This window comes from Acomys minous (assembly GCF_964271855.1).
Source record: "Acomys minous genome assembly, chromosome: 9".
Classification (NCBI taxonomy): Eukaryota; Metazoa; Chordata; class Mammalia; order Rodentia; family Muridae; genus Acomys; species Acomys minous.
In genome coordinates, this window is record NC_140490.1 from 3,139,995 (window position 1) to 3,211,273 (window position 71,279).

The 71,279-nt window shown below is 45.5% G+C and overlaps 2 protein-coding genes and 2 long non-coding RNA genes across 6 annotated transcripts in view; 1 reads left to right on the forward strand and 3 right to left on the reverse strand.

Moving 5' to 3' along the window:
- Positions 1-9,058: 9,058 nt before the first annotated feature.
- Positions 9,059-54,213, reverse strand: PTGER2 (prostaglandin E receptor 2). 3 transcript variants are annotated; one of them, XM_084795871.1, is made up of 2 exons: positions 52,994-54,016; positions 9,059-9,621 (listed from the first exon to the last, which is right to left on the reverse strand). In XM_084795871.1, exons 1-2 carry the CDS (start codon positions 53,864-53,866, stop codon positions 9,415-9,417), a joined length of 1,080 nt encoding a protein of 359 aa, XP_084651997.1. In that variant the 5' UTR covers positions 53,867-54,016; the 3' UTR covers positions 9,059-9,414. The 3 variants fall into 3 exon arrangements, with proteins under 3 accessions (XP_084651997.1, XP_084651998.1, XP_084651996.1); XM_084795872.1 differs by lacking the exon at positions 9,059-9,621 and adding an exon at positions 41,225-41,473 and having other exon boundaries at positions 52,994-54,213; XM_084795870.1 differs by lacking the exon at positions 9,059-9,621 and adding an exon at positions 41,225-41,473 and having other exon boundaries at positions 53,027-54,016.
- LOC311605380 lies at positions 14,120-19,559 on the reverse strand. Its single transcript, XR_014781919.1, has 4 exons — positions 19,443-19,559; positions 17,108-17,556; positions 15,913-16,156; positions 14,120-14,311 (listed from the first exon to the last, which is right to left on the reverse strand). It is a non-coding gene; the product is annotated as an uncharacterized lncRNA (long non-coding RNA).
- On the forward strand, positions 15,483-40,551 carry LOC311605379. Its single transcript, XR_014781918.1, has 3 exons — positions 15,483-15,627; positions 19,450-20,236; positions 40,428-40,551. It is a non-coding gene; the product is annotated as an uncharacterized lncRNA (long non-coding RNA).
- Positions 54,214-68,872: 14,659 nt separating the features above from the next.
- Positions 68,873-71,279, reverse strand: part of PTGDR (prostaglandin D2 receptor) — a 9,598-nt gene continuing 7,191 nt past the window's right edge. The window contains exon 2 of the mRNA XM_084796772.1: positions 68,873-69,992. Coding sequence (XP_084652898.1) covers positions 69,762-69,992 — 231 coding nt within the window. The 3' untranslated portion in view covers positions 68,873-69,761. The remainder of the gene's footprint in view (positions 69,993-71,279) is intronic.

A 71,279-nucleotide genomic window follows, 5' to 3' on the forward strand; every position in this document is an offset into this window, starting at 1 on the left:
CCATCTACGTCCACATCCAGGGCTTTGAGTTGGCCCACCCCAACATCTTCCCCATCTATGGACTATCGTAGCATGGGAAGAGGCTTGTCCTGCAGATCCAAAGGTGCAAGATCTCCATGACACAGGGAAGCAACAGGATTTCTGAGAGGAGTGCCGGTGAGGTTCCGATATTGATGGTGTAGCAGAAGCCAGAGGCCTGGAACCAGACCAACTGACCCACTGCAATGAACACTTGCACGTAAATCTGTGTGGGCCAAAGGGTTTATTGTGTGACACGCCACAGCTTCAGCAGCAAGATGTTTTTGTTTGTTTTCTTTTTAGAGGAAGGTTATAATGGCTGAGGGCAGATATGGAGGGGTGGGAAGATGTGTGGGATTGGGGAGCATGACGTGAGATTCAAAAAGAATCAGTAAAAAGTAAAAAAAAAAAAAAATTAGACACCCTCCCCACCCAAAGAGATACAGGAATTGGCCCTTAAAAAGCATGAAAAAAATTAGGCTAAAAAAAGTTAAAAGCACAATGTGAATTATGCAAGTCTACATAATGGGTCCCCTGTTCTCTCTGTCTCTGTCTCTGTCTGTCTGTCTGTCTGTCTGTCTGTCTGTCTGTCTGTCTGTCTGTCTCTCCCTCACTCCTTCCCTCTCTCCGTGTGTGTGTGTGTGTGTGTGTGTGTGTGTGTGTGTGTGTGTGTGTTGCTAGGAATTGAACCCAGGTCTCCTGCATGCTGAGCAAGCACTCCACCATTGGGCCATATTATCAGCTTTCACTTCCAATTTTATATTAGTCTATGACATATTCATTGGCTTTTATAACTTAAAAGAAGTCAGGCATGGTGGTGTACACTTTTGATGCCTGAACTCAGAAGACAAAGACAGGTGGATCTCTGTGAGTTCAAGGCCAGCCTGGTGGTCTACATAACAAGTTCCTAGCCAGTGAAGGCTTAGTAGTAAGAATCTGTAAAAAAAAAAAAAAAAACAGAAAAGAAAAGAAAAAGAAAAAGAAAAAAAGAAAAAGCTACAAACAACAAAAAGAAATCTATGACACTCCTTTTTTTTTAATCTTCTCTTTATTTGCAGAAACTAAAGCCTTAGAAAGGAAGAGATCCTGCTGAGTTTACATAATCACTCCTGTTTACAGCGCACACATCTCATTTTTTATAATAGCAGCACTGGGTCCCTGCCACCATGAGCAAATGTGTAGATTTTAGGTATGTATTGTGAAAACTACAATCAGATACCTAATTCTAGTCACCATCCTTTTGAGCATTATACTAACTGGCAACAACTATGAAATCACTCCTATCCTCACTTTTTCTCAATACTGGAAAAGGAAATAACTCCTTCAGGCAAGTGCTCTCCCCTGTGAACTATTTTGCTCCAGTTAAGAAGAGTGTCTTGGGCTGGAGAACTGGCTCAGAGGTTAAGAGCACTGTCTGTTCTTTCAAAGGTTCTGAGTTCAATTCTCAGCAACACATGGTGGCTCACAACCATCTATAAAAAGATCTAGTGTCGTCTTCTGATGTGCAGGCAAAACACTGTATATGCAATAAATAAATAAATCTTTTTGAAAAAAAAAAAAGAAGAAGAAAGGCCCCTTAATTGGTCTTTACTGTTCAAAAGATCATAGACTCTGGGCTAGATGGAGATCCTCAAGACAGGGTCTGCCTGGCTTGATTGTTGGAGCACTGAGAACTCGATGCTGAGTTTGGCCACAGAAGAATTTAACTTCCTATCAGTGGCGTGACTCTGCAGAAGAGTAGCTCCTCTGTGGTTGCCTTGTGATACTCAGAGAGACTCCAAGTAGTGTTGTGTGGGGATGGACTTAGTTCAAGTTAGCTCCTGCTAGGACAGCATGTTTCCTGTCTGCCATGGGCGTCTGTGACTCACTGCTTACAGTATGACTGTTCCCTAGGATTTTCTGAAACTCCAAACACAAAGTTTTGGCCCCCAGCTTTGGGGACCAGAATTCAGTGGCTCGTTTTCAAGTTGCACGGGGCCACACACTAAGCTGCTGGACAGAAACGTTTTCAAGGGGACTTAGGAAGTTAAATGATTGTCTGGAAGTGTCAAACACCAGCCTCAAATGTTGCCAGGCCATGAAGTCCAGAGGGCAAGGCCCTCTTGTGGCCGGGCTGGGCAGCAGGGATGCAGATGTGACCATGCTTGTGGGAAGGCCCCTAGGTGTAGCAGATCAGAGGTCTTCCGTTTCTTTCCATACGCATCCAAAGGTACTGTGGATCAGCTTCATTCTAAAACTTTACCTTCAGGGATCATTTCTATATTTTGTTACTAAAACTTTAGGCCCAAATGGTATTTCATGAAAATGTTAAGGTGAGAGCTTGGGGGAAACTAGCCTATATAAGCTTAAATTTGCCTCATATTACAGAGCTTCCACGGGCCTTTAATATGTTTATTTTTATTGTGAATCTTCAGTACAGTGTTACTTTTTTCAAATTTATTTGACCAGAATATCTCTCCCTACCTATTAGATGTACTATGATTAACCCTTGGAGAGTGTTATAAATCCAACCTGTGAAACTGTTAATTGGAACAAAATCCAGGAAGCCAGATCTGTTCCCAAAATTGCCTGGACTGGAAAAGGTTCTGCAAGCCAGACTTTATGAGAGACAGCACCTTACTTTTTTGGGGGGGGTTGTTGGTCTGCTGCTCTGTGTATTCAGATGCTAAATTCTGGCCGCCAAGATCTGGTTGCAGTCCAGACAAGTGCATTCTTGTGTACACCGAATAATGTGTAAACTTTGCTCCACAGCTATCTATGGTTGGTTAATAAGAAATGCTGGGCAGCCTGTAACTGGGCAGAAGAGGAGAGAGGAAGAAAGGAAGAAGATGAGAGAGAGGATATGGCCTGATGGGGCAGATCCATCCCAAACAGGATGCATATTGACAAGGAACTTGGAGTGTAGCCAGATTAGCTTAGAAAATTAGTTTAAATTGTACCTGCCCAGTTACTGTGCTAAAAGCTTGTTAATAAACCAATTGGTCTCTGTTTCAATATTGGAGAACTAGCCAGGTCATAGTAAAGCCCTGCAGAATTAATAAATATTCTACAACATCACTTTCTGAGTCTGCACTAGGTATAGAGGGAAGTGAACAAGTCATAGCTAGGGATCGAACCCAGGGATTTGTGCATGAAGGGCGAGCACTCTACCAAAGAGCTACATCCTCAGCCAGAAGATGGCTGCTTTACATCAAAGTATTTTAGTAAGTCCCTTAGAATTTTATACAATGCATTTTGATTACATTTACCCCTTACTCCTTCTAGCTCCTCCCAAATCTACCCCACATTCATAACCCCCCAAGCAACATGTCCTTTTTTTTTTTCTTCTTTATAACCCATTGAATCCAATTTGCTCTGCCTATATTCTTCTGGGCATTAGAGCATCCATTGGAGTATGTTTGACCTACCAGGAGCCACAGCCTTCAAGAAAAATGACTCTCCCTCTACTGAAAGCCATAAAACCTCCCATAGTTCCCCGCTAAGTAAGGTTGGGAGCTCACGAACCTCTTCCCCCTCCATCTAGAATGTTGGCTGACTTAATGCTGAATGGGTCTTGTGCAGGCCACCACAGGTACCATGAAGTCACGAGTGCAGCAAACCAGTCATGTCCAGAATAACAGCTGTTGCTCTGGTGCTCCCCAACCTCTGGCTCTAACTGGTGCTCCCCAACCTCTGGCTCTTACAGTTCTTTTGCCGCCTCTTCTGATATAGTCACTGGCTCTCAGGACGTATGTATGTGTGTGATAGAAATCCTCCATTTATAGCTGGCACTTAGTCCTTCCGCTTTGACCAGTTGTGGATTTCTGTGTCATTAGTATTTACTGCACTGACACACTTCTCTGATGAGGTGTGTGAGCTGCACTAATCTATGGTAGAAAGATGGGGCGTTTGTAGAGCAGTTAGACACTGTGACCTCTAAGCAGGATATGTTCACCCTGGGGCCCACGAACTTTCCAGTCATGGGTTCCTGGCCAGATTTACAGTGCCAGGTATGTGTTTCCTCTTGAGGAGTAGACCTTAAATCCAATCAGGAAGTAGTTGGTTACCTACAACATTGCTGCCACCACTGTAGCAGAGCTGTAGCTTGCTATGCTGATGGTTATTGTAGTCTAAGGAGCTGACAGATGGGCATGACTGTCAGTGACTTCATTCCTCCAACAGCCCACACAGCACTATAAAATCTAGCACTAGGGAGGAAGATCACTGGCTAGCACCAACTTGATTTCTCCATGTCCCACCACCAATCTGTGTGATGTCTTTAGCAAAAAGGGTTGTATTACCAACCTCTGGTGGGAAAGTAAGAGCAGGGTAGTAGCTTGTATTGTTTTAGGAGTCTCTATGACCCCTTTGACCCACACTTAGCTCCAGGCCTTTAGTTTGGCAACTTATGGCTTTTAGGAGAAGTGTGACCTATTGTATAGGGTAAATAAATAAATAAATAAATAAATAAATAAATTGTATATGTGTATGTGTATGTGAGTGTGTGTCTTAGACTGTATAACATAATATATTTATATAAAATATATTATATGTAAATATATATATTAAGCTTATAAAACAGTAGGCTTCCATGTAGCTTTTCCAAACATCCCCAGTGCTATCGCTCTCTCCTTTCCTTCCTGTTTCCTCCCCTCCCCTCTCTCCTTTCCTTCCTGTTTCCTCCCCTCCCCTCCCTCCTTTCCTTCCTGTTTCTTCCCCTCCCCTCCCTCCTTTTCTCTCAGTGAAGACTCTATGTTTGGGGCAGATGGGAAGGACTTATGGCTGCCTCAGAGAGAATGGTGTGCCCCACTCCTGATTCCTTTTATATTTCTCTTTGCGTTTTGAATCTGACATTCTAACTCCAGTCCTGAAAAAGCTCTAGAAGAGACACAGTCTGCCTGAGGGAGACAGCTAACATATAGGAAGCTAGCTCAGGAGTGATGTAAATGCAAGCTCGGACCTAACGCACGCCAGCAGATGTTCCAAACCTCCTTTGTGGCTGATTTCCTCACCTGTGGGGTAGGCTAATGACAGCGTCTCCATGCTGTAGCTATGGGGGCTGAGCTGACTGAGCTCGGGGAACAGCACCCAGTAAGTACTAACAACTCCCAGATGTACCTGGGGGAGTCCAGTCCCCCATCTCTGAGGTTTCCTCATAAGCGGAATTTGCCCATGTCAGTGGTTTTTAACTGGTAGGATTCCTCTGCAGTACAAATTAACAATACAGTTTTATTCTGCCTACCAATTTGATCCTGAAAATATATTACATGTAAATTATCTTTAGGGACCCTGTGAAAAAGATACACTGTGGGATCTTCTCAGGAAAGAAAGACGGAGCTTTGGTCGATTGAGACTGACAGCACGAACACACAGTTTATTATGTTTCAGGAGCCGAACTTTTGTGTCTTTAAAACATTTGAGGGATATATATCATGTGCACAGAAACTAAAATTATCCAGGTCAAAACAAACAAACAAACAAACAAACAAAAACTCCAAAAATAAAAAAAATAAAACTATCCAGGTCGTGGGTGAGTAACCTTTATCTCCTCCCACCTTGCCCGCAGAACTTGTTTATTCAGTTTGTAGTTCCTGGCAAGGGGACACAAAGTGTGGTGGCTCCCTTCTGCTGTAGCTTATGCAGAACGGCTCCGAGTGGCGGTAAGAGGTTGGAAATGCAGGATTTCCAGCCTGTTCTAGATGCTGTGGGTCACTTAGAGGATGCTTGTGAGGGCAGAGATGGAAAACAGACTCCACTTACTCGGGCTGCCTTTTTTTTTTTTGAGATAATATAATCCAGTGCTGATCTCAGTCCAAATAACCTGATTTGTCTTGACTAACTGAATTAGATCAACTTAATAAAACCGATGTGGAGAAAGTTTTAATGAGCTGACTAAAGCAGCATTCCAGCTTTCACATGTCCCTCATGAAGAAGGATGGAAAGGTCCACAGCATCGCTGCAGGAGCATCCTCTGCGGATGGAAAATGAGACAGTGACAAACGGGAGAAGGGACAGCGTCATCAACTCGTAAGTTCTGCTAGTCTTCAGTTTCCTTCTTTCCTCACATGTGATTATTTCCTGCCACGTCTTTCTAGGTGATAACCCGCATGCGTCCGCACCAGAAAGGAAACATCCGGGTACTCTAAAGGTGAAAATCAGGGTTACTTACAGCTTACAGGTGAGCTCAGCTGCAATCTGGATTAAAGACATGCTTTGAGCGGCTGCCATGGAGAAACTACAGAGCAGCTCACACACCACGTTACGGCTGACGTTAGGTGAGCCACGCGGTAACTCTGCTTTCCTTGAGAAGACCCCAAACACAGAACGAGCGCTTCTTACTATAAAGTGAGAAAATCCACTGTGTGTGTACAGCTTGGTAGACAAGTGAAAGTTGGGGGGGGGGTTGTGATTCTAGGAGTCCTCAGGAAGACCTGAACTTGGCTGTACTATATATACAAGGGTGATGGGAGAACGTCCTAGCAAAATGAAGACTGGTAGCCTTACTTATGCCATAAGATCAGCTAGGTCATTTATTGCTCAAAACTTAAGTAAATAGCCACTAACTGATGGGCGGAAATTATAAGACGAAAGAACGCATACATGAATAAATTATTTAATCCGAAATGTATTATTTCCTATAACCAATTCTGCTGGTTTTGTCTGTCACATCCAAGGTCAGAGCATTTAAAAAAGAGAGTCCGTGCTTCAGGATGACAGGGTCATGTGCAGATGAAAGGGTGGATGTGCAGACATCACACCTCACACACATCTGGAGAAAGTCACGCACACACCCACCTCATGTGGCACTCAGACTGCTCGCTGCAGCAGCGAAGGGGGCAACAGCTATAAGTTGACCTTTGACATAGCCGCTAGGAGGGGACATAAATTAAGTGTTCTCCCACTTAAAAAAATATAGTCAACACTTAAAATGAATAAATTAGATCTGTATTTACGAATCTTAAAAAGTACTCTTGAAGTAACAAACACACTTTGACAGTGGATACTTATAAGATGGTGACGAGTGGGTAGTTCACTGTAGAAACAGTTTAAAGGTGCAAAAGACCTCTTGCTCTCACACTCCTTACACACCGTATTCACAGATTAAAGAGAATGAAACTTACTGTGAAGAGTTATTGTCAAATAAGCATGTCAGTCACGTCAAAAAGTAAATTCTGTTAGTAAGCATGCTCTATTTATACTTTCTGTACTGCTCAAACCTTAAAGCCCTTCAAGGTTTAAATAATAGTACAGTGTCTTGTAGTCTTAACCATGCTTGTTCCAGCTATATATGGTAAAAATATGAAACCCCAGGTTCTGCCTTGACCCTTCCAAGGAGGTAAGTGACAGCCCACTCACTATCCGCACGTGAACAGAAAGAGACAAGACGTCTTAACGCTGCTCCCAGAGAAGCTTGTGAGCTGGAGGCCTGGCTTCTAGCCTAGCCGATGGCTAATGCGCCCCCAGAAGCATTGCTTTGGGGAATTCAAGCAATGTGCTATTGTTTGTAAACAGACTCGGGCCTGACCTTTCTTCCAAGTGTGTGTGTGTGTGTGTTTGGGTGAGCTCTGCCTGACTCCTCCAGGCCTCATGTCCCCAGCTGGCCCCTCGGCTTTCTCTGCCTTTTATATGTGAGCCTGCCAATAAGTATTTCACGACCCTTTAGCAAAAAGTGTTTCAGAGTCATCATAGGATATGTATTCGGCAAACTTGGAATTAATTACTCTCCAAAGAGCCCTCAGTGTTTTGTTTAGGTTTTTTTCTTTCTTTCTGGTGTGTGAGGGCAGTTGTTGGAGACCAGACTCTGTCTGTTACAAGTGCTCATATGAAACAATCAATCACCTTTTATATAAAGCAGATATGACATAAACACCTATAGATGCATACGTGCACTGTACTGGTTTCTTCTGGGCTAGGTTTCTCAAGGAGGTTGGATCAAGAGACAGATATACTGAATTTCTACCAGTCATTGTCAAACCCCTCTTCTTTTACAACGACCCATGTTCACTATGCTGTGTAAGAACGCTCGTTTCCCCATCTGTTGAACTGAATAAACTGTAGGTTTTTTTTTTAACTGTAGGTTTTACGTTTTGCCAGACAACTCTAAAGGAACACATGCCGTTGCATTTACGTTTTCACTGTCCATGCACAAGAAAAGTGGAGCTTTCCCCGTATGCTAAGATGATTTGCTGTTCTTTTTCTGTAAATTGTGAAGACCGGGGCTGCTTCCCATCAACCCTTTTTCTTCCCCGTCTGTATGAGCACCAGAGAGGGACCATTCCCAGTGTCTTCCCAGTTTGCCCTTTGCCTTTTGCCACCTGAAAATGCTTTCTGTTTTCCCCTTATTGTGCCTGGATATTAGGTCAGAGAATTTAGCCACATAAGTAAAAGCTGGCAGGGGTTCATTCTTGACATTTAGAATCCTGATTACTTTGGAATGTATTCAGGCTTGTATTATGAAATATGGGCCCACTTTTAATTTGTTTGTCTATTTATTTTTAAAATTCTAAGCTAATATTTTGTTAATCACAAAAATTGAGGCTTTAAATTTTTTTCCCCAAACGAAATGAATGAAAAAGAATTTCTTAAAAATCTATTCCTGGGTCTTCCAGAGGACCAGGCGGTGGCTCACAGCTGCCTGTTACTCTAATCCCATGGGATCTCCCATCTTTTCCTGGCCCCTGAGGACACATGGTACATAAGCACGTAGGCAAAATGCCCACACACACAGTAAGAAACAACAACAACAACAAAGCCTGTCCTTTCTATGATTTGAAATAGCATCTGTGCTGTTTATACTTCTACTTGCCCATCTGTTTCGTTCTGTTGTGCCATCAGGCCAGTCCTAGTTACCTCAGCACCGCGCCTCTGGATTTCAGAGGTTCCGTCGTGTGTCCCAACGCCAGCTCCTCCACGCCACTCAGCTTCTCCCCCTCAGTGCTTGCTTCTTCGTTTCCGGTTCTCCTGCCTGTCCCTCCTTGTTTTGTTTTTTGTTTTTTGTTTTTTCTTTATAGCAGCTGTATATAACCTGTTCTAATTACTGAAGGTACGTTGATCATTTTGATTGTATTTTTTTTTTATTTTGATTGTATTATTTCCCCTAACGAATATTTCAGGTATGAGCAAAATTACGTGAGTGAAAGTTGGCAACACTGGGTGTTAAGTGGCATGCTGTTCAGCCTGGGTTATTAGCCTGAGAGTTCATTCCTCAGGGCTATGTTCCCATAACCCTTTGCTGCTCACATGACCAGCTCTGTGGATCCAAGGCTCAAGGGGTAGCCCAGCTGTAAAACATTTGCCTTGCGTTCTTAGGCCCCAGGGTTTAATTCCCAAGACCATTAGGGAACAAAACTGTCCGACAAGACTTTTCGGGTGTGTGGATCGCTTGTTCTTGAGCTGTGGCCTCGACACACACACACATCAGCTGTTGTAAACGGTGTACTCACGAGGTCCAGGGTACCCCAAGTCCCTTGAATTTCGTGCTTTCCAAGACCTATCTGTGATGCTCAGCAAGACCCGATACTGTGTGAACACCGCAGACACTGTGGGGCTCAGGGATACTGGACGCCTGAGTTTATTCTTGGTAGGCTTTCTTGAGGCGAAGCTCCTTCCAAAGATACGAAGAACCTACAGGCAGAGAGAAGCAGCTCTCATCATTCGAAAACTACTGCAGTTCGTGAAGTCACATGAATTCCTCGAATGGAAACCTAGGCGTAAACGGAGACGCTGGGGTCAAGGGACAGTTAAAGAGTGGACGAGGCGTCAAACCTGGTGCCTGCAAGCCATTTGGCGTCTAAGGTTAGCTCCTGTGGGTGTGGGTTTTAAGAATTACTGACCAACTTGAGAAACAGAGGGAACCAGAGGCTTCAGCAGCTGGACAAGGTGACTGCACAACTGCACATAGCCCATCAGGCTCCAGGGAGGTTATTTTAGAATCATAAATATGTGCTTTGGAAATGTGCCTGCATCTAGTGTTTAGATATCCTATTATTTTTTTTATATTCTCCCTTATTTAGTTAACATTTTTAAAGTCAGTGATAAGCTACAAAAAATCAAAAGGAACATAAAGATATTAACAAAAAGTCTAAAAGAAAACATTAAGTCCATTTCAACTGGGTCAAAGGGGACTGGGGAATGGGGTGGCAGCCAGGGTGTGGGTGTGCGCCTGTTTTTGGGTCATAGTGTGGTGGGAATCAACAGGAGAAACATCTGAGAACATCTACATGGGTTTCCACTCCAGACCGAGTTTCTGGGGATTCCGTTTTCTGCTGAGGGCTTTGAAGATCTGTGTTTTCAACGAGGAAACTTGTCTCCTGACGCACCGCTCTGTGTTTTTACTTAGCTCTCTAACGCTGAAACTGTGTTTCTAGCTGCTTAGAGGGCTGGAAAAGCTGGACACCCGAACACATTTGATATTATCAAAGAGGCCTTTCATAGGTGACTTTACTATAAATCTATGCTCGGGCAAATTCAGTTTGCTAAAGGAGGTGGGCGGTAATCGCTGTGTGGGTCTTGTCGCCTGAGCATCTGGTGGGAGATTTCACATTGTTTCCACTGTATTTTTTTTCTCCTTCCTGGAAGGATCCTGGCTTGCTTCCCTTACTGTGATGTGGTATCTTTTACCCACTCACTTGTGCATCTGTGGTTTTGAAGAGCGTTATCTGCAGCTGGGTATGGTGACCTGGGCCTAAAATTTTAGCACTCAGAAGGCTGAATGAAGCAAGTTCAAGGCCAGCCTGGGCTGTGAAAATAGATAAATAGCAATGATTAATAAAAACCAAGTGTGAGCTACAATGTAATAATATTTCCACATTGTTTCTCTGTCACTCTTTTGAGAGAGACCTCGTCTGTCTTTCTACTGTACTTCAGCCTCCAAAATCTCAAGTAGGAGCTTCATCGTATGAAAACTTACAGCAATGGTTATTTAGATGAAACATTTCAGAAAGTGCCCGGGGTGGTTCATTTTTTTAATGGAAGATTTTAAAAATAGAGCCAAATATGAGAGCCTGAGTTCATATCCTCAGAACCAACCAACACCCCCGCCCCTGACACACACAGAGGGGTGGGGGGATGGCGTGAGGGGGGCACAATGGTGACTGTCTACAGTCTCAGCTCTGGGAGGCAGAACCCCGAGGTTTCTGGGGCTTGTTGGCCAGCCAGGCTAAGAGGAAATGGAGACCTCCAGATGCAGCCAGAGACCCTACCTCAAAACAAACAAACAAACAAACAAACAAACAAAAAAAGGTGGAAAATGACTGACACCAGATGTCAACCTTTGGCCTCTGCAGGTGCACGCCTCAACCCAACACACATATGCACAATATGAACCCCACCACGAATACATACACACACTCACACACACACACTCACACTGACACATACACACACATGCACACACACTCACACAGACACATACACCAACACACAGACACACACACTCATATACACACACATGCACACACACCCTCACACAGACATGCACACACACACACATACACACACTCACACTTACACATACACATGCATGCACATTCACACATGCACACACTCACACATGCATGCACACATACACACACATACACACTCACACATAGACACATGCATACACACATACAGACACACACTCACACATACAATCTTTTATTTATTTATCTTCCTATCTAATTATTTTGTGTACATGTTTATGTGTGTTCTCATACACACATCTATGTATTTGTGTGTGAGAGTCTGTACACACACAGACACACACACGCTAACCAAAGAGAAATGCTTACAGAGTTCGCATTTGGTTTTGGTTTTGCTAGTGTAGCAGAGAGAGAAGAGGAAGAAGAAAGGCCTGGTGCTTGGATTCTAGCTCTGTGTGTGTCTGCGCTCCTGAGGGTGGGGCTGTGTCTGACTAGTGCTTTGATGCACCTCCTTCCCAGGGATGTGGAATTCAGATGGGAAGTGCAGCGGGAACACAACTAACTACAGATCTAAACAAATGGCCACTTGAGTAATTTTAAAACTTTTACAAGCTATTTTTTTTTAAAGAAACGCAGCTGTGCTATTATCAAGTTCATAGAGTAAATTGAATTAGCTGCCAAGAAGAATTATCAAATTTTAGATGACGTCAGTTTGTTCTGAAATGTCAGGCATGTCTTGACCTTTCAATCACATTAAAAGTTCTACCCAGTTTAAGTTATTTTTATCTTAAATTTGCGTGTTTACGAAGCTTTAGCATCCTGATGATTGTTTGATCTGGAATGCACATCACACTGCAAGGAAGAACAGAGAGAAGAGGTTCTGTCTAGAATCCGGTTACTATGGCTGTTTTTCTTCTGGAGTGACGTGTATTCAGGGACATATAAATGGTTAAGGGTACAATCTTGTATTTATTTAACTGCCTATTTAATTATTTTGTGTACATGTTTGTGTGTGTTCTCATACACACATCTATGTATTTGTGTGTGAGTCTGTACACACACACACACACACACACACACACACACACACACACACACTCACACACACACACTCCCATGGAGGCCAGAAGTTCATGTTTTCATGTTGAGTTTCTTTTTAAATCAATTCCTGTCTTTGTCTCTGTCTCTATCTCTCTCTCAACTCTTTGAAAAATTTAGTTTTTATTGTATTCTCCCCAGTTGGCCTCACTGCATTTTTATTTGTTTCTTCTTTTTTTTAAAATTTATAATTTATTCACACTCATCCCAATTGTTATCCCCTCACTCTTATCTTCCTGTCCCCACCCTCCCTCCCTCCCTTTTCCACCCTCTTCCCCTCCCCTAGACCCCTGACAGAGGGACCCTCCTCCCCCACTCTCTGACCACAGCCTATCAGGGCTCACCAGGATAGTCTGGATCCCTTTTCTCTGTGTGCCTGCTAGGCCGCCCCACCCACAAGGGGCAGTGATGAATTCAAGAGTACCAGAGTTCATGTCAGAGGCAGTCCCTGCTCTCCGACCCCCACCCACACCCTCACGTGGAGAATGAGCTGTCATCTAGACAGAATTCCCTGGCTCTGGAGCTCACTGCTTAGCTGGACTGTCTGTCCATGAACTCCAGGGATTGTCCCTGAGTCTGTCCCACCCCCAACCCCTAAGTGCACAATCTTGGAAAATTCCTAGTGTCCCCATGTGCAGCCTGAGTTGATTTGGTGACTGTGAAAGTAAGAAATCCCTGGCTTGCCAATTGTCACCTCTCATGCTGTCAGCCGACTCAGTTTACTGACATTTTTATCACACCCAGAGAGCTGAAGAAAATCAAATTAGGTCTTAAAGTAGTGAAAAAAATGATACAACCATCACTGAATATCTTTCTTTAAAAAGCGGTCATCTCAGGAAGGAAGAATAGCAGATTGCTGAGGGAGGAAGGCCTGGGGGGCCAGTGACAGGCAGCCACTATGGCCCCATGTATGTGAGGAAGCCTGGGGGGGCCAGTGACAGGCAGCCACTATGGCCCCATGTATGTGAGAAAAGCCTGAGCGGCCAGTGACAGGCAGCCACTATGGCCCCATGTATGTGAGGAAAGCCTGGGGCCAGTGACAGGCAGCCACTATGGCCCCATGTGTGTGAGGAAAGCCTGGGGGGCCAGTGGCAGGCAGCCACTATGACCCCATGTATGTGAGGAAAGCCTGGGGCCAGTGACAGGCAGCCACTATGGCCCCATGTATGTGAGGAAGCCTAGGGGGGCCAGTGACAGGCAGCCACTATGACCTCATGTATGTGAGGAAAGCCTGGGGGCCAGTGACAGGCAGCCACTATGGCCCCATGTATGTGAGAAAAGCCTGGGGGCCAGTGACAGGCAGCCACTATGGCCCCATGTATGTGAGGAAAGCCTGGGGGCCAGTGACAGGCAGCCACTATGGCCCCGTGCATGTGTAGCTGTACAGAGTTGGCCCTGAGCATCCTCCAGGTCCTCTGAACAAAGCTGCATCAGGGAGGAAGTCCATTCAGGGAAGACAGATGTTTTGTAGTAAGTGAGAGCAACTGGCTGAATGGAAGGATTACTTTTATCTCTGCTACTGAGCCTCTGCATTCTGCCAAGAGTTTATATGCTCCAGGGCAAAAATCAGATTTTAATTTCTTGGCAAAGCAGGCACACAGACAGCCTTTCTACAGTACCTAGTAAAAGGTCCTATTTTGTACACATTCATTTCACTGGGTCTTAAAAGATACCATGGGAGGGTATTTAAAGATATACTTCCTAAATCTTCAGAGAGAAGAGATTTCTTCACCAAAAGATGAGGGCGGGCAGCTAACAGGAAGAGGCCTCTTCTGCAGAGATGTCCGGCCAGCCTGGGTTTCCTCCAAGCATTCCTGTTGGTGCGGAGACACAGACTGAGTCATGACTCCGCTTAAAACTGTGTGACGCTCTCCAACCCGCTTTTTGGTTCTTCATAAATTTGGGCCCATGATGGGCTCCTCTTATCCTTGTTTCTGTCTGGAGTGAAGGTGGCAGTGTCATTTCAGCCCTGTGTAGTCACAGAAAGCCCTGGGGTGAGCGATTAGGGAAGCTGTTAAGACTCACTCAGGCAGAATTCCCTCCAAGATCCAGGCCACAGACCCAGGCATAAGTGAGCCCCTGGCACACAGCACCAAACAAAACAGACAGAAATAAAACTCTGGTTCCTGACACTCCTGGCGCTCTCTTCTGAGAATGTGCTTCAACGTGCAAAAATGTTTCACACTGTCAAACACGTTGCCTCTGACTGTGGCCAGCCTACTCAGGAAGGGACAGTCACTGTGACATCCAGACCATAAATTTGTGGCCAGAGGATCTGGACGCAGCTGTTGTGTTTGCAAAGGGAGAGGGAAGAAGGGAGAAGCGGGTAGAACCGAACCAAGCTAAGACCTCACCCGTTGGAGGCCCCTGGGATTACATGTGACAGGCAGCCTCCTGTGGAGTATAAATATCTCTTCATTAGGACTCTGCTACCGTCAACAAGGGTTTCAATTCTCAGAGTTTAAACTTCACTTTCATGACAGAAAAGGATTCTGTGCTTGGCCAGACCAGTTCCACTCCTCTAAAGTAGGACAAGAGGAGTGAGTTTGCAACACACCTCTCTCCTTTTAGCTACCAGAGAAGATATTGTTTACTGGTCCTGTCGCTCCTATCAGCTGGGAGGGCCCTGGAGAGATGGCTCAGCAGATTAAGAGCACCTGCTGCTCCTGCCGAGGAGCTGAGCCTGGTTCTCAGCACTCAGGCCGTTTACAGCTTCTTACAACTCCTGCTCCAGAGGCTGTGATGCCCCCCGCTGGCCTTCATAGGCATCCCTGTACACATAAGTGCTCACACACACACTAAAATTACACACATGTGCACACACACACTAAAATGACGACGACAATGATGACGATAATGATGAGGATAAATTCTATATGCTTTTAGAATTCTGAATAGAGCATTCTGGGTACTGTTACCCAGGAGGCTTCACAGGGACATGAAGGTGTGTTGTCATGGCACCCAAAGGGTACAAACACAAAAAGCAAGCGGCTGTGGGAACCTTTCCCACACCTTTGTACTTCCTTGGATATTTCTGATACGCAGAGATGTCACCCGTCTCCACATTGATGCCCCAGTGCCTGCAGAACTTGTGAAAATGTCATGTTATGTGGCAAATCAGATGTTTCAGGTATGATTAAAGTAAATTTATCGAACTAGAGAGATTATCCTGAGTCATCCAGGTGGGCCCAGTGTGATTGCGAGGGCCCCTATGAGAGGGAGGCTGGAAAGGTGCCACGGGGGAGAAGCGGTGATGCAGCTATGAGTCAAGAGGTTCAGGCAGCCTCCAGGGAGAGGAAGCAAGGCAATCCTGCCAGCCCCACAGCCCTAGGAAATCTTTCATGTTTTAAGCCCCTAAGCTTGTGGTAACTTTTTTTTTTTTACAGAATTAACAGGAAACTGATATAATATTTACCTCACTGATTGCTGTCTTTTTGTGGTCTTCAGCTCTCCGGTGGGGGGCGGGGAGTATGGGGGCGGAGGGGGGTGAGGAGCAGAGGGGGCAAGGGGAGTGGAGGGGGGGGGGAACTACCATCTCTCACAGAGCACCTACTGTGCCTTGTTGCTGGTAAATTTGAAGTGATCTCCATTAGCTCCAACTCAAAATTTCAGATAACAATTCTGACCAGGTCAACTTAGGTCAGGGTTTTCCCCATGTTCTGGAAACAGGGAAAAGAAAACACCAAACAGGATGTCAGGTCACATGACCATGTTTCCAGGCTTGTGCATATGTGCATCTACATATTAACATTAGGGGTTTTTGTTGCTGTTGTTGTTTTTGGACTCTTGCCCTTTGGGATAAAGAGTGGCTCCCTGGAAGTTAGTGGGTGATTGACTGTGCACTGCTTGTCATTACAAATGCTAGTGTAAGGCTGAGTGTGGCGTTGCACGCCTTTAATCCCAGCTCTTGGGGCGGGGCAGAGGTAGGCTGATCGCTGTGAGTTCGAGGCCAGCCTGGTCTATAATGAGAGTCCAGTAGTCCAGGCAAGGTTACACAGAGAACCCCTGTCTTGCTTTAAAAAAAATTTTCAACTCACAAATGCTAGTGTGAGATCTGTGACTTTTTCTAAAGTAAAGACAACTGTGTTGCCACATGTCGAAGGCTTGACTTCTCACAGTGGGGCTACTGAGAAGGTGTCAGACTAGGCCTCTGAAATCTTTCCTCATTGGAAGTTGCTTAGCCACAGTGACAGGTTCCTGGGTCACACTGTACTTGTAATTTCTTCATTTTTAAAGATGGTTTTCCCCCTTTAGGACAATTAGAATTCTCATATTTTTAAATTTGTTTCTAATGAACTGTCCTAAGAGCAGAAACTAGGGCATGCATTTTATTTGTTGATGAGCTAGTGCAGTCCAGGACCTACCTAGGTACCTAGCTGGAGTTTGTCCTGTTTGTAACAGGACCCACATAGGTGCCAGGCCCTATGCTAACCAAGTGGGAGACAGGCCCAGCCCACAAGACATTTGTATTTTAGCAAGGGAGGCTATGTTCTAGAAAATTCCAGATAATGAGATTTGGTAATAACCTTTTTTGTATGTTCTCTGCTTAAGAGGCAATTGTCCTTTCTTGTCAGAAATAACAGTCCCCAACCTCATCAGAGAATTCTCACCTTAAAGCCATATTGGCTGTCGTGCAGTATTTATAAATTCACGATGCTTCTTAGGAAGAGACATCTCTGCTTGATCTCCTAAGAGACCTAAGAGCACCAGGCCGAGGCTCCTTCCAGCAAGCCTGCGTTAGGAGGAAGGGTTTACTAGCTGCTGAGAGCAGCCTGTAAATGGAGCATTCCTTTGCGCTGAGCAGACAGGCCATCTCGACACGTCACACTTACGAGGGCATCTGGACTGCGGGGCTGCAGAGCCTCTCGGCCAGCTTTGCCAGTTACTTCTCCTCTCTGTTTAGCAGCTTGGATTTTAGAACACACAGCCCAGGAATTCGATAGAAGTTCACTTGTAGAGTCAGCTCGCGGAAACGTTCCCCATTTGCTGTCCTTCAGGAGACACAAGGTGGCACCAGAAACGGATCTCAGGTGGCTTGGAAGTGACTTTTCCCCACCAGCTGCTGAGAGCAAAGATAACCAGAAAAACTATGTTGATACAATCTGTGGCTTTACGGCTTCCATCAGATTTAAGCCAATGAGCAAAGAAGTAAGCTTTAGGTGGAGGGAAAATACGGAACAAACCAGGGGTGTGTAACAGATTTTGCTTTCAGCTCCGTTGTCTGTCTGTCTTCTTCAGGAGAACAGGAAGTGTCTTTGTTCAGTTGTAGCACATGGTATTCTGGGCAAACACGCAAGGCTCTGGCGCTCTGCTGTCCAGGGGTCTCTGATTAGAGAGTCTCGCAGAAGCTCTTACTGTGCAGCCTGTTCTTCAAATTAACATTACATGGAACACGTCTCTGTCTTTGTCTGTCTCTCTGTCTCTGTCTGTCTGTCTGTCTATCTATATGTCTCTGTCTCTGTCCCCCCCCCCCCCCCGTCTCTCTCTCTCTCACATGCACGCATATCTTGCTTATTAATAAGAAACCATTACTAAACTACTGGATATTTAATTCCCGATGAGCCACTCATCGGGAGCTAAAAGCACAAAAGGTATATACCAAACACTCTGGCACCAACCGTTCAGGACCGACAAACCTCAACAATGTGTTTCGTTGGCTTTGGGTCTCTTCTAAGACATGATGACCGTAGATACTGTTCCTCTGGTGTCTCCTCATCTCCAGGGCAGCCACCACTAAGGAGTTGCTGGGCTCCTGCCTTCTGTGATATCTGTGCTCATAGCTAATGTGTTTAACATGTATGCAGGTGTCAGTTTATTCTACAAAGGCATCTGAAACTTTTTTGCTTGACACTCTTTGGGGGATGTTTCCATAGCAACACATTGTCTTTAACTCATCATTTTCATGGTGTTAGGGCTCTGTCTGGTAAAACACAAAGTGTGTTTGGATTTGCAGTTTCCTGATCACAGTGAGGTGGAGCTTAGTTTTGCACTTTTTCCCCCCTCCTTGGTCGTTTAGTAGCGGACTCTTTTGCAAATTCTCTATTTAGTCCTCAGACTGTTTCCCCTTTGTAGCATTCGCGTTTTCACAAAGATGTATTGACATCCTTTTTTATTAACTAATTTGTTTATTCACTTTAAAACCTGATCACCTGATCGCAGCCCACTCTCTCCCTTCTCTCTTCCCAGTCCCATCTTACGGCCCCTCCCCCCTTCTCCTCAGAGGGGGCGGGGCCACTGCATGGTGCCTGCCCACCCTGACACACCAAGTCGCAGCAGGACTAAGTGTGTCCTCTTCCACTGAGGCCAGACAAGGCAGCCCGGCTATGGGCAAGGGGTCCGAAAGCAGAGAACAGGGTCAGAGACAGCCCCCCCCTCAGCCCCCCACTCATGAAGATCAAGCTACACATGTGCAGGGGTCTTCACATACTTTTTATGATTTTTGATACTATGCTTTCTTTAGCTACACATATGACAAGCATCTTAAACGATAATTAATAGCTTATCTTTTGCCAGTTCTTACGGTGCTTTCTATTGTGTAGGAGCATGACATTTGGATGCATGCAGCATATGACTCATTTTATGCAGTAAAATGTGTATGTCATAACTTTTACCACCGGTGACATGCAGTTGTCCACGACGTTGTGCAACCACCACTTCTGTCTAGTTACACAGCATTCCGTCACTCGGAAAGCAAATTTTCCTTCTCTTTCCCACAAGGCCTCTGAAAACATGAATCCTCTTAGTTTGCTGATTCTTGGTGTTTTTACATAAGTGGAATCATGTGGCATGTGACCTTTTGTGTCTTTTGGGGGGGTTCATTAAATTGTAGCATACATTAATACTTCATTTCTTTTATGTTTATTAGGGTGTCTGACACCTCACTCCACAGTCAGTTGGCCTCCTTGCTTTGGTCTGTGGTAAGGCATAGTGTGACAAGCTTCTCACCTCACAGGGGCCTGAAAGCAGAGACACTGCAAGAAGAGGCCAGAGCCCGGCTGCATCCATCCTCCGAGGGCGTGTCTTCTTCAACCAGATCTCATCTTCTAAAGTTTCCCAAATCTCCAAAAATATCCCCGCCAGCTGGGGACCACCATACATTATGGGGAATGCTTCATCCTCCACCCTGGCCCCCAAAAGCTTATGTCTGTTTCACAAAGTGGAAGACCTGTGGACCTCCGAGAGGCCACTATCACCACAGTCTTAACTGTTCAGAAGTTAAATCCAAGGCTCTTAGCTGGGAGCCCGGACACAATCAAGAGCAAATTTGTGTTTGTAGCACACAGGGTACCCAGGCAGACATTTTCAATCCAAGGGTGAGCTATGCGGACATGGAGAGCAGGCATGGGACCGAAGCAAAAACTGAGATCCCGCAGGCTTGGTATTAAATCCTATTGACCTTCAGGACACTTGGTGTCACTGAGTCAGTTCCAAAGGACTTACTTACACAGCGCAGGCCCCACAGCCTTGATGGCTGCAGCCTACACGGCCTACTTTGCCCCAACATCTTTTTCTCAACAGTCCACGTCTTCCTGTCCCGGCTACCCTGAGGCACCTGACTCTTTCTCACACACACTCTTAGGCTTCCCTGTCCTTTCTTTGGAACCGGGGCGGAAGCCTCTGTGACGGCATTAACTCCTGCATTCTGCGTCCATACAAAACCAGCATCCCGTGGACAGCACCAGCGCCTGTACTCAGGCTCCCCGGGATCAGAGCGGCCTTTGAGAACACAGACAACAGAGGTGAGGAAACATTTCTGTAGTTAGCCCTGTGTGATCGAGGCACTCCCTGACCCCCCAACCCCCCAGGTGCTCTTCTCAAAGCTAAATCTTGCAAATGATTTAAAACCTGAGACGGGTGGGATCTGGCCAGTTCCTGGAGTACACCCAAGACATCTTTCCTACTGTCAGATTGCAAAATGCTTGGCTCCTTTTAATGTCCCTAATCTCTTTAGCAGCCGCGGTCTCCCTTGGTCCCTCCCGGCTCCCACGACCGCCCCCCCCCCCCCGCCCACTCTGTGTTTCATTTCGGGTCAGAGGCAAGCATTTAGGATCTTTCTGTTCTCTTTTATGCTCCCAGTTCTCCCTGTACAACTGGCTAAAATTAGGTGGCAGCTCCCAGGCCACAGTCAGCGTCCTGTGTTGGCTGGAAATCTCCTTCTTCCAGATTAACTTTTCCAGCACCTTTCAATTTAGCCTGCTACAGTTTCCGTGTGGGGACACAATGTAGCCAAGTTGTTTGCCAGGATGATACAGCTAGAACTTCTAGACTGATTCGAAATAGTGTCCTGGTTCCATCGGAAAACTCGTTTTTCGTTTTTTGCTTGTTTGTTTGTTTGTTTTGTTTTGTTTTTCGAAATAGGGTTTCTCTGTGTAGACCTGGCTGTCCTAGACTCACTTTGTAGACCAGGCCGGCCTCGAACTCACAGCAATCCGCCTGCCTGTGCCTCCCGAGTGCTGGGATTAAAGCACACCCGGCCCATCTGAAAACTGGTAAGCAGTCTTTTCTGTCTGCATCCCGATTGCCACTCTGGCCTTACACTTCATTACTTCCTGTAGCTGAGTGACACTGCGTTGTATGGGTAGAGCATGTTTTTAGCTTGCGCATCACTTAACAGATTTACATGGTCTCAGTCTGTTGGTTACTGTAAATACGTTTCTAGGAACACTGACACATGGGTATCGGTTTTAGTCCCTGTTTCCAACTTCTGGGAGCAAGTACCTAATGGAGAGGCTGAGTTATATGCAATTCCATTTAGTGATCTGATGATTGTATTCTGCAGTAGCTTCATCAAGAAAATGATTTTTATTTTATTTTTAATGTTATGTCTTAATGGCCACTCTCCCAAAGGCTTAAACTCAGGTACTTGACTTTCACTGCAAACTGGTCCAAAGCCACACGTCCATGGTGAGAAGCCACAGTCCGGACTGTAACAAGTTTCCTGCTCTATTTACTCAGCACCAGTCAGATTTAGGTGAATATGGATCTGTGTAAAAACTTATTTATTTATTCACAATTGTATGCATGTATGTATGTATGATGTATCTTAACCATATATCCTCATTATCTTCTCCTCTTTCCCTTTCCACAGAGCCCCACAACAAGTTGCCCCTCTTATTTTCATGTGTGTGTGCACGCATGTGTGAGTGTGTGTGCAGGCGTGCACATGTATGTGTATGTGTGTGTGAGTGTGGTGTTCATACGTGATTTGAATTTTTTTGTGTGGATGTATGTGATCATGTGGGCTGCACGTGTGTGTGTGTGTGTGTGTGTGTGTGTGTGTGTGTGTACAAGCATGCATATGTATGTACAATCACGTGCAAGCCACACCTTGGTGTCTTCCACAGTCACTCTCTGCCTTATTTTTTTGAGACAGGTCTCTTTCTGAGCCCAGAGGTTGCCAATTTGTCTAGGCTGGCCGGCCAGTGAGCTCCAGGGACTCCTTGTCTCTGTCTCCCCAGCAGTGGGATAGCAGACAGGAGCCCCACATGCACCTTTTATGTGTGTGCTGGAGGTGTGAACATAGGTCCTCATGCTTAGGTGGTAAGCACTCGACCGATGGAGCCATCTCCCAGGCACCGGTTTGCATTCTTATCAGCAATGTGTGAAGGTTGGATTCTGCACATCTCTGCTGACATCTACCTCCCGTTAAAATGTTGGTATGATGTTTGTGGGTGTAGAGTTGGCATCTTGGGAGACTTTAAATCTGCATTTAATAATAGCTGATGATTTCGATCACTTTTCAGGTCCTTGTTGGCCACTTAATGTATTTATTAGAAAAATAACTGTTCAAGAACTTTCCATTTTAAAAATGAGCTATTTTTCTGTTGGACTGATGTTTCAAATACATAGCTTGTGAGTACTTATCTGAGTTTATATGCTTGCTTTTTAAATTCATTATAGCTTTTTTTTATGCACAAAACTTTCGAACTTTGATGAAGCTCATTTTATCTATTTTTATTTTATTTGTGCTTTTGGTGTTATATTTAAAAAATGATCTCCAATTAAAGGTTATAAAACTAGTTTTCTATTTTCCCCTAAGATTATTATTGTTTTAGCTCTTGTATTTAGATCTTTTATTAATTTTAATTAAGTAATTAATTTCTCATCCATTTGTAAACATTCTCTCTATATTTTAAATACTAATGCTTTGGCTGCAGGAATGGCAGAGATGCTCCAGGTCGTCTTTTTACTTTAGGCGTGGCATTTTTTATTGTGACAAGTGTTAAATTATGTATACAACTCACAATTCACCATGTGTGCTTTTTGGTTATGTTTAAGAAATCTTTCTCATCTGAACTTGTAAGACTACATGTGTGTGTGTGTGTGTGTGTGTGTGTGTGTGTGTGTGTACCTTGTGTCTACATGACTTATCTGGCAATTACTTTCATATATGGTCAAGTAGAGATCTAATTGCTGTTTCCTGCATTGGTGTTTATTGGCCTTTTCCTCCTAATTTGCAAAACTGCTTCTGTCATCTCCAAGTTCCTGATATGGTAGCCTTGTCTGAGGATCTATCTATTTATGTCTTTTTGAAAACCATTTTAGTTAGCACAGATTCTTTGTGAGTCTTGGTGGGATTCATAGTAAGCTTAGTGTGGCAAGATGCACCTGGTAAATTCCACAAAATTGCATGGCAAACAGAGCAATGGCCACCTGTGAGGGCACACACCCGAGTCCCGAGTTCTTTTAGCTTATATGGTAAAAGGCACTTGCAGAAATAACTGAGGATGTGAGACAGAGAGAAAACTCTGGGTGGCCCAGGTAGACTCAGCATAATTAGAGCAATGATGAGAGGGAAACAGGAAGATCAGAGCCAAAGACACCATCGCAGAAGCAGAGGTCATAGAGATCTGGCTGTGCCCTGAGGAATGCTGCTGGCAGCCTCTGGAAGAAGACAGGATTCTGGGAAAACATAGCTCAAGCTCAAATGCACCATCAATACCATGCCTTCTAACTGTTCTGCTCAGCCAAGTACTTTATTTGCATTAATCATACCATCTTGACTGATAAAGTCTAATAAGAATATGTAATTTAAAGGATATTTCTTTTGTTCACTACTGGATGCCATATATTCAAGAGGCGTTCATCACATTTTTTTCAAATTTTTTCCCTTTTCCTATTAATGTAAGATAACAAGTGTTTACCTTTCTATCAACAGTTAATGTTGATAAGGTGAAAAGCAATGGAGTATTAAGGAAAGAATAATTGCTTTTTTATTTTTCTTCATATGTGAAAATAATCACACACACACTTTATGTGTGGTTTAACACTGCTGCTGTCTCTTAATCTTTTTGCAAAACTATGGGATCTAAAATCTAAAACCAAAGGACCACTTGATTTTCATAGGCTTCCCAAGGAAGACAGTGGAGGCGCCCTTCTAACCACACATGCATTTCTAGAGGTGAAATCCCTTAGGGGACACGTTCAGTTACTCACATTTAAGGTGAATTATATAGCCAACAGTCAAAATGGCCTCTTTAATCTCAAAATCCAAGCTGTCATGTGTGTGATGACTGATTTGTTTTTGTGTTTAACTTTCAGCCAACGCTAAACATCCCTGCTGGTCCTCATTCTTTGATAACGGTCCTCCCTCCAGGCTGTAGCTCAGATGTTGAGGCTTCGCCTAGCTGTGTGCGAGGCTCTGGGTCTGCACCAGTGCAATAAACCTAAAGTCTGCATGAAAAGTATGACTTCTGGCTGGGCGTGGTGGCGCACACCTGTAATCCCAGCACTCGGGAGGCAGAGGCAGGCAGATCTCTGAGTCTGAGGTCAACCTGGTCTAGGACAGTCAAGGCTACACAGAGAAATGAGAGAGAGAGAGAGAGAGAGAGAGAGAGAGAGAGAGAGAGAGAGAGAGAGAGAGTAAAAAAAAATAAGACTTCTGGATGAAGATTTACATTGGAAGCCTATTAAAGGGTTTCTGGCCTGGATTTTTATTTATGTCACTACTTTGACATTTTTATCTGAATTCTTAGGAAATGTAAGCATCAGATTCTAACTCTAACCCCCTACTGCATTGCTCTTTCGCAGAAGAAATAAAATGCTTATCAGATGTCAGTTTTATTTTGCCTGGAGAAAAGTTCATGGAAAATGATAGCTTAAGTATAATGCCATTATCTCCAAGATAAATTTACACTCTGAAAAGTATTCCTGAGACACATAGTTTTGTGACTGACCAAGCTAAGCTTCTTGTGCCATGCTCTAATGAATTAGAGAGAGGGGAGGGGGAGAGAGAGAGAGAGAGAGAGAGAGAGACAGACAGACAGACAGACAGACAGACAGACAGACAGAGACACAGACACACACACACACACACACAGACAGGGAAGGGAGAGAGAGAGAGAGAAAGAGAGAGAGAGAGAGAGAGACAGACAGACAGACAGACAGACAGACAGACAGACAGAGACACAGACACACACACACACAGACAGGGAAGGGAGAGAGAGAGAGAGAAGAGAGAGAGAGAGAGAGAGAGAGAGAGAGAGAGAGAGAGAGAGAGAGAGAGAGTATTCAGGGATGAAGTCTGACCAAATCAGTGTTTGGTTTTGTTTCCTGCCTTTCCTTAAAAGTTGGCTGCTGTTTTGTGAGACCATCCATCAGGGGGAAAAGAGTGACTAATCTGAATTTATTTTTCTGTCCATATTAAATTTCCTTTTCATACACTGTGGTCATAGTACAATTTTGCAGACAGTGACGAGATGCTCATTTTATAAACACAGTCAGTACTTCAGGGTCTGGAGTTAGGATGAGTTCTTTTTCAGATAATTTTTAAAAAATACATATTTTAGCCCGGTGTGGTGGCGCACGCCTTTAATTCCAACACTTGGGCGGCAGAAGCAGGCGGATCACTGTGAGTTTGAGGCCAGCCTGGCCTACAAAGTGAGTCCAGGACAGCCAAGGCTAACCTTGTCTCAAAAAAAAAAACATATTTTAAGGACATGCCTTCAGAGCACCACACGGGGCTGGCTGCTTTTAGATCTTCCAGCCAGCTGTGCTGAAGGGTTACAAACACGATTGATCGGGGCGTTAAAACTGGTTTCGCTTTCGTCGTGATCACAGTAAGAAGTCCAGCCCTCAAAGACTTGTAAATGGACCCTGTATGCTAGGATGGGGAAACTGAGGCAGCAGATGCCAAGGCTTCCGAAACTGAAGAGTTTTAGGGTGGCAGCGTTCCTGTTTGAAGTCTCTTGTGGTGATACGCTCTTGCGGGAGGAAAGGGTTTATTTAGCCTACAAGTCCAGGCTCATCACTGAGCAGAGTCAGGAAAGGAATCCTAGCCTCCCCCACAGGCTGGTGCCCAGCCAGTTTATTAGACAACGGAGGACCAGCCGCCCATGGAATGGTGCTGCCCACAAGGGGCTGTATCTTCTTGCATTAACTAACAATCAAGGTGACTCCCTCCAAAGTGCTCACAGCTCAGTCTGCTATGGGAAATATTCCATTTGAGTCTTCTTTCTCAGGTGACTCTAGGCTGTGTTACGCTGGCAGTTAAAGTTCACTGAGGCGGCAAGGTTTTGTGAGGTAAGATGAGCAGCTGAGCAGGGCCATCGTAGACTGCCTTGTCCACTGAGGAGCGGATAAGTGAGGCAGAAACTGGTCTCAGGGCAACAGAAAGGCCCCTGCTCCCCCAGGTGCAGTAGAATGGGGGTGGTGCTCCTGGAAACTGGTCATAAGGAGGGAAAACCCCACAAAAGAAAAAGAAAATTGCCAAGATTGTTAAAGGAGCTCACTAGGCATGTGGGCTGTCTGGGAGGAGATCAGGTGTTCACAAGGTCTGTACTGTGATGTGCGCCTAGAACTGCTTCTAGCCTCTGACAAGCTGTCAGTAGCCATTGATTTAGGGACGTGCAGAAGGCACAAGAGATCTGTGGAGGTGATCTGGCATTTGCAAGGTCTGTATTGTGATATACCCCAGAATTGCTTCCAACCTCTGACTACCCTGTCAATTGTGCATTGCTGCATCTCATCAAAATCGGGCATGGTGGCGCACGCCTTTAATCCCAGCACCCAGGGAGGCAGAGGCAGGCGGATCACTGTGAGTCTAAGGCCAGCTTGGTCTACAAAGTGAGTCCAGGACAGCCAGGACTACATTCATGGCTAGCCTGGTCTACAAAGCGAGTTCAGGACAGCCAAGATTATACAGAGAAACCCTGTCTTGAAAAACCAAAAAGAAAAAACATCTGGCATTGCAGTGAACTGTTACTTTCTGGGTATTGACCAGCTCTGATTGAGCAAACTTCCTACAGGGTCTTGTTGAAGATGCCCTGATTATTGTTCAGATGAATTAATCTCTGATTATGAAATTCCTGATTTGATTCAAATAGTTTTAAAAGTTAAAGTTAGTTTATGGCTGAAATAAATACCTTTGTGGAGCTCCAGATTCCTCACTAGAGATAGCCTTGTGGCAGATTTGTGCCTTCAGATAAACCTCCACTCCAGATGGCACCAAGAATGCTGGTATTTCACCATAAATATACGCAAGTTGGTTTAAACTTCGCATGAAACCATGGTAGAATGAAGCTACCTTGAGATGCCTGAATTTACTCTGTTTCTTAGAATGAAAGACAGATAAAAAATATTGTCCTGAAGTCATTATGAACTAAGAGGTAGCTGGGAAATGTATAGTTAGGTCAGTCTTAATTAGTAAGTCACATACTCTTGTAGCTTTTAGGCCTTGTCACTCTGAACTCACTGTGAACTTATGTAGTAGATACTTAGATGACAAATGTTTAGATTTAAAACATGTAACCTGTTGTATTGTAGAATTCATCTGTTTTTGTGATTAATTGCCTTTTTTTTTTTTTTTACTATAAGCTAATTCTCTTTTCTCAGAAGTATAAGTATGGTCATCTACAATAAACAGTGCTGAGATTGGGGAACTTGACTTCAGTTGAAGTTGAGATGCCTAATTCCATCCACCTTTTCTCCTGAATGTGTGTGCCTGAGCGATTTATTTTCTATCTCTTTCTTATCTCTTATTTCCCTGTAGATTCACAAATAAGTTAGCAGACTCAGGGCTTTTTCTCCCAAACCTAAGTTTACATTAGCTTACTGGAGATCTCCGCAAGGAGGCCTATCTACAGATCAAAGAGCCTCCTTTTATGACCATGGCCCCCCTGGGCCCCCCCTGCTCCCCCACCTCCTCCACTCCCCACTCACCCCACTCTCCCACCCCACCCCATGCAATCTCTAACCAGAAGCTGCTTTTACAGCCTCAGCCATAGCAAAACTGTGGTCAGTTTAAGCTCTCCTCCTCTGCCACAGAACAGCCAGTCCCTAGGGAGGAAACCTTGGGCTCCCTTTTCTTTTTCTTCTTTCAATCCTGATCAGTTGCCTGAGTCATCAGCTATGGCCACCCAAGAGATAAAAGGAACTGGAAGGGCATCTGCACCCAGCCCCAGAGACACCAACCTGGACCTGTTCACAGCCGAAGCCCGGCATTAACAGAAAATGCAGAAATACACTCTGCAATTAGTATGTATCAAGAGCCTCATAGTGAAGACTGCTTTGAGGGCCTCTTTTCCTTTGTATTAACTGCCTTGAAGCTTCCTTCCTCTTCCTTCTCCTCTTCTTCCTCCTCCTCTTCCTCCTCCTCCTCTTCCTCTCCCCTTAGCAAATGTGGCAATGCTGCATTTTCCCACAAACCTTTGCCCTTGATTAAAAGTTAGGGTTATTTGTTTCTAAACTTAGCTGAAAATTAGATCCGCTCATCTGTTTACTCAATAAATATTTATTGAAAACCTACTGTTTGGAATAGTGTTTTAATTGCACACAAAGAAGGCCTGCCATCAGGGAGTTTTTCATTTCCTTGGAGAGAAAGATGATAAGTGTGCTCACAGAGACATGTGCATCATGCCAGGTCCTGAGAGGAGTGATAAGGACCAGAAACAATAAACAAGGTGGCGCTGGGAGGGAGTAACGGGATATTTTATAGACTTGTTTTCTATTTTATGTAAGCCAAAGAGATACTCTCTGTTGAGGTGACACTGAGCTGAGGCCTGAGTGAAATGAGAGAGAAGAGTGAGACGGCCTGGAGGAGAGGTCGTTTGCGGATGGCATGGAGATTCGTGGGGAATTTGGTCCAGTCACTACTTGTGTGGCCATTTCTTATTGTGAACACAAATGTATTTCAATGAACTACAGCCACCTCTGACTTCAGAACCTCAGGGCTTCAGTCAACCTCAACCTGCTAGTACTATCTGTTAAGGCAATTAGGCACGTGCAAACATGATGGCGATGACAATGGTGGTGGTGGTGATGATGGTGAAGGTGGTGGTGGTGATATTATTGTTGATTCTGATGTTGTGTTAAGGGATCAGTATTGATGTTCATGCTAGTTGTTATAAGGTTGTTGTTGTTGTTGTTGCTAATGACGTGGGTTATGATGATGTTATTGATGTTGGTTTTGTTGATGGTACAGTGATGTTAATGTTCATGTTGGTGGTGTTGGAGTTGATGGTGGTAACAGTGAAAGTATTAGTATTAATGTTCATCTTCATGGCAATGATATGGTATCAGTGTTAGTATGGGTTGTTTTGATGTCGTGTCGGTGGTAGTGTTGGTTTTGGTAGCGGTGGTGGTGGTAATGATGTACGTGTGCCTCTAATTCAAAGGAAGCATTAAACAGTAGAAGACTGGAACACACTGTCAATACAGGCTCTTAAGAACATGAACAAAATTTTATTTAAAGTGACAATACTGACATTGTAAAAGCAAAAACACAAACAAACAAACCCAGTGTGTGTGTGTGTGTGTGTGTGTGTGTGTGTGTGTGTGTACAAACATTCTGTTGAGTATGTTACAGGAAGTATCATTTGATCATTTTAGAAAGTCTGTGGGATGAACCACTATTACCCCCTGGGAAGGTCTAAGCAAGTAGTGCAGGTTTGCATAGTAATGGCAGGAGCAAGATTTGAGGTGAAGCCTAAACTTTACACTTTATACTGGCGACTGTGGGTATAGGTGCTTGGCACCATGCCTGACTACCTAAGTCTGATCTCCATCTCCAGGACCCACATGGTCAAAAGAGACAGCCACAAGTTGTTTTCTCACCTCCACGTGTGCATAACCACATCCCACATCATCATCAGCTTTAAAAGCACAATGAATCCTTTTTGGGGAGATGAGGGTGCCTTGTGTCGGTGGAGGCTGAGCTGAGTAGTAAATACACTTAAGAGCAGCCTTTCTGTCATTAAGGAAGAAGCAGCCCGAGAAAGCTGTGAAACCCCAACGCTCAGCAGTTGTATTAAGATCTGGGGCCTCTAGAGGGTGGGCATGTCCCGAGCTTTCTTTGGGACAGAATTATTCTCTCATGTGAGACTTAGAATTTTCAGGAAAGTCTACGCTGGGGGGAAAAAAGCCATTGTAACATCAAAACACTGAATGTACATTTAAACATCAGTTCATAGTTGTAAGTGTGTTTGCCTCAGTTCTCTCTGTCAAAATAGGGTTGTCAGGAATAGAAGTCCTTGGAGCTAAAATTGAATGTCACGTTAGTGCTTTGCTCAACTTACTGGTGAGCAGACAACTAGCCAAACCTTAGAGAGGCAGCTCCAGGCCCGCCTCATTGTTGTTTCCCATTTAACGCATTTTTACTCCTTTATAACTCAAGGGGCCTAGAGAGATGGCTCAGAGGCCGCTCTTCCAGGGGTCCTGAGTTCAACTCCCAGCAACCACCTGCTGCCTCAAACCCATGTATAATGACATCTGGTGTCCTCTTCTGGTCTGTACATATGCATGCAGACAAAACACTGTATACATAAATAAATAAATCTTTTTTTAAAAACTCAATTGAAAAAAATCTCAAAAGCCAAGTAACTGAAGACCTGGGGCGATGATTCAGTGAATAAAGGTGCTTACAGAGAATGAGGGTTGGGGTGTGTTTGCCCAGCACACAGGTGAAATGCCAGGCAGCGAGGCAGCGGCCTCTCCCAGCACACAGTGGGGAACTCCATCTCCCTGAAGCAAGCCAGAACCAGCAAACTCCAGGTTCATCAAGATCCCCTGTCTCAGTAAGTAAAGTGGAAAGTGACTAAGGAGGACACCTCATGTCAACTTCAGGTCTCTACATATGTGTGTGCACACCTACACACGTGTGAACATACATACAATGACACACATATGCACACCTTATGCATGTACATACACAACCTCCTCCTAACCTGAATGATAAAAATTAGACTGTGGTTATAGCTTGGACCAATCTTTCTGTTAAATACAAAATTATGAGACTTTTATCTTGTTTACTTCTGCCAGCAGGAAGTAAGCCTCCGGGGTCATCTTCAAATATTTTGAATGCTGAAACTATCATGAGCTCTCAAAAGCATCAGGAGCTCAGGACACAGCTTTCCCCCCGTAAATTACCAAGATTGGGTTCTAGACCTATCTGATACGTCATCACCATGAAGGCTTACATGTGTTCCCAAGGGTGTTAGTCCGCATTAACCCACGTGAGGAAGTTAAGATGGGCACCTCACCACGGAGCTCTCAGCTGTCGTCTACACTTTGCTATTTGCCCCACTGACATCCCTAGTAACAGGATCTAGTTCAGAACCACGCGTGTCCACTCATTCTGTCCGGAATACTTCTTCACCTCTCCTGACCACGGTGATGTCAGGGCCTGTTACACGGAACCTGCTGACTCATGATTTCACTTGTGCCCGTCGTCACTGGCGCTGTTTTTTATTTAGGTCCTCTGATTCGGTCGCAGCCTGTCTGCACATCTCTCTGCCAGGGTTCTCCTTTTCTTTGCTGTCAGCGGTTATTTTATGGGCAGGTATTTTCACTTCAAAATTTACCTTTGTCTGAGTGGAGTCCTGGTTTTCTGTTTCACTCTCCTAATGTACTAACACCCTACATCTTGACGTTTGAATTTGCTCATGTTGGCTGGTGGGGGTCCCTTTTGAATCCAGCTTCAGCATCTTTTTTTGTTTTTATTTTTGGTTTTGGTTTTGGTCTTTTGGGACAGGGTTTCTCTGTGTAGCCTTGGCTGTTCTGGACTTGTAGACCAGGCTGGCCTCGAACTCACAGTGATCCACCTGCCTCTGCCTCTCTAGTGCTGGGATTAAAGGTGTGCGCCACCACGCCCGGCTTCAGTGTTCTTGTGATGTGATCATTTCACTCTTTGGACTCCTCTAAATTTTCTTGAAGAATAGAATATTAATATTTGTTTTACTCTTTGCCCTGGAATCATCTATTTCCATGGAACGCTGTCTCCTTTAGGAATAAGAAACCAGGATATAAATGTGCTGGTGCGTGAGGAGAGCTTGCTACCATTGGGTTGAGGAACAGCTTGGTGGATGAAGCCAGAGAATATGCACATGTGTTTATTTCTGCATTTTATAAAATATGACCTAGAACCAAGCCTCAGCTTCCAGTTCAGGCCCCACACAGTAGCCACTTACTTCCCCCTTTCATCTGTGATGCCGGCTGCCTGTTCTGCTTCTTATCCGGGCTTATGCGTTAGACCCAGCCACGTGACCAGTCTCCCACGTGACCGCCCTCCCACGTGATCAGTCTCCCACGTGACCACCCTCCCACGTGACCGCCCTCCCACGTGACCGCCCTCCCACATGACCAGTCTCCCATTGCTGCTGTCGTTCTTGCCCGCACCTCTCTTCCTGCTCAAGCTGTGGTCCCAGATCTGAATCCCTGACTGACCTGCACAGACACCACTGTCTTGCCAGATGGGTCCTCATGGCTTATGGCAGGCAACCTATTGGGGCGTCTTTCACCTTGCTCAGGTTTATAAGGCAGACGTGGGGCCCTCCCCTGTATAAACACTTCACCCTCATGGGCTCTGGGTTCCTACACTATTTCACCCCTGTGGCCCTTTCCCTATTCCCCGGAAGCTAGCCTTATCTCTGATGAAGGGGCCTGTTTCCTTTAGGCTCCTACATCCTGATGTCACCCCACACACCCTCTTTAGGTCTCGCTCCTCACAACGGGTGAATATGTGGGTAACCTCCTCACCCTCTGGGCCCTGATACCCCACTCTAGCCTTCTCTGTGGGTTCATGCTGTAGTACGTCTGCTGTGGTCTCCAGATCCCCCACACAGCACCCCTATGTTTAGATGTATGTTCACTCTGTGTGGGCTCTGCCGCACTATGTCACATGGGCTTCTCACGTGAGCTCTCACATGCCCCAGCGGCAGGCCTGGTCTGCCTTCCCTCCACACACAAAGGGACTGAGGTGTTCAGGGAGAAAGAAAAGAAACAGGCAGAGGAGCTACTGTGAGTTTCTAAGAGATTAATGCTGACTGTAGTCTTGGTATCACTCGCTCAATTATGTGCTCAGAACATTTAAGACAACCCAACACACAGCAAGCCCTATACCACCTACTATAATATCAAATAGCATCCTAGGGGCCATTTTGATAGAGACAGGCCAGGCTTGTTTCTAGAATGTTTTCTTTCTAGAAGTACAGTGAGAAGGGGGGAGGGGGGCAGGGGGCAGGGCAGATCTCTGCCCTGTGAAGATGGTGGAATGTCCCCTGAGCCTGGAACCAGAAACTAGTTTAATGCTTTGGGATTAAAGGTGTGAGCTCCTGGGCTAGTTGCTTGACCAGATATCTTTTTTTTTTTTTTTTAATCCACCTGTAAAATGGAGAAAGCGCACACACTGCAGTGCTTTTCAGAGGGCTGAGATTCAGTCACACAGCACTTAAACACGGTATCAAGTCCTTTTCACAAGATGCTTAGAGGAACTTCCTGAGGGGAGCACAGCAGGATGCAGCTGCTGCGCTCACCTGCGTGCACACAGCCTGGGCTCCTCTCCAGGACTGCAAAAACTGGGTGCAGGGGCACACCTCTGTAACCCCAGCATTTGGGAGCATTAGAAGTCTAAGGTCATCCCAGGCTGCATAGTGAGTTTGAGGCCGTATTGGGGTACAGTTTTAGAAAGGGTTTCTAGAGAAGGTCTCGGTGGCACAGTATGTTGAGGAGGATGAGAGAGTTTGGAAATATGTAAGCCATGGTCATCTGGAGCGAAAGCAGCTGTTCTGGTAGAGAAAACAGCCAGGGGTAAAGGTGGCTGATGGCCTTTGGCAGGAGTCAGAGGAGGGAGGGAGGGGAGGGAAAGGAGGAGGGGGCTGTGATGTAGGAAAGGCACCTGACCCTTCTCCCTCTGCGGTCCAGCCCCAGCTCTGCTCTCTGGACTGGTCTTTCAGTGTAGTGTGCATAGAATGCCACTATGTTTTTTTCTGGGTGATTGGCATCCTATTTAAGATTTCTTACTAGGGTTGGAGAGATGGCTCAGAGGTTAAGAGCACTGGCTGCTCTTCCAAAAGTCCCAAGTTCAATTCCCAGCAACCACATGGTGGCTCACAAGCATCTCTAGTGATGTACATACAGGCAAATAAATGAATCTTAAAAAATTTTTTTTCTTACTATAAAGTATTATCTTAATACATTTAATAGGTAAAGCTAAAGGCACAACTTTATTGTTTGACAATGCCATTAATATTGATAATGGAATAACCATGTTTCCCACATACCGTATCATTGTAACTGTTATGTGATATTATAACAGTGTGGAGAGAATCAGAAGACATTTTTAGAAGGGGGTTGGGGATGTGTCTCAGTGGCCTAGTGCCTGCCTGGACCATGAAGCCCTGGTGTTGATCCCCAGTACTGAACACTCCCGGGAAAAAAAAACCCGAAAACAAAAAACTGTAAAACGTAAGCAGTGTCTACTTCGCCTTCCTTAGTGTTTCAAACCAGTGTGTCATGGAAAGATATGAGCATCTGAGCTGGTGTTTCCTCTCGGGGAGTTCAACTCCCCCATCACCATAATAGGTAGTAAAGAGAAAAAGGTCTCTTGTTTATACTTAGATGCGCGTTTTTATCGGAACGCCTACTTACACAAAGAGATTTATTTTTTCCAGGTCAGAGAGCAGCATGCAGCCCGTAGCATCCTGGTTGTCCTGTCTTTGATTTTCAGGTAACACCAGGACATTTGTTCTCAAGACGATGAGAAAGCCAACGTGTGTTTTCAAAATCCGGGGCCTTTTTGGCTGGTTTCTCTAAACTCGTTCACAGTGTGGAAATACTGAGACACTCTAAGAGCTGAAAGATAGTCTCAACTATATCTTCAAAGGCCTGGCTGCGCAGCTGGTGTAGTTTTTAAATGTGGGATTTGTCATGCACACCCTTAAGGCTGAGATGGGTATCAGCTAGTTATTTCTGGTAAAGATGTCGTTTGATAGCTAAGAGCCAAGGATTCCCTTTCCAAGGGAGAGTCCATTTATGGGCCACAGAACTGATCTCACAAGAAACTTAGTCACTGACATGAAAGACCAGGTTCTACTAACAATTCCCTGTACCCTGTCCCCCTCCACTAAGGTACGGGGTCAGGCAGAAAAAAAAAACCAAGAACAAAACCGGTGGTCATGTGGCTATAGACGAGTTTTCAATCAGCATCATAATCACAAAGGCAACTTGAAAGACACCCCCTGTGCTAGCTAGTTTTATGTCAACTTGACACAAGCAAAAGTCAACAGAGAGGATGGCACCTCAAGAAATGCCTCCATAAGACCAGATTGCAGGCAAACCTATAGGGCATTTTTCTCAACCAGTGATTGATGGGGAAGATCCCTGCCCATTGAGTGTAGTGCCATCCCTGGGCTGGTGGTCCTCAATTGCAGGCTGAGCAAGCCATGAGGAGCAAGCCGGTAGGCAGCATCGCTCCCTGGCCTCTGCATCACTTCCTGCCTCCCTCTCTGTTTGCTCTGTCCTGACTTCCTCCAAGGATGAACAGTGATATGAAAATGTAAGCTGAATAAACTCTTTCCTTCCCGATTTGTTTTTGGTCATGGTGTTTCATCACAGCAATCGTGACTGTAACTGGGACACCTTTGTGTCTCCTCACCTAACCCTGCACGCCTAGCCTCCCACCGTGCAATCTGAGGTGCTCATACTCCTTTCACTTGCTGAAGGTTCTAAGGTATGGCCTAGTTTCCAGGAAAACTCAGGTGGCATCAGTAGAAACACGATGTTAAGATTAAGCCTGAGTATCAGAATTCACACTGGTGGCAACTAGGTTGGTTTTTTTGTTTGTTTGTTTGTTTGTTTTTGCTTTGCTTTAATTTCTTGAGTTTGGCTCTGGCCTAGCATACTAGCTGGTCCAGATCTGGAAGAGGTCACTCAGAGGGGTTATATTTCCAGCTGTGCTTCTGTCTCTCTTGGCCCTTTCTCTTCTACACTTACAAATCCCTCTACATTGCACATGTGGACCAATGAGCATGTAGCTTTCTGAAATACCATTGCCAACATTCTTGGTTATTACCTGATAGAAGAGCAATTGCAGAAACACCCAACCATCACCAAGTCCAAGGTTCAGAAAGAGGAGCTGGGGCAGAAGAGGCTCTAAACTAGGCGTCTAGGAAAACCCTGGTCCTAAGAGTCTCAGCATTTGCCCTTGTCCAGGCATAGTGTTAAGTGTCCAGGATACTCGAAATATTGACAGGTAGAAGATGCTATCCTTATTTTAGAGATGAGGAGACTGGGACTCTGAACAATGAAATAACTTTTCTGGGAAAACTTCAGGAGTCTGAAAGCAATCTACAGATCTCCTAGACTTTGCACGCTGAGTGAGCAACAAAAACAAAACAAAACAAAAAACAAGGTGTGTGTGTGTGTGTGTGTGTGTGGTATTGAATACAGTCCGTCCAGAAAAAGTACACTCAAGAAGGGGGCTGAGTGTGACGGCATGTGCCTGTGACCTCAGCATTCTGGAAGGCAGGACAGGACGGCCTTGAGTTAGAGGTTTGGGTTATGTAGGGCAACTGTGTCAGGAAAGTGGAGAGAAAAGTGGGGGTGAGGAGAGCAGTGACAGCAAAGCCTGTGCGGCAGGGTCAGCAGGGGGCAGATGCTCTTAGAAACCATACTTTGTTGATTTTGTTTTTTCTGCGTTGCTAAAACTCTCCCCTTGTCTCCTCACTCTGACTCCACTCTTCGCCTTTTCTTTGGAGATGGATTCTCATGTAGCCCAGTCTGGCTTCAAATTCCTGTTCTTTGGCTTTCAGCCTCTCTAACGCTGAGATTACAGGTGCACCCCTCTGTGCCAGCCTCGTTGTGGTTCGTATAAGTGTTTACACATTGAATTGCTTCGAATCCTCTTTACATGGCACCTTGGATCGATCCAACTTGTGGTCAGGTGATATGGCCTGCCCACAGCTAGGTTTTTCTTATCCCAGTGGTTCTTCTCAAAGATAAAGAATTAAATTCTAAACCAGTATATAGTGTCTAGGACAAGTATTTTGGAAAGGAGATGTATGGCATTTTATCCCTTTCCATGTAAATGGGGCAGATCCCAGCCCCCGATGCTTGCTAAGGAATATCTGTTTGGAGTAGAGGGCGAGAAGCTGAGGTGCACAACGCAAATTGTTGATCTGCTCACGTTGCTAGTTTCCATTTTCCCTCTAGGTCTAGTGTTCCGAGCTTCGTGGGTGCACAGCGCAGACCCTCGTATGTTGTAGACTACTGCTAGGCCTGCCTGACGGAAGGGAGGGGGCGGGGCAGAAGAGCCCCTTTCCACACTGTGGCTCGGCAGTAGCTGGCTCCCCATTCTGAGTTGTGGCTCCTGTTGGACGGCATCGTCCACGTCTCTAACTGGTGCCCCGGAACTGCTCCCTCTCTTGTTATTCCAGGAGGAAGAGCAGCTTCCAAGGCCACCTCCACCATCCCTTCACCCTGACACCTCTCTGTAAATATTTCTGCCAGTAGACATTCCTCCTCCCTCTGTCCCTGAATGTGTCATCATTTCCTACCTGAGTCATCACCCACTTACTTGATTTTATAAATGTTCTACATGTGACATACATGGATTGGATTGCACTTGGATTGCTAAAATTGACCTTTAAAGTCACATGCATTTCACAGTAAATAAAAGTACAATTAAAAAAATATTTATATATAATATATATTAATACTATATATTAAATATATATACACATACACATATATATATGTGTGTGTGCATATAAATAAATCACCTAAGTTACCAGAATAAAAAAGGAACTTTGTGAAAATAGCAATGTCTGCCATGTGGCCTTCAGCTACATATGAATTGGATCGTAGCCTCCGTGAGTTGCTAAAATAATACTGCTCTCTATGGTCTTTCAGTCAATCAGATGCCTTTTATTTTGCTAATTTGTTTTTGAGACAGGGTCTCACTACAGAGCCCTGTTTGGCCCAGAACTCAATATGTAGACCCAGCTGACCTTAAATCAAAGAGGTTCTCCTACCTCTGCCTCATGAGAGCTGGGATTAAAGGCAGTGTCACCGCAGCCCACTGATGAAGTGCTTGCTCAGTCTACTGTAATGCCATTGAGTGATTGGCACCACGTCATAAGTGCAGGCTCCTCCAACTGAGGAGCAAAGGCTCGTGACCCTGTACGGGAAAATGCTCATTTGCAGAGGGGAATGTCTCTGTGCGTGGCCCAACTAGGAGCCCTGCCCAAGTCTGGAAAACCATTAGGTTCGGCTTAAGCTAAGGGAAATAAACAGCTGTGTCCCAAGTAAGAGCTAATGGCTCTCCTCTATCTTTCAAAATTATCAAATTCTAGGCCAGAGGGTGTTATTTCCCCTTAGTCCAAGTCTGAGCCAGAGCTGTCTTGACTCTAGCATTAGGGACACCTGCACCCCCACCCCGCAAAGTTCACTGAGACTGGGGAGGAGAAGGTTAAAATCCAGCAAGTGGTGCTGGGATGGAGTGGGATGGATTGGCTTTGCTGCAAGCCCCGGCTGGTTTGAGAACGGCAGTTTCTGGAGCATGGGGCTGGCTATAGGTTGTCTTGGTTCTTGGTTCTTGGTTCTTGGTTCTTGGTTCTATGGAAGTTTCTGGAATATGGGGCTGGCTGCAGGTTGTCTTGGTTCTGAAGTTCTTGACTTTCAGGTCTCCTATGGACGACAGCAAACTTGGTTCTCTGTCAGATCTCTAGAGAACCAGAGCGTGCTAATTTAAGAGCAGCACTTTCCAGGTCTTCCTTGGCAAACTGACTGAATCATCTAGAAACAGCCCAGCACAGAGAAGATGACTCAGTTCCATTGCAGAACACCTTAACCTGGGGCTGGCATTCTCAGGTGACTATTCACCCGCCATTTTCCTCCCACTTTTCACATCAGGGACAGTTGGTAGCATAGAACAAAATCAGGTTTTCTTTTCGCAAACTCAACCCTGTAATACATTAAAGTAAATGCTGTTTCTCTCATCCTACTCAGAAGACAGTAACTAAAGCCAGCGTGGCTGACGGGACAGGCTCTATAAAGAGGACATTGCTACGTTCCTTCCTGGAATTGTTCTTTTTTTCCAAGTTGCCTTTGAAATGTCATGAACAACAGGTGATTGTTAGACGGTTTTAGCTTTCATCTTCTTCTACATATACAGTGTTTAGTCACCAGCAAGTAAGGAACAGAAACACAGAAGGAAATGGAGTCCCTGTAGTTCTTAACTGAGCTGAGGAAATTGCTCGGTGGGTACAGCCCTTCCACACAAGCATGAGGAACAGAACCCACAGAGTCACGAGTGGGCAGATACAGAAAGCTCCAGAGCAAGCTGACTAGCTAGTCTCACCGTGATGGTGAGCTCTTCATTTGATTGAAACAGCTGACCTCAATGAATAAAGTAGAGGGCCCATAAAGGGTGAGTCCCAACCTGTAGGCTTTCACGCACATGTGCACACACACGCACAGACACACACACACACACACACACATGCATGAAAAAAAGAGTGCATGCCATATTTAATGTTGGACACAATAAAGATAATAAATAAACACACACACAAACAAACAAACAAGCCAAACAATTTATGTGGTTGAAGTTCTGATATTGTATGATCCCAAATGCATCAATTTTGGTCCCATCAGTACTACATCTATTTTTAAAGATTCTCAGACACTGTTATGGAATGGATGCAGGGGTGCAGTGTGGTGGGCTGAGAGAGGACAGTTAATACTTTTTCATTCTGAGATTTTTACAAAGACATCTGATAAAAGAAATCAAAATTCAAAATTCAACGTGACCAGAAGCATCTGCTTAAGGATCACGCTGCAGACCTCACTACTCCCCTGGGTGTAATTTCTTGACACTAAGCACTGGGAGGAGAGGCAGATGTTTATTTACGCCTGCCTAGATTCTTGTTAAGTTAAACTTTGTCTTCTATGCTTAAACTTACACAAACACGAACCATTTATTTATTCTTTTAAAAATAAGAGCTGATTTGGTTCAGATAATTTGTATCAGAGATGCCTCGGGACTTGGAGTCTTTCTAGGTGATCATTGAGTTTGGTAACTAATTACAGGAAACAGCTTTGAGTAAACAATGAAACTTGAGAAACAACTAAATTTTAAATAGCCATCCTACAGTTTTATCTGCCCTCAAATGAGGTGGTTACAGTATTCTAATGTCGGTGTTAGAAGACTGAGAATTGATAGCAACACTGTCTTTGAATATCAGGAACTCCACAGGATATCTTAAAACATTAATTTACAACAAACACATATTAAAAAAATACTTGCCAAAAATTATTTCTTCTAACTTTCATTTCACTGAAAAGATGCCATGTCTACACTAACTACAAGCTGTTCTTGGGGAGTAAGTACATTGAAGGTTTCCACTTTCCCAATGTTTTGTTTTATAGTTTAGTTTGTAGCATTTCAGACATGTGCTTACACTGTAACTCTGGCTAAGTGTACGAACGAGTTCACGGAAACACTTTAGCGCTGGGTTTACACTGTGTTGAACATCTGGGAATATATTAAGCTATGACTCACAGTTACAGGATTTCTTCTGTAGTGTGAGTCAAGGTATGTTTCTTAAGTAAAAACACAGATGGGAGAATTTGCTGTGACACAGCCAGTCATCTTGTAAAGTACATGTCTGTGTGAGTTATGTTCCTCGTACCTAAAGAATGGACTTGATTTTTCAGGTGTTGATCTTAAAATCTGGCCTCAGATACAAGTGTGAAAAATCTTCCCCTACCAAAAACAACAACAAAAACAAAAAACTGAAAAGCATTTGTTAGAATTAATTTTTTATTATTTCTTTTTGAGGCAAATTTTTTGAAGTCATCTTCAATAGCATCATCACGATAGATAATGCAGAATAAATACCCTGACAAACGTGACAAGGCTCCTAATGGAGGTGGACCAAAGTGGCGTTAACCAAATCAGTGTGCCCCTTTAAGGATTGCACAGTAGTGACCAGAGAGGACTCCCACACACACATCTACGTCACAGTAATGAAGGGCCAATGACTTTCAACTTCATGGTCCAAATAAAGACTCTATTAAGCAACCACAAGCCAGCAACTTGTCTGCCTCGATTGCTTCATCGTTCGCACAAACTGGCTTCCTGGAGGGTGAGTTTCGTTTCGACTGGCTGCAGCTATAACAGCAGTGGCATCGATATTAAAACAGGAGACAGTGACCACATAGTTTTAAACACATTACAAAACCGCATGCTTTGTCATTCAACAGGAAAGCTTAAATTAACCGGGTCGTAGATGCAGCTGGTTGTCCTTCAAAGGCCACATAACGTGAGCTTTTACGTCTTGCGACACCTTCCTCAAAGGGGCTTGTCATCACATCTGCAGCACAGGCCTCCTTGTGAAGGTCTGTTGAACCTGCTTTATCGGGGCAGTGTCATTTGGTTTATATGCCAGCCCTTTATGTCTCTCCACGGAGGCTATTCGAGGGTTCTTGCAGAGGCACCCCCACGAAGCGCACCCTCACAGCGGCCCACAAAGGTCAGTTTGTTTACTGGCACTGGACTGGGTGGAACAGGAAGTCTGTGGGGCCTCTTGTGTTCTCAGTGAAGTCCGACAACAGAGGACTGAACGCATTAGTCTCAGGACTGGTGGCCTAAGGATGGCAAAGACCCAAGGGTCAATTATAGAGTTAACTGATAAAAATCTGAGCGCTTGGAGGTCCCACTTTTCCTTTCGGGAAGAGGTTTCATTCATATAAGCAAAGATCTGAAAGAAGCAGAGAGGAAAATGATGGTTAGTTGTCCATCATAAGCAAGGCGGTTTAGATCCTGTATCGTTTCTGGAGATTAAGCCTTGGTTTGCCTGGTTGATGGCAGTGAAAGGGTGGGTGGCAAAAATCTCCTACACAAAGCATAACATAGCCACGCTTCCCATAAACTTAATGAAGAGATGTACTCTATGGGTTACAGTGAACATTGGCATCACACGGAACCTTCTAGTCCTGTCATTGGGAACGGAGGGAAAGAAAGAAACGTTTCTTGGCACCTAGAATAAAATCTAATGGTCTCATTATATAACCCAACTGACCTCAAACATATGATCTGCCTATAGCCTCCCAGGTAGGATTACAGGTGTGAACCACTGTGCTTTGTCAAATAGAATATTTTAATAATATCAGCGGTAATGGTAATAGTGTTAGTAGTTACTATTTATCAATAGCCGAGTATGTCCTAAACCTGCTTTCTTCCTAGTCCTTATGGAAACTGTAACAGATGAGGAACTTAAGTCTTGGGAATGTTAAGAATAACATGTTGCACCTCCAAATATCTGACCTAGTGTAACCAACACGGTTCATGAAGAGACAGCAACAGCATGCATTAGTTAGAGTACTGGTTCTGAGTATTGCACTGTTACACCTTAAATTTAGCTCTGTATGTAACTTTACTTTCGTGGTCAAGAAACTTGTGAACCTGCAAAAAGGGTGATATCACATCCACTTCACATGGTCATCGTAAGTAACAGATTAGCTGCTTCAGAGTGTGCATGTAGCACATGCTCTACCAAGTAAGTCAGCTGGGAGCACATTTCACCAGTGAGAACACAGAGGCACCAAGGAGCCAGGTAACTTGCCATGGACCTAAGGCTGCTTAGTGGCCTAGAAGGGCACAAGTCCAGTACCTGTCACATCTAGATCAGAGTTACAGCAGGAGCTTTCAGAATGACGTCTTAAACTCTGGGAAGTGAACGGACAAACCTTCTGCATGGATCAGCATTTTCAAATGGGCGTTGAGTCTACTCAATGCAGCCATTTGGTCAGACTGACTGGAAACAGCATGTGCATGGCAGCCACAGCCCTGCACTCCAGTCTCCAGAGAGGAGGAGGTCTGAATGTGGACCACACCTCATCATCTAACTGATGCACTAATTCTCAATGCTCCAGGGACCCTCTGGCCTTGTCTGTGACTTGGGGAAGCCATCCACTTCTTCCCTGACACTCTTTTCCCAAAATAACTCACTCGTCCCCTTTCCCCTGGTACTCGCACTGCAGCATCTGGGAACTGGATGTCCTAAACAAATTGTAGGGAGAGAGAAAAGCAGCCGTCGTCTTTGGGTTGCTTATGTTAGGACAATAGCGGGAAGGTTTGGCAGCCAGAGGTGTTTATGCCAGAGAATCTTGGCATAAGGAATGGAGAAAAGAGTTGGCAGATGAGTAAGGAAAAAGAAGAATTGATGGCGGGCTTTCCAGACCTCAGAGAGAGGAGTTAGGTGGGGCTACGCAATGCAACAGGGCAACTGTTATCCAGGCTGTTACACTACTTATGATGATACAAAATATTCAGTATGATGTGTTCAAGAGGTGAGCTTGGAGGGAGAAATTCAGTAATAGTGTGCACACACACACACACACACACACACATACACACACACACACGGGGAGAGAGACAGAGAGAGAGAGAGAGAGAGACAGAGAGAGAGAGAGAGAGAGAGAGAGAGAGAGAGAGAGAGAGAGAGAGAGAGAGAGGAGAGACAGCATGCCACACACAAATAATAGCACTCTGTTGTAGACAATCTCATAGCTGTCTCTGATCTGGTTTAGCAGGGGACTCGGAAGTGCTGAGTTGGGCTTGCAAGGCAAGCAGTGCGGACAGGACTCAGCATCCTCATCTCCTAGCTCCACGGGTTCAGCGCAGAATAACCCACGCCATAGTTTCTGATCTTGTAGAGTGTGACAGGAAGGCGAGCAGTGAGAACTGGCTTAAGGATGGAGAAATTCTATGCAGTTTCTTTTCCTTTTCATCCACGATGGGCGGGTAAGTTTGAGAGTTGCTTAAAATGTGCATTTCAGAAGGTAGCCAATACTTTGTAGAGACAACTCAATTCTTTGTTTAAGTTGTAGTGAAATCCATCTAACATAAAACACGCCATTTTATCACTTGCAAGTGAGCAATTTAGTACTAAGTATATTCAATACTGTCATGTAACTGCATTATAGCTATAGTGCTTATATGTTATGATATTTTATTATGTGTGTTTTTCTTTTGAGGAGCTGGGGATTAGAACTCACATTCTAATGGCAAGCAGTCTACCCCTGAGCTACATTCCAAACCCTATTATGAGGCTGAGCTATCTAAAAGTCTGTGGCTGGGGAGACATTGCTTCTCCTCCGAGTGACTGATTACTGCAGCCAGCAAAGGGCTCAACAGGGAGCATGTTTTTGCTGCAGGCGTTGCTGACCAGTCCTGAGATCCACCTCATCCACAGACCCCATAAGCTGTGGTAATGTTCCCCTCCTTAATGATCCACAGTTCTGTTACCAGGCAACTGTCCTGTAGGGAACAGCCTGCCATGATTATCCAAGTCTGCCAACCCTATTCCTTTCACTTTGACATGCCTTTCCTGCAGAAACTCCAATAAAGGCCACAGCTCAGACCCACCATGCCCCTGCCTCTTCCGCACCCCAGCCGCCACAGTGGCCCTGCCTGACCTGCCATGCCCCTGCCTCTTCCGCACCCCAGCCCCCACAGTGGCCCTGCCTGACCTGCCATGCCCCTGCCTCTTCTGCACCCCGGCCCTCACAGTGGCCCTGCCTAAATTGCTCATGAATCTCCTCTTGGAAATGCCCTTGGCTGACCTTAACATTAAAAAGTACCCATCCCTATCACCTGGCTCCAAGCTGACAGTGTGAACCTCCCTGCAGCTGCGCTTCCTCGCTCCCAAGAGCAGATCCTTAGTTCTTAATCAACACCTGACGTTGGGAGACACTGGAGTTAATGAGTGATGTATTGGTGATGTTCTAAAACATAAAGCCAGAGGTGTTGGGAACACGTGTGCCTTCTAGCACACACTACCTATGTGCTTGCTGTGAGAAAAATACCAGGTGCTAGTCTAATGTGTCCAGTGTGCGAACCGCTTCAGCCCAAACCCACAGCAGGTTTTGCAAGGACTACAGAGCTATGGTATGGAGTGGCACAGCTGAAAACCTGCTGTGACAGCCCTGTCCTAGGCCCCCCGCGCAGGGAAAGCTTCATCTTGGCAGTGGCCAGGGGATGTCATTTAAACTACTTGCCCATCTTTTACCTGACACAGAGTGGATTCAGCATCTTAGCGTGCATGAGCACCTTATTTGGCTCATCAGTGAAATTCCCCAGGGGAGATTTAGTTCATTCAGTTGCCTTGCTTCTTTGACTTATGCAGTCTTGTGATTCAGGGGAGTGCAAACTCATTTTAGAGAGAAGGAAGGCAAGGCTTAAAAGACTAGTTTGTCTACAGAGTCAAACTGCAGTGATGGGGCTTCAGCCTCAACGTCAGTCAGTCCCTAGACAGTATCCTGACACCTGCATTACAAAGCCTTTGATGCAAAACTTCATGTGAGATTCACAAGTGGCTACCAGAACTAGAGGTGTGTAGACACTTCTGTTCAAGGGTGTCGTGAAGGCCTGTGGCTTTCGCTCTTCTGTTTAAAGATGGGGAAATGGTAGCTTAAAACATTTTTTTTTCAAGACAAGGCTTCTCTGTGTTAGCTTTGGTTGTCCTGGACTTGCTTTGTAGACCAGGCTGGCCTCAAACTCACAGATCTGCCTCTCCCTCTGCCTCCTGAGTGCTGGGATTACAGGCCCGCATATTTTAAGAAGCTGTTTGGCTTTTTGTTTTTGTTTGCTTGTTTTTGTTTTCCCTCATCAAAACTTCCTATCAGCTAACTTGCAGGCAGCACTTACTGAGTTCATCTGCTTTCTGAAAGACATTGTGGTATCCTAGCTACAGGCTTTTCACAGTTAACCCCAAGATTGATTTTTTTTGTCAATCTTTTTTCCCCAAAACATGTCTGAGGTACAATGAAATGGAAGTGTTCCATCATAAGAAAAGGCTGGGGCACCAATATGGCTCCAGGGTGGTCATGGCCTTGGCACTGTGCATCTTGGAAGTGCCCTGAAGTCTAGAGCTCTGGGTTGCTCTGGTGCAGGACAGTGGCTCTGAGGAAATGCTGGGCCATATGAGCCGTCCACCCAGGAGTCCTCTAAACATACTTTGCAGGTGGCTTTTGGAGTGACTCATATGAGAGGCTGAGAGGGAGCCGGACAGATTTCTGATAAGTGGACAGACAGGGAAAGGAGCCACAAATAGACAAGAAAGCTGGCGAACTTTCAGCTTTGTCTTCACTCACCTGATGGGGGACAAAGGCCTCAAGGCCTGGGCTTTTTTTTTTTTTTTTTTTTTTTTTTTTGGTTTTTCGAGACAGAGTCTCTCTGTGTAGCCTTGGCTGTCCTGGACTCACTTTGTAGACCAGGCTGGCCTCGAACTCACAGCGATCCGCCTGCCTCTGCCTCCCAAGTGCTGGGATTAAAGGCATAAGCCACCACGTCCGGCCCAAGGCCTGGTTTTTTATTCTCCTACCAGTCAGTCTTTCATTCTCTCTCTGTCTCTGTCTCTCTGTCTCTGCCTCTCTGTCTCTGTCTCTGTCTCTGTCTCTCTGTCTCTCTCTGTCTCTGTCTCTGTCTCTCTGTCTCTGTCTCTGTCTCTCTCTCTCTCTCTCTCTCTCTCTCTCTCACATACACACACACACACACACACACACACACACACACACACATGAATGGAGCAGCCAGACAAGTTCAAGGCTGGCTCAGGACTGTGGTTCTATCAGGCTCCTTGTCTTTGTCCAAGTCCAAACTGACAATCACTAAACTAGAGGAGAAAGACCCTTCACAGCCCTCAGAGAGAGGTGAGGCTTCCGCTTCCTCAGTCCCCCTGTGCTTCGCAGAAGGTCTTTTCTCTCTGCACAGGGACTGTATGTGTGTGTTTTCTTGCCCCTAACAAAAGCCTTTCTTGACCTGTCGATTCTGTCTGAGACTTTTCCCTGCTGCAGGAGATTTTTCCTGCCTTTAGTTTCCTAATTGACAGAGAAGACAAGCTCAGTCAAGGCCCCAGAAATAACACAAACACTATCCGTGGACCAGAAATCAACACCCCTTGTCCACAGGAAGTTCCAGGTTTCCCTAGATGCTCTACCCCCCTTTTCTGGTCCTTTCCATTGCACATGTGTCCTAATTTCAGGGTTACTTACTTGTGTTTTTAATTTATGGAACAATTTTAGGGAAAAAATGCTGTCAGAAAAATGGAGCTTAGTGAACCCCAGTGACGTGAGTTGAGGTGCAAGCAGGCTTAGGGTTGGGATCTGGGTGGGGGCTGGTGGTCAGAAACCCGAAACAGGAACGGAAGAGGCCAAGCGAGTGCAGGGAGTTGTAGATTAACTGGGAGTTAAGCCTCTACCTGGGAAAAAAGATCTGTTGACTGCGTTCCTGAATGCTGGTATCTATTTGTTTTTAAGCTCATAGTGTGATGGGCTGTTAATATGCTAAAAAAGAAAGAAGTGATCTCAAAGAGCTGTGATACACACACACACACACACACACACACACACACACACACACACCTGAAGTCCTGGCCTGAAACACAGTACAGTGAAACTCCACTTAACTGAAGGTGTAGACGTAAAGCTTAATTAAATTCTCTGCTGGGAAAAAGATGATGCTTTCTGCAGGCGTTGTTTTTAACACCGTCCCGTGTCTACACTGGAGTCTCCAACCGCAGAATAGCAAAATGAAGTAAAAGATGTCAAATGAAAACACCCACAAAGAGGAACATTCTCCAACAAGGAATGTGTGTGTAAAGGGTCCCCACAGCCGCCCAGCACCTCACTAATGATGTCTCACAAACCATCATCACAAGGTCCTCTGTGGGCGCACAGAGATGTCCAGGCATCTCTTTCACCGATACCTGAGATTTTATAGTTCATATTCCTCGTGATTGGCTAATTTCATACTAGATTTTCACCACCTATTTACATGGCATTTTACACAAGGAAGAGCAGGACCGAACAGGGAAACTCCAGGATTGTTTACTCCAGTGTTTTTTCTATAGTGCAAAGATCAGATTTCCGCTAATCAGATTTACCTAGAAATCCTAACCCTGGAGAATTGGTAAAGATAAAGATATTTTTAGAGCTCTTGAAATTTCAGGACTGAATAAAATGCGTAAGCACTTTATCCTAACGGCATGTGGAAAACAGTTTTAAATGACCAGAAGCTAACCACACAGTTAGCAGTGCTGAGAAAGTGACTGGGTGTGGGTCGGGCACTGAGACACAGTGTTGGAGACAAAGATGGAGGGCTTGCTGTCTGCTGTGTTCGGTTCCATTTCAGGAAGAAAAAACAGTTTCTATTTATCACTGTGAAATGATGACAACTGCTGATTAACATAAGGAAGAATTTATTAATTTATACTGGACTGTGTTGTTGGTTTCATGCATGATTTTATATTGGACAGACAAAGTAATCCCACTTCTTAAACACCGCAGGCTTTTTAATCACTAAAGAAATGTTTCATGGGCAGCAAAGGAAGGTTCATGTGAGGGCTAATCTGATTATTTCTTAATTTAGACTAGCGTTTACACTAGCCAATGCCCTAACATCTCAGTCCCGGCTTGCGTTTCATAGGACGGTGAAAAGGAAAAATGGAACAACACGACTGAGCTTCCCTGGAGGGAAAAAAAAACCTCCCTGTTGTTTTATTTTTAAAACTAATACATTGGGATAAAGAGACAAGGTGATCCAAATATTCATACTGTCACAATTCTCTTGTGAAACCATGGTTGGCCCCTTGACTGGAGGACTTTCTTCTAGGCATCTTTGCTACTATATGTGACAGTCTCAAGCTCCAGGACTTCCATCCAGCTCTGCATCTCCCTCACTGTGGGTCCAGGAGGAAGTCACTTGACTCATCTGTACAATAGGAATCACAGTACCCATCTCAGAGGTCACTGTGAGGATGAGGAACTGATGTCAAAATCAACACTCAGAACCCGAGGCTTCTGGGGGTAACACTGGTGATACGTGAAGTTGAACTTGACTTCATTACAGTGTGTTGGTGCATTTTTGTTCCATTTTGAGAGTTTTATTTCCTGAATCTAGGAGGCCCTAGACTGACATCCTAGAAGGAAGTCGTAATTCCACTCTGTTTATAACTTGGGTCTATGGCTGGCATTGGCACTTTATTACTAATTCTGTATTTCCTAATTCTTATCCTGCTCCACTGCCAGACAGCTGCAGAACTGACCGGGGGTCCCGCCAGCTGTGGCCATGAACACTTCTCCTCACTGGCTAAAGGTCTCATGCGCTTTAGAGGAATGCAGAAAACGGTTCTTGCTATTCTGAGGTTTTTTGTTTGTTTGTTTGTTTTGTTTTTCGAGACAGGGTTTTTCTGTGTACCCTGGACTGTCCTGGACTCGCTTTGTAGACCAGGCTGTCCTCAAACTCACAGCGATCCACCTGGTCTCTGCCTCCTGAGTGCTGGGACTAAAGGCGTGAGGTTTTTTTTAATGGGAAGAGAAGTAGGCTGCTGCTATATTTAAGAACATGAAAAAAAAAAGGCCAGAGAGATGGCCCAGATGTTAAGAGCACTGGCTGTTCTTCCAAAGGACCTGAGTTCAATTCTCAGCAATCACATGGTGGCTCACAACCATCTATAATGAGATCTGGTGCCCTCTTCTGGCCTGCTGTATAAGTAATAAATAAATAAATCTTTAAAAAAAGGAATATAAAAAAAACAATTAGTTCGAATATCTGGGTAGGCATTTTTATATGAATAACTTTTGTTTTAATTGATAATATTCTGGTCGGTTGAGTTAAATTAATATATCATTAAAATTAATTTCACTGGTTTCACTTTTTCCATGTATGGCTTTCAAAAATCTCTGAAATTCCTTACATGTCTCACATTTGTGGCACTCCTTGCATTTTGATTGTGTTGGAGAAAACAGGTGCCTGAATGCAGAGGCAAGGCTCAGCCTGCTTCTGGGACCTGTGCAAATGGTTCCTACTCCAGTGGAAGGCTCACTGCCATCTTAGCATGGCCCAAGCAGTGCCAAAGGACTTGGGGGGTCCTTTGGGGGCACATGTCAAACGGGGAAACCACAGAATGTGTGAACATCAGCCATAAGTTTTTAACTGTCATATGGACCCTGAAGGGAATACATCCCAATATTGCAGTGCTCACAAGGCTTAAACATGCAATGGGATTGAAAGATAAGACACAGCCGGGTGTGGTGGTGCACGCCTTTAATCCCAGCACTCGGGAGGCAGAGGCAGGCGGATCGCTGTGAATTTGAGGCCAACCTGGTCTACAAAGCGAGTCTAGGACAGCCAAGGTCACACAGAGAAATCTTGTCTCAGAAAACCAAAAAAAAAAAAAAAAAAAGAAAAGAAAAAAGAAAGAAAGGAAGAAAGATAAGACGCTAAACAAAATAAAAGCTGTCAACAGGCAATGTTGATTTTCTTACAGAGAGATGATGTGGCACTGTGGTTTGATGCTGTGCCCTCGGGGCTACCTGCAGTTTGTGTGGCTGTGATGTCATGGTGATCACAAAGTGTGTCAGGGTACCGGTCATCTGCTACACTCGTATTGGGATTCTCTCTGCTTGTTGGGCATCTTTGCCATGGGCATTTGCAGAAGCAAGCCTAGAGCACAGTTTGCTGGCAGTGTCAATTCTAAGGGGTAGATTGGTGTAGAATCTCTTCGTCACTTTCTCTGTGGGCCCCTTCCCCAACAGACAGATGAACGAGAGCAGAATGTCAGAGCAAAACCCTGCTTCTTCATCCGTTCTAAGAGACTTTTGGCGCTAAGTTCTTTCTTTTGCCAATTCTGGGGCCATCTCTGGCCTGCTATTAAAGGGGGGGGATAACAAGAAAACCTACAGAGTCATAGGAGCTCACAGAGGCTGAACCAACACCCAGGGAGCCTGTGTGGTAGTGGCCCTCTGTGTATATGTTCTGCTTGTGTAGCTTGGCCTTCGTATGGGATGCCCAACAGTGGGAGCAGGGGCTCTCTCTGACTCTTTTGACTGCTTTTGGGACCCTTTTTCTCCTACTTGGTTGCCTTGTCCATCCAGCCTTATCACATGGGGGAGGTGCCTAGTCTTATTGCACCATGTTTGGTTGCTATCCATGAGGGAGGCCTGCCCTTTTCTGAAGAGAAATGGAAGAGGAATGGAGGGGTGGGGCAGAGGGGAGATGGGAGGGGAGGCTGAGAAGAGAGGGGTGGGGCAGAGGGGAGGGGGAGGGGGCTGGGAGGAGAGAGGTGGGGTAGAGGGGAGGTGGGAGGGGGGCTGGGAGGAGAGGGGTGGGGTAGAGGGGAGGTGGGAGGGAGGCTGGGAGGAGAGGGGTTGGGCAGAGGGGAGGTGGGAGGGGGGCTGGGAGGAGAGGGGTTGGGCAGAGGGGAGGTGGGAGGGGAAACTGTGGTCAGGATGTTAAGGGATATATGTATATGTGTGTATATATATATATATATATATATATATATATATATATAGAGAGAGAGAGAGAGAGAGAGAGAGAGAGAGAGAGAGAGATTTATCCTCCATGATTAAAGGCAACTCTTACATGAACACAGAGGAACCTGTGTAAAATATCGCTGTTTTATTTCTTTTAATATAGTTTTACCAAGTTTGCCAGTCGAAGAGGAGGCATTTTTCTTCCCACTTGCCTCCTTTCAATGACTTAGGAAGGGAATAACAGTCCTTCTTGCAAGTGTTTGGAGCTCATACTCAGGCTACTTAAGTAGCTGGCGGTAATTTTATACATTTACTCCTCAGTGACAGATAGAACTCTCAGAGCAGGCATCCTAACTCCCAGCAGCCTAAGAAGACACTGCCCACCCGGGCTGGCTGTAGCCTGCTGCTCAGTGAGACAGACAGCAAGTGCCTGCTTTACAGATAACAATCACCATCCTATCCCAATTTCCAAAAACTAGCTTGGCCACAAACACAAAACACCCTCCCCATAAAACGAAAGCACGGGAGCCATGTTGGGTTCCAGATCACACTATTACACAGCTCAAACTCTCCTGCTGGGGTGTTTAGGGAGATGCCACCTTCTGTAGCCTGATCCGCTATTTAGCAGGGGGCCTTGCCCAGCTCCATCTCCTTCCTCCACTAAGTGTGACTTTAGTAGTTCAGACCACGTCAGAGGAGAGGTACAGGTGTGATTGCATGGGGAGCAGAGCAAAGAAAACACAGCCGAGAAGGGGAGTTCCTTGGGGGCGTGGCTCGCATCTGCATGCCTTTCTTCCTGAGGGTGAGCAGATGGCACCAAACAGAAGTGTCGCAGGTGACCAGTAGGAGTCAGATCTCCTGCTAGCCACTGTCTATGTCATCTCTTTTCTAATCCCCAGTTTGTAGCTCACGTGAGGCCAGAAGGCTCCCACTTTGGCTCTGTGTCCATGTTAGATGTATTTTAGAACTAACAGTTAATGCTGCCTCTAAATGGACCAAACCCGTGCTTCTACCCTGGCCCTGCCGCAGCTTCTCACAGGCAGCCTCTTTGCCTCTTCCCTGAGGTCTGCCTGCTGTTACTACTTAGCTTAGAAGAAGCGCTAAGTTAGCAACGTCCGTAGGGTTCATACGCAAAGACTGGAGGAGGAAGGAAGTGGGTAATGGCGAAAAGGAAAAGTGAATGCAATAGACCTTTATAAATTAGGACACTCTCCCCCGCCCCCAAGTTACCAGTGTGTGCCTGGGGGTGAAAAGGGTGGGGTGAGAGGAGTTTTTAAAAGCTGCATGCTGGACTGTTTATTGGTGTGCTCATGAGGTGCACAGCTACAGCATGGACAGCATCTATGTGTGTTCTTGACAGTGGCATCAAGGGAATATTTTGTAAGAGGTTACAAGTGTCCTCCTTTGAGGGATGACAAAAACTCCGCACTACAGTTAGTCTCTTCCTCTCAGGTTCATGGCCTGGTAAGCCTGTAAACTACAGTTCTGGATTTTAAAATTCCTAAAGTCCAGTGAAAGAGGCAGGCTGTGAACGTCTACACCAAGGACCCTCTGAATGCTGTGGGTCAGCAGTTACATTTTGCCCAGGAGAAGTAAAAGCACCAAAGGACGGGGCTACAAGGTCAGCAAACTGGGCTCCAGTGCTCAGATTATAAAATTGACAGCGGTCCTAACTTGGAAAGGACTCTCTCCTTTTCAATTACCAACCCAGGGATGGGACCTTGTAGACAGTAGTGCGTAGCAGAAGCGCTAAGTTAGCAACGTCCATAGGGTTCATACGCAAAGACTGGAGGAGGAAGGAAGTGGGTAATGGCGAAAGGGAAAAGCGAATGCAATAGACCTTTATAAATTAGGGCATCCTCCCCCCAAGTTACCAGTGTGTGCCTGGGGGTGAAAAGGGTGGGGTGAGAGGAGTTTTTAAAAGCTGCACCCCGGACTGTGGAAACAAACCCGTGACTTACTGTGAAAGGCAAGGAGCAAATGGCGAAGGTTACCGTCATAATGGCCAGGAGAATGAGATGGTCCGTCTCCTCCGCCATCGAAGTCCGTTCTCCTCTTCTGCGCGATCCAGGGCCGCCTAGTGCACTGCCAGACAACCCGCAGCGCCTTCTCCTGCCCCGACGGTGCATGCGAATCAGGTTGAGGATGACACTGATGTTGCAGGCGAGCACCGCCACGATGAGCAGGAGCAGCACTGTGGCGTACAGGTACGCAGTCCGCCCGTGACGGATAAAGCACCACGTCCCGGGACAGTACTGGACATACTCCCCGTAGTTGAGCAGCGGCAGGGAACAGAAGAGCAACGAGACCGCGTAGATGGCGGGCAGCACAGCCAGGCCACCCCGGCGCGAGAAGCGGCGTCGGTAGAAGTAAGGGTGCCCGATGGCGAGGTAGCGTTCCAGGGCCATGGCGAAGAGCATGAGCATCGTGGCCAGGCTGAAGAAGGTCATTGCGAAGGCGAAGTAGGTGCACGCGCGACTCTCGGGCGCCAGGGCCACTAGGGTCTGATTGCGCGCATAGGAAGCCAGCACCACCGGGCTGATGAGGCAGGTTCCCAGCAGGTCGGTGAGCACCAGCTCTGTCACCAGCACGTGGAACAAGGAGATAGAGGTCCGGCTGCCCGCACTGCACCCCGTGTCCCCGCGCCAGCGGCGCGCCAGCAGCGCCAGCGCAATGAGGTTCCCCAGCACCCCGGCCGAGAACATCGCTGAGCTGATGGCTGGGCTTTCGTCCCAGTGGAGCCACTGACGACTCTCGCAATCCTCCGCATTAGAAGCGTTGCCCATGGTGGAGGGCGTGGACGAGAGATGCGCCTCTCCTTCAGGCTGGTACATGACAGCAGGAGGGTCTGAGGGGCACGGTACTCTAAGACACACCAGGGAAAGGGGGAGGGATCGAAATCCAGAGCTCCCTTCCGGCCCCAAGCGCCGGCCAAGGGTAGCCCCGCTTGGGTCTCCTGCCTGCGAGCACAGTGGTCGCTTCCCTCCAGCATCCGGCCGCCTTCGAGGTTCCTGCGCCTCAACGGCTCTTAGCCAGAGCTTCGGGGCCCGGGCACAGAGAAGCAGCCTCACCTCCTCCCCCCTCCCGCCCGCCCCCGCACCCCCGTCCGAGGGCGGGTCCAGTAGTGGCGTCCAGGCTAGCAATTTCGATTGCCTGAGAACTGCCTTGCGGATGAGGGGAAGCGAGTCTTACTGGCTGGGCTCTAGAAGGGGGGATGGGGTCCCAGCAGTCTCTGAGAGCTGGCTCACAGGGTCTTCTTTCTCGCGGGGGTACTGGGCCTGGAAGTTGCAGGGTCAGGGCCCCTCTGAATTCAGCTCTGAAGCCTTTCATCCTAGTAAATGTCTGGAAAACAGAGCAGGGTAGTAAGGCTGGGGTAGCAGGAAAGTAAACCAAATCACCAAATTGAAGTTAAGAGGGCCCAGGCCCATGAGGTGTGAAGAACGGAACAGCGGGACCAAGCTATATCAAACCAACTTGACCTAAGAGCAACATGAGAAAGGTTGTTGTTGTGATTTTAAAAAAATTCCTAGGAAGATACCCACAAAGTTGGACAGAAACTGAAAGGCCTGTCTACCGAGCGGCCACAGTTGAGCTTTGATTCAGTTACCAGGGTTTTGACTTTTCCTATGTCAACATTGTAACAAACAGCAACTGGCTTAAACAACCTTAACAAAACAAAACAGAGTCTGGAGTCATGTTTGCGGCCACTGATGGAACACGACAATTTAGTATTCTCCAATGAAGCTCAGTCTTTAAGAAACCGTTGATGGGTTGTTTACATTCGTCTTTGCACAGTTAACCGTGAGCCCATTGGAAAGACTCATTCCTGAGAGCATGTTGCTAATTGGCCAGTTTCACGATGGAGCTGACATAAACAGTAGTTTGTCATCTGTTGTCATAGTTACAGGATAGCGAAAATGCAACCAGTGTTTCGAAATCCTCGGAGTCCAGCATGGCGGGCAATGTAAGCACTTATATGCCATTAGAAAAAGCCTATTTCATGTGGGGAAAAGAGTGTTCTCCGAGAAAGATTTGCACAGGAGTCTGGTGGAAAAGAAAACACAAAGGAAAGATTGTTTGTGGAGCAACCTCCCTTCCCGTGATTTAGCTTGCCACACCGTCTGGAGTGCAGAGGGGTTTTCTAGCGAATCAAGGCAAGAGGAACTTATTTGAGAAGCCTGCAGGCTTCAGTTTGTACAGCAGCAGCTATTCACGCCCTGGGGCATGAATGGAGTGGGTGTCAACTCCTCTAGCATTCTCTCAGGCTGTAGACTGCGGTCCAGAAGCATCCTCAGCGCAGCCACCCACAGTGGACTATTCCCCATTTCAGTCTAGTCCCGTCTTATCCCAGTGGTTGGGGGAGTGAGAAGAATCGACTGCTGCAGGTTCCCCACTGTGTTTACTCCTCTTTCTGCTTTTGTAATCCACGTACAATAAAACCCCCGTGTTGCACCATGTCTGTATATTTGTCCCCAGCTTTTCACTAGATGAGTATATGGTGGCAGGACCCCGCTGACTTTAATGGATGCCAGAGACCAATTTGAGATCCTCATCTTAAACCTTTATCTTACTGGTCCACCACCTCAACTCAGCCGTGCACTGTGAGAAGATTCTCACAGAGGTATGTGGACAGTCCAGTTTCTGATGACCAAGCTCTCCCCACAACCCTTCCTCAAAGACAACCCCTCCGGCCCCAGGGGATGCACCTCAGCCTGTGGGTCTTCAGAGCTGTCCTGCCAATTAGTCTACTGGCCTGCACGCTTTCAGTTGTCACATATTCAAGTTACCATTTTTGTTTGTTTGTAGCAGTTGGACAGAGAGAGGTAGCAGCTCTGCTCTGTTGTGTGTTTTAGGAGTCTGACTGGACGGTTCGTTTGCCATCCCTAGTTCCTCAGTTAAACCTTAGATCGGTTCCAGGAAATTCAAGTCTCTTCTTGTAGTTTGAAAGTGACATCTTCCCATTTCTGATTGCAGTGTCAGCATCTCGATACAACTTGAGCTTACCCAGAGTCTAGAATATCTTAACAGAAAACACATTAATGCTCTCACTTCTAGAATTGAGCCCTAATTTGCTAATTTTCAGTTCCTGTTTGTGAGGCCATTGTGTCTGTGGAACACCGAGTGATTTGTAATGGCTTGTCAGCTTGACAAGGCATAGGACCCCCAGAAGCTGACTGTGTCTGAGAGGGTGTTCTAAAGAGCTTAGCATCTACGCGGTGGACTGGCTAAAGCAGACAACTGTTCCTTCCCGTGTGGGTGGGCGCCATCTGGTTTGTTGGTGGCTGAACAGAACGAGAAAGGCAGCTGAAAGTTGATCCCCAGCCTGATCTGGGGCATTGATCCGCCTTTGGCATCCCTGATTCTCAGGCCTTCAGGCTGGCTAGACTCTAAAGGGTCAGCTCCTCAGTTCTGAGGCCTCCTCCAACCACATCAGCTTTACAAGTAGACACAATAGAGAGACACATGTAAATCTGTGGTTGGGGTACAGTCTGAGAAAGCTGTTGCTAGGCAGTTTCATAGTTTAAGTGTGAAGTACAGTACTGACAAAAACATTGTGTAACATATGAGTGTGTATATAGAACACACACAAGCACACATAGAGATACATATACAATTGGTTCTATTTCTGTGAAGAACTCTAATGCATATTAGTTGAAATTTAAAATTCATAATTTTCATTTATAAATCTGTAATTTAAGGGCAAGCTACCTACTGTAGGTCCTTCTTCAGAAGGAAGTAGAGATAGCTGTGAGGAAAAGGAGAATTACACAGAGGAGGCTAACGTCAGTGCCTGCACGGCTCTATTTGCATTACTTATGTCTTTCAAAACACTAAATCTTTATGATTTCTTTTGCATGTATAAATTTTTTTTCTCAAGACAGAGTTTCTCTGTGTATCCTTGGCTGTCCCAGGACACACCCTGTAGACCAGGCTAGCCTTGAACTCACAGAGATCCGCTTGCCTCTCCTTCCAGGCATGTGCCACCACTGTCCAGCCTCAATAACTTTTTTTCCCCAAGAGAGTTCTGAGGGCACCACCTGTGCCCTGTAGTAAGGCAGACAAGGCTCACACCACTTCACTATAGCAAACAGAGGTCACAAGAGAGTAGAGGAATGGGATTTGGTGAATGGTTTTGGTGGCAGTCCACAGAGGATCTGTGAAACCTTTAGGTTGCCCGCTGGGAGAGGTTTCCTACCCCCGAGCCCTGTTGGTCCTCACACTTCTGCTTTGTGTAGCCAGGCTCTTCTCCTTGACGGTGCCAGTTGTGTCCTATGCTGGTCAAGATTCAGCCAGAGAGACAACAGGTCCACTGTTAGCAGTAAACAACACTGAGTTTATTATTCAGCATAAGGCTCGCATTGCTCAATGTGCTAGCCGGTAGCCACGGGGCAGTTTAAGTTTAAATTAATTAAAGGTAAAAATGGAGTTTCTCTAGGTACATTTAGCTGGTCTAGGTACATTTCCAGCCGTATGTGACTCCCCTACTGGGAAGCTTATATATGAAATTTTTTTTCTTTCATTTCAGAAGTTAGAGCTAGGCAGGCTTTGCAGCAGTGGTTTTCAACCTTCCTAACACTGCAGTTCCTCATGTTGTGGTGACCCCCAACCATAAGATTACCTCATTGCTACTCAAAGCTGTAGTATTGCTACTGTTATGAATCATATCATAAATATCTGATATGTAGGATATCTGATAGATGACCTCCCCCAAAGGGGTCAAGACCCACAGGTTGAGAACCATTGTCCATATGATGTGGGGATTGGTGGAGGAGACCACAATGTTTGTCTCTAACTTTGGTTCTTGTTTGAGCCTGAACCTCGTTAAGAACCAGGTAGAACGGCGGTCAAAGTGGAACTCTGGGCGCAGAGGAGAACGAGAACAGATCAGAACCAATCAGAACCACGCAGATAAACCAGAACTCATGAAGCTCTGAAGCCTTTGAGAATAAACTATCTGCACGTGTCTTATGGCCCCAGCCTTAGTGGCATCAGCGGCCTGCAGAAGCTTAGTGAGCTTGGTGATCTAGAAATACACTTGTCTTGAGACTTGAAGAAGCCATTGGTGGAGACTGAGGAGCTTAAAGTCTGGGTGATGTCCTAGGCAGCAGGGCAAACCAGCTCATCGGGGGGGTGTGAAAGCCACAGTGTGCCCAGAGCAGGGACACCCATGTTCCTGCCTCCTTGATGTTTTTCCTCCCTCCCTGTCCCTTCCTGCCCCTCCCCCCCCCCCCCCCCCCGTGAGGATTTCTCTGTGCAATTCTAGCCGTCCTGGAACTTGCTCTGTAGACCAGGCTGGTCTTGAACTCAGAGCTCCACTTGCCTCTGCCTCCTGAGTGCTGGGATTATAGCGTGAGCCACCACGCCTGACTTGGAGCCCTGACCAAGCTTGAGTCTTCTGATCTCGGAAGCTAAGCGGGGTTGGGCTGGTTGGTACTTGGGTGGGAACGGGGAGATTTCTGTGTGTGATTTTCCCCATGTGGCTGAGCCTGAGCCCAGCAGTCTCCCTTCAGTGGCACAGCACCTTCTACTTCCTCCGCTGCAGCTTTCAAATCTTTTTTTTTTTCCATTCACTATTTTATTCCATATGTTCACTAGTTTAAAGCATATGATTCACTACCTTTTAGTGTATTTACAGAGTTGAGTCAGCATTCTCATGCCTGAATTTTAAAGTATTATCATCTCTCCCAAGATAGTATGGACCATTTTTTTTTCTCATTGTAAAATTTTTTTTCCAGGATACATTTTATACAAGAATATGGCTAAATCTGATGTTTCGGCTAACGACCATTATCTTTTTAAAAAACATGTACATTTATATTATTACACACATATATAATAAACTACATACAGCAAGAAGAACTGTGAAACAATCAGGAATTAAATAAATGTTACATTCATAGTGTTTTGGCTATTTGTATTTGGCAGCTTTGAGGAAAATGTCTTTCTTATCTTGGTGAGTCTAAAATTCTGAATGTAAACCAATATTTATCATATCTCATCTCTATCAACTTAAAACATCCATCTAGACTTAAGAACATCTTAATCCCTAAACAACTAAGCTTAATTATAAAACTAAACTATCTGGTCTTCAACCCCATCAGAGACTTGAGAAGGAATAAAGTTAATTACCTGAGTAAACAGGAAGTGCAGGTTAGCAGCTTCTAAAATGAAAAAAATGACAGAGACAGTTTGCTGCCTGAACAGTCACCCAGAACTCTACAAAGTTGGAGCATCATCTGCAGCCTTCTAGTCCAGTTTATCTGGCAGACATATTTGTGAGGCAGGAACTATTGAGGACTTGCTTACCCTGTCTTGGCGGAGTTTGGCTGTCGACTCTTCCTGCATCATTGTTGGTTAAAGAATCCCTGTGACTTATTATTACATTCAGCTTTAAAATCTTGACCTGTGGGGGAGATGCCTAGAAGATTCACTTTTCAGTATATTCAAGCACGTGGGCTCCCTCTAGAGGAACAACTTCAAAACCCTCAAAACTTTATTTGGGGATAACAGGAAAATCTGAGTTTACCTAGCTATAAAATTTTAAGGCATAGAGGTACCATCTGAACATTTCTAGTCAGAAACAGGGTTTGAAGGTGTCTTGCTCCAAAGCACAATATGAAATGGCACAGCCACTGTTTTTGCTGCTGTCCAAGTCCTTTCTGCAGAGTAACACAGCAACAGCCATTTCCACTTTGTGAACTATAGTGAACTGTGAGCATTCTTCCCAGTGTGGGACAGCTAGATTGCCTCCAATTCTTAAGAATAACCATTCTTTCATTATTATTTATACAGTATTCTACCTGCACGCCAGAAGAGGGCACTAGATCTCACTATAGATGTGGCTGTGAGTCACCATATGGTTGCTGGGAATTGAACTCAGGACCTTTGGAAGAACAGCCAGTGCTCTTAACCTCTGAGCCATCTGTCCAGCCCCAGAATAACCACGTGTATGCCTGGAGCAGTGTTCATGTTTGGCCCTTCCTTCTTGCTCCTCCCTTGGTTCTTTTCACATTTGAGTTTGTGCTCTTTGGATTAAATCTGAGGTGTGAAACGACCGAATAGTAGCACAGAATGCTGTCCATGGCTGTTCTTCTGACATAGGCTCTCAATACGCAGCCCAGGCTGGCTTCAAACTAGAGATCTTCCTGCCTCTGCCTCCGAGTCCGCATCACTGTATGTGGATGTGGGATTAGAAATGGGAAATGGGCTTTTAAAAGGTAATTTCAGCACATCTGTCTAGCACTGGGTGCTACTGTCTTGAAGACACTGACAATTTAGTGGGCCAATGTATTTTTGAATTAATTTGATTTGGGGTGGGTAAATTTTTTTTCTGATTTTTTATGGATTTTATTTTCTCTCTTTGAGAGTCTCTGAAAACCTGGTTCCTGTTTTGTTCTTCAGGGCTCATGAGCTCTACACCAAAGGTGAGAATTATTCCTATAAGAAACCTTGCCCTTTAAACTTAGGCTAAGGATGAATCAGAAGTAAAGCTAAACTACTTTCACACTCACTCCATGGGGAAACTAAAAATCAATTGAACAGAGAGGGGACACTAAAGAAAAGACGAGACATTATAAGCTTGTGAGATGTTATAAACAACATGCTAACTGGAGTTGTCTGTGAGCTTATAAGGGTTTGGGGCCTTTCCCACAAAAAAGACAAAATAAGAAAACAGTAATTATAGGGTCTGTTTGAGTCTTATCTTTAAGGGTTTGGAGAATCTGATGATTTTCTGTAGCTCCCTTTATCTGGGTGTGGTGGGTCCACAGGGTGACCCCAGGGACCTTCACTGCTGTAGGGGTGGTGAGGACCACAGGGTATGGGCCTTCCCACAAAGGCTCCGGGCTCTGCATCCTCTCTGCCCAAGTAAGATTTCTAGGCTGAAACTTGTGGGCAGGCTTGGACTTAGCCTCAAGAATAGTCCTCTGGGTCTGTAAGGAGGGCCTTGAGGAAGGAATGGCTAGTTAGTAATTCTTACCCTATGAACTTCTTTACATGGGTGCATCTGACTCTTTTGGGGTTGGTCCAATTTTCACTGGTCTCAAGGACATATTTATTTTACCAGTCCTGAGTTTCGTGACCTCTAGGCACAATGTCATTTTCAATGAATACTTAGGACCTTTGCCAGACTTAGGGAAACATTGGTTGTGAAGGTGGGACTGTTGTTGGACCCCAGGGAAAGAGACAACCCCAAAATCTAGGCTTTTTCTGATAACAGCCAAGAGATGGGTTTCTTGTTCACCAAGAACCACCATACATTTGCCTTCTGTTCCATTTTATTCCCTTGGTTTCTTCCTGTGTCCTTTCTGGCTGAGGTGAGGAGCCGCCTCCTGTACAGAGGACCCAATGGACAGTGGTAGCACCAAGTGCACATGGTGATGGCTTTGCTCTTCTCTCTGGCTTAAAGCCAGAAGCTCAGCTTATTGTACTGAAGTCTTTCAGCCGAGGGACTGTGCCTACGCCATCCTGCCTGAGGTGACAAGGGCAGCTCTAGCATAACCGATTCCATCTTGAACAAAACTGCTCCCATATAGTACCTCTTCAGGTCTGACAGGATGGGCTGCGTCAGCCACTTTCAGGAAGTGTGGAGTGTGGCTGCAGTGGAGCTCTCAATGGAGGCCAGAGGCTACAGACAGCCCCAGAGCGGAGGGTGCAGCAGACTCGACTGCAGGGGTCGCAGCAGCCTGGGCTGGGGCTCTGCTTGAGATGGGAGCAGAAGCTGAGTCCATCATCCACCACATGTGTGGGTGTTTCCGCACTGCCAGAGCCTGCCTGGAGGAGCTCCTGTCGGTCGGAGCTGGAGGGACCAGAGCCAGGGCAGTGCCTGGACCACATCTTCCTCATCACGGCTGGTACAGGGTCCCTTATCTGGTTGGTGGAGTCTGATGGCCTTAAGCTGGCTGCTGTCTTGGAGAGGCTGTTTTGGGTTATCATCTGGCAGCAGGCAGATGGCTGAAGTTTTGTAGAGTCCCCTATGTGGCTGGCCCAGGAGACACGTCTAATAATGCATTACTTGTGCATTATATACCCACCTCCCTGGGTCCCCCCTGGGGGCCCATTATAGAGTGTGAAGTGGTTAGCAACAGCTCCTGGTCCAAAGTCCGTTTGCTTACTATCATGGTGGTAGTGGCAACTGCCCCCAAACAAGCAGGCCACACACGATCATTTGGCCAGATAGGCCACTGGCTTTTTCCAGGGTCCCAGGGACCCCCTTTGTAATCACTTATGTAGGATGGGTCATCCTTTTTGTTTTTCTTTCTTGGTGTCTCTGGCTTCCTCCTCTGGGATCTCTTTTATCTTTGTTTTGTTTTGGGGTCTTCTGCAGGGTCACAGTTGTTGTAAACCTTTTGAGCAATTCCCAGTACTTGGGACCTATTCATATTGCTAAATCCTTCTAGTGTCTGAAGTTTCTTTTCTAATCTTGGGGACCAACTGCATGGTAAAAGCAGTAATTTCTAGGAGCAGTCTTCAATCCTAAAAGGGCCTCGCAAAATCGGAGCCTCTTTACCTAAGTCAACGCTGGGGTACAGATCACTCGTTGATAAAGGGCATAAACCACGAACGGGGAATAAAGTTTCCTCCAGCAGGACTGAAAGAACAGGCAGAGTTTGGGGGTTTCTCTGGGTGACCTGGCCAAGCCAACAGGAGGGCACAGGTCTGAAGCCAGGAAGTGGCACTGGGCAGGGGTGGGGGGGGGAGGGGCTGGTCTCATACCAGGAAATTGAGGGGCTCTGGGTTTCCCAGTCACCACGTTCCGGATAACCAATTGATTTTTTTTTTCAAAAGATCCAGAGTTTTCCATTCAAGAAATAGACATGATATCCATCCTTCCCACAAAACTCCCTCTGGGCCTGTGGCCACCACCCATCATGCCGCGCGGGAGCCCCTGCTGCTGGCATCACCGCAGCATTAGCAGCAATGTCCTGCCTCCACAGTTGCTGCCAGAAAGGGTTGCAAGTGGGTGGCGCAGTGTGACCTATGAGCCTGTGGGAAGTTGTGTGTCGCCCCAGGAGCAGCAGCAGCAGTCCCAAGAGGGCTCACTCTTTTTCCATTTTAGATCTTTTTCTTTATAATATAAGGACCAGGCAAACTCCATTTTGAAAAAGAAACTCCATTTTGTGTTAAATCTGGCCAAGGGCTGAACCCAGATTCCAGGAAAAAACCACAAAGTAGTCTAAACAGAAAAATTCCCCTAGCAACAAAATCAGCTCACCTTGGGAAAGTCCAAATATACTCTCTGTTGGTCAAGCTGACCAGCAGAGGTGGTCTGGCACATAGCAACAACCAATTAGGAGAAGCCAGGCCAAAGTTCCTAATGTCCCCATGTCTGCTTCAACCAATCTTTTCTATAGGTCAACTTGCTCCTACATCTATTACCCAAGCATAAAATTCCCTGCTTGCAGCTTTTCTGCCCAAATGCCATCCAATTATATACTGTAAAACCCATTTCTTTGTCTAAATCCTATAAAAACCCCTTTCAGTTGAGACTGGGGGCCACTTCCCTGCATCTACTGTGTCAGTGCATAGGAGGTGCGGCCCAGGTTTGAACCTGCAATGAAGATTTCCTTGCGATTGCATTTGGACTCATCTCTTGGGTGGTCTGTTGGTGACATGTCTCTCAAAATTTTGGCATAACAATAGCACACATAGAGATACATAGTGAGGACATCCAGGGTGGCCACCATACGTTCCTGCACCTGAACAGACCAGGGGAGTCTGATGAAGTCTCACCTGGACCCTGGACACAGATCTACAACCACCAGCTTCTCCTTTGTGTCCTAAACAGAAGGTGCCTTAACCAGACTTACCTCTAGAGGTGACAGACCAGGTGACTTTCAGTTGTGTTCCCTTCTCAGGGTAGAGGTGTCAGATTCCTCAGAAGCATTAGGCAGCGATCCATCAGAGGCAATCCTGGGGCCCTGGAACATCTCAGGTCATGCACCAGCTAGGAGTTCCTTGACTGCCACTTTCTCTATGGCTCCAAGGGCCTCCAAGACCTCCAGTGTCTCAAGGCCTGGTCTCTGGAGATCTCACTGGAGCCTCCAGAAATGTTGTGAGGTATATACCATATATATATGTATTTGGACACTGGTTCAAGCCAATAAATAGTTTTTATTAGCCAGACACTGGCTATACTGGGTGTTTGGGATCTCAGTATAGCACTAAGACTTTCTCAGGATAGACTTTTAAGCAGAAAAGTCACATCCTGGGTTGACATACATCAGTTAGCAAGAATAGTTAAGCCAGAAGCAGAGCTCCAGAAGCCAGAAAGCAAGGACTTTCCCAGAACTAACTGTGGACTTTGATGGATTAGGTCGTTGTTCTTGTTTTAACAGGCATTGCTGCCTACTCACTTGGTGTCAAGGCCTGAATGGTTCTTCCATCATGGTGTCAGTTGTGCTAAGGTCTTGGGGGCCTGTTACACTGCTAGTAAATTGATGTAAGCAAGCTACTGGCTTTGTTATTTGCCCAGGTGTTTGCTCAGTACAGTGCTGGGCTAACCATAATTCAGGGCTTGGATGTTCCAAAACTATACCCTGTGGTGGTTTGAGTGAGAACGGCCCCCGTAGGTTCACATGTGTGAATATTTGGTCCCTAGTTGGTGGAGCGGTTTGGGAAGGATTAGGAGGTGTGGCCTGGTGGAGGAGGTGTGTCACTGGGCGTGGTTTTTGAGATCTCACCCCCCCCCACCATTCCCAGTTGTCTCTCTTTGTCTTCTACTAGATCAAGTTGGAAGCTCTCAGCTGTTCCTGCCCCGTCTCCTTGCTCTAAAACTCTGAAACTCTAAGTCCCAAATTAGACATTTATTTTTACTAAGTGCCTTGGTCACTTGTTTCATTACAGCAATAGAAATGTAACCAAAACAGCTCAAAATGGCAACACTTGGTAACAAGTGTGTGTGTGGTGGTGGTGGTGGGGGTGTTGTCCAACTTTAAGCTTTGTCTCACATTTCCAGTTAGGTCCCTGGTGCATCCTAAATATGAAACCATCAAGATACGTTATGAGCTGGACTGAAAAGATACTTATCAGTTTTCTTGGTGGTGCTTGATTATCCTTCTTAGTTTTAGCATTCCAGTAATAGAAATAACAACAAAAAGCGAGTCTTTAGATTTTGCAGATTCTTTGCCAGGGCCTGGTAAATTCTAGACACCTTCAATGTGATGAGTTTCAGTGCTGGACTGATTTCTGAATCCTCAGTTGTCTCAAAGTGTGCAATGCTCCCCTTGTCAATAACAGATAAGACCTGCTGATGCTGTTAACTAAGTTAAGCAGTTGGGAGAAGAAAGCCAATCTCACTTTGCTGTAAATTTTGCTTTGGTCCACCTGGAGGCCGTTCTGGGAAGGAAAGCCCTCATTCAAGGCAATCAGAGAAGGTGGCTGGCCTCATCCGGAGATTAGACTTAGAGCTAAAATGTGCGTTTCTGCTCATTTCCAGGTAAAGACTCTACTGTTGGCCTAGTGTGCCTGGCTGGTAAGTGTGGGGCTGTTCAGCTTTTGACGTTTATGGAATTCCTACTTTCCTGAAGTTCCAGGAATGCCTGGCAAATGGTCCTGAGATGAAATGAATAGCTCGCCTTCATGGTTGACATGGGACTTAGTGTTTGTTGACTGCCAACTTGACAGCACTTGGAATCACCTAGGAGACACACCTCTAGGCACAGCCATAGAGGATCATTAGGTTATTAGCTCTATTTTCCCTCATGTTTTCTCAGTCCAATTCTTAGACATCTTTAAAAAAAATACTTTCATGTGAAAGAAATACTCATCATCCCAAATCCTGGAAAATGCAAAGAATTATGGGGCAGTGTCCGCGGACGAGAGCTGCTGTGGATCCCACTTCCTTTTATTTATTTTTGCAAGATATTTTCTTCAAGTATATATTTATTGGCCACACCATAAGGTAGTTTGCATCCAGCTTTTATCATTTAGTGTTACAGAGTAAGTTTTCTTAGAGTTTATGTTATTTAAAAAATTTTTAAATAGTTGTATGCTTTGTTGGCATTACTATATGTAAATAAAGGTATATTTGAAGTTTTGTTTATTTGTTTCTTTTGGTTTTTTTTTTTTTTGTTTTTTTGTTTTGTTTTGTTTTTGTTTTTCGAAACAGAGTTTCTCTGTGTAGCCTTGACGGTCCTGGACTTGCTTTGTAAACCAGGCTGGCCTTGAACTTAGTGATCCACCTACCTCTGCCTCCTGAGTGGAGTACTGGGATTAAAGGCATGTGCCACCACGCCCTGTTGAAGTTTTGTTTCTTTAATCCTTATCCTGGTAGTTTCTTTTTCTTTTCTTTCTTTTCAACTTAAAGTAAGGCTACATTTTAAAAAATGTTATCTGGCAATATCTCTATTTCTTCTCTTGGGGTGAAATTCCAGATTGGAAATACTGGTACCCTAACCTTTTTAGGCTTCTTAGACTTTATTCTGTACTTGATAAAGCTGCTACAAAGAAAGGGTTTAGAAATTTGCAAATTTGCCAGAGGATAATGAATATTTACATTTCAATAACCTCTTTGAATCCCATAAGTCGGTGGTGTTTTGCTTGGCCCTCCATCATTAGTTTGCCTTTTGCATTTCTTTGGTTAGGCTGAATGTGTTTCTACATTTTTCAACTATTCTTGTCCCTTCTTCAGCGGCCTGCCTTTCAACGCCCCTTCCAGGCCTTAGTTGGCTTGTGTACCCATGTTCAGTGCTTTAAGGACACATCTGCTCCTTGTCAAGCTCTGCAGACAAGCCTGCGCGTCGCCCCGCTGGGGACTTCCTGGCACTGCCTGTGCACATTACTGCCGAGAAGCTCCTTACAAGCCTCCGTGTTGTCTCCCTCTAGTGGACAATGAGCAACTAGCAACTTGCGCCCAACCAACCGTTTGCATCAGTGATGTAAAAATAAAGACAAAGATAAATCTACGAGGATCCCTGCACAGTGGACTATAACTAGACATGGATTTCATCAAAGCCGCCCGTCAGCATTTCATATAAAACCGAACAGGAGCACTAAGCATTGGATAAACCTAGGAAATTTTGTTTAAAGCAATATAAGTCCTCCTTCAGAAAATTCACACTTTCATGGCTAGAGACTGAAACACTGCTGGCAATTATTTGCTCATTAAAAAAGCCCAGATGTTTGTCTTTTATCTCAAAAAAGCAATTTCCTCCACAAAATATTATAAAATTACATTTGTCAATTCATCTGGAGCCTTATCTAATTACCTGGACAATTACCATAGCGTACCTTATAAAAGTAGGACACAAGAGAGAGGCACTTCCTCAGACCAAAAGGAAAAAAGTGCACTGTTCGCATTAAACATAGAAACAAAAGCTAAACCAAAATCAATGGCATTTTTCATTGTGTCATACTTTCAATTTATACTCCCTATTTTCCTATCTTGGCTTTTTTTTTTTTAACCAGAGGTGAGAACGTGGGTTTTCTGCTAAAAAACTGCCAGCTGGAGGCCTCCAGACCATCTCAGAGTCCGAGTGTTCAGCATGTATAGGGACTCAAAAGCTCTTGTGTACCCCATCACTTGATTGACAGATGTTGAAAGCTCTTGCTGTGAGCTCCAGCTAGAACTGCATGTCCAACTGCAGGGGCGACCCCCACTTTCTCTATTGGCTGTAGTGTTGCTGACCCGCGTGAACTCAAACATATGTACTGAAAGTGTTCCACTATGTCCTTCTGAGCCATGCTTTGCTCTGGTTCTGCAAGCACTGCTCACAGCCCCCTTCCTCAACATCTCATTGTCTATACAAACAGTAGAATGAAGCCATAATAGGCAGGTGTGAAGGCAGGTGTGAAGGCAGGTGTGAGGCAGGTGTGAAGGCAGGTGTGAGGCAGGTGTGAAGGCAGGTGTGAAGGTAGATGTGAAGGCAGGTGTGAAGGTAGATGTGAAGGCAGGTGTGAGGCAGGTGTGAAGGCAGGTGTGAAGGTAGGTGTGAAGGCAGGTGTGAAGGCAGGTGTGAAGGTAGGTGTGAAGGTAGATGTGAAGGCAGGTGTGAAGGTAGATGTGAAGGCAGGTGTGAGGCAGGTGTGAAGGCAGGTGTGAAGGTAGTTGTGAAGGTAGGTGTAAAGGCAGGTGTGAGGATAGGTGTGAAGGCAGGTGTGAAGGCCATTGCCAACACTCTTCCCAGAGGCTAAGTCCCAGGTGGGCCTCTTACTGTGCTAAGTGACCTTTCAGTTCACACAGCTGAAATTGGTAAGTCACAGACCAGTGTTTTGCCAAGAAACATAAATCATTTCCCCCCAAATCCATCAAAGTGATAAATGAAGGTTTCATGAATTCAAATTTTTAGACTCAACATCCAAATTATTGATTCCCACTGACATCCCTGCCTCCATCTACAAGAGATTGGACTTCAAAAGATCACAGTTCTCCCTTTTCCACTTTGATTTGTCGGTTCTGCTTACATCTTGTCTCATTTAGACTGCATGGAGTCTTTACCCGAGGCACTGAGCACCCTGAAGTTTGTGGAAGGACTGCAGTCTTGGAGGGCTTTGCCCCTTTGCAGGCCCTGTCCCAGGTGAAAGCAGTCTTGGCGGGCTTTGCCCCTTGGAAACACCACAGATACTCCCTGAGATTAACCTTGAGATAGACTGGGTAGAGCGATCCTGGGCCTGGAATTCAGGAAGCAGACGAGGTACTCCGCGCAGATTATTGTGTTTCTAATCAAACCTTGATTGGTGGAGGAGACCGGCCCTTGTGCAAGAGAGACGGACCCAGGCAGAGGAGGAGAGCAGCAGCAGGTTCAGACCGGGCTCGAGCGCATGTGGATCAGGAAGCGGATCAGCGAACAGGCCGGACCAGCACGCAGGCCAGAGCCACCTAGGGACCCGTCCCGTGGAGCAGATACCAGAAGGTTCATTCTTGTTTCCCTTTAACCTTTTTTCCTTCTTGTGTAATATAGTTGGGTTGTATAATAAGGTTTAATTGTTAAGAAACAGAGCCAACAGAAACTGTCTTCTCAAATGCGTGACTCGATCTGGTTTCTCAACTCCCTGTTCTAAATAGTGTTTATAATTCAGATTATTCTTAGGTCATTTGGCAAAAAAGGAGCAATTATGATACAAAATAAATTAAGTTTTACTGAAAAAAAAATAATGTGAGGCATTGCTAAGCTTGCTCAAGAATATCCACCACATAATTACAAACAATGATGTTTCTACCACATTTAAACAAAAACCTATAAGTCTTAAGACTGCTCTAAAAACTTAGAGCCATCAGGTACAAATGTTGGGACCATTAGTATCATTGCTATAACACTGTTTACAACATTGTTTACAGCATACAAATATTAGTTGCTGTTACTAGCACAAACCTTTTAAATAGACCAAAATGCATATAGATTGGCAACATAATGTTAAATCGGATACCCTTGAAAATAGATGTTTTAATTATGGGAGATATTTTAATTTTATTTTTATTATTTTTAGGTGTGTGTGTGTGTGTGTGTGTGTGTGTGTGTGTGTGTGTGTGTGTTTATATGCACATGAATGCAGCAGAGGTGTCAGATCCCCCAGAACTGGAGTTGCAGATGGCTGCGAACCACCTGATGCGAACGCAGGGACTCAAACCCAGGTCCTCTGGAATAGAAATACACGTTCTTAAATGCTGAGCTGTCGCTCTAGCTCCCCACAGGAGATGATTGTTAAGGATTTAAATTATAAGGTTTTCTAGTCACGATTCCCGGTCTGAATTGTGTTGTGTTTTCAGCTGACTAGTGCAGGCCAAGCCCCTCACAGAGCAGATTCCTTACTAGTTTGGCAGGAATCACCGAGCCAGTTCCTGGGTATCAGAGGTCTTATGAAAATCTTGTGAAATAACATCCTGAATACTGAAGTCCTGAAAATGATGAAAATCCAGGGGTCCACGATTGAAATCACAGATAGAAAACGCAAGGCTTGGAGGTCGTCCGAGTCGCCTTCAGCTGTGCTGGCAAGTTTAAAGGCTCCGTGGTAAGCGCGGAACTGTGGGGGAGGGAAAAATGTTACACAGATAAAGATATAGAAGGCTCCATGGTAAGCACGGAACTGTGGGGGAAGGAAACAATGTTACACAGATAAAGACCTAGAAGGCTGATGGAAGGACGGCATTGAATGATTCTGTTCCTCTTAGCCAGGAATTCCCATGCTACGGCTGGTGGATCTGGGTGAGGGGCCTGAAAGGTGGGGAAACTGAGGTACAGCTGGGAGACCCACCTGACTGACTCCCTCATGTTCTACATTCTCAGGTTTCCAGGATGTTGCCAGATTACAAAGGCCTCCACACACAGATTCCTCAGCTAGTGTCCTTACACGCATGCTTTCCTCAGTCCCGCCTACTTTCTGTCCACTCTTATCAGTTTACTTAGAAGTAACTACCACACGCATGGACACACCAATGAATTAGGGCTTTGAATTGAAGTAAAAACACAAGAAACATGACCATTAAAAGTCAGGAGGTGACCAGATGAAATAACTGGCCATTTCGTATTAATTATTCCTTTTATTAGGACAGATCCTATATATGATGAGGTGAGGGGTACCCAAAGACAGATGCCTACTTACCTGTGCCCAGCACCTTCTAAGCCTTGATCTTACCTTGGGTCCCTGTTGCTTCCCCAGAGCTCTGGGAAGTGCCTCAAGTCATGACTCTCCCTGGGTTCAGGTCACATTGCTGCCTACATCAGCTCAACCTCAGGCCACCGTTCTGAGGCTGGACACCTTTTCTTTTGTTGTGACACTTCCTTCCCATGCCTACTGAGATTCTAAATCCACAGTGAAACAAACTGGCCCCAATGGAACAGCAACCACAGAAATCCAAGATTAGTGGGGGACCTGTGGTTAAAAGCACCCAAGGCATCTGTGAGCATCGCTCAGAAAACGTTCACGGTCCTAGAACCAATCTCCTTAGCGTTGACTCCCTTCTCTACAGCTTTTCCGTGGTCTTGGCTCTTTCTTGGCTCTTTCAGTCCATTGCCCATGGAAGTTGCCTGACATGAGACTCGTCTGCTACTGATGTATGAACCCTTCTGTCTTCGTTCTTGCTTCGTAATGCCACGCGCAGTAATAATGGCCACTCAACCTTCAACCCCCTGGCATTGTTCTAAGTCTTTTAAGTTTTTCATTTTCTCCTTACAAAAGTCTTGTGAGTAGAGACAGTCATTATCTCCACTTTACAAACCTGGAAATGGATTAAACAGCCAAACAGTACTGTCCTTCAAATCAACTTCAAATAATCACTCCCTTTTGGAGCCTCTCTGAGATGGTGACTGA

Excerpts from the sequence above, each read along its gene's own strand:
- PTGER2 (XM_084795872.1), bottom strand. The coding sequence starts at position 53,866 with ATGTACCAGCCTGAAGGAGAGGCGCATCTCTCGTCCACGCCCTCCACC. Across the intron at positions 41,474-52,993 it reads TTTGCTCCTTGCCTTTCACA|ATCTTTGCTTATATGAATGA; the intron begins GTAAGTCACGGG and ends TGCTTCTTTCAG.